Source organism: Mobula birostris, chromosome 30 (genome assembly GCF_030028105.1).
Source record: "Mobula birostris isolate sMobBir1 chromosome 30, sMobBir1.hap1, whole genome shotgun sequence".
NCBI classification, from domain to species: Eukaryota; Metazoa; Chordata; class Chondrichthyes; order Myliobatiformes; family Myliobatidae; genus Mobula; species Mobula birostris.
In genome coordinates this window covers 4,419,625-4,491,713 of record NC_092399.1, presented here as the reverse complement: position 1 = coordinate 4,491,713, position 72,089 = coordinate 4,419,625, and the positions used below count along the sequence as shown (strand labels likewise).

General features: G+C 41.2%; 1 protein-coding gene across 2 annotated transcripts; it reads right to left on the bottom strand.

The window, feature by feature from the left end:
* Positions 1-36,513: 36,513 nt before the first annotated feature.
* ythdf2 (YTH N6-methyladenosine RNA binding protein F2) lies at positions 36,514-70,758 on the bottom strand. 2 transcript variants are annotated; one of them, XM_072247331.1, is made up of 5 exons: positions 70,372-70,758; positions 70,163-70,187; positions 65,755-65,834; positions 59,092-60,672; positions 36,514-37,398 (listed from the first exon to the last, which is right to left on the bottom strand). In XM_072247331.1, the coding sequence occupies exons 1-5, from the start codon at positions 70,396-70,398 to the stop codon at positions 37,375-37,377; spliced, it is 1,737 nt and encodes a 578-aa protein (XP_072103432.1). In that variant the 5' UTR covers positions 70,399-70,758; the 3' UTR covers positions 36,514-37,374. The 2 variants fall into 2 exon arrangements, with proteins under 2 accessions (XP_072103432.1, XP_072103433.1); XM_072247332.1 differs by having other exon boundaries at positions 70,556-70,702.
* Positions 70,759-72,089: the final 1,331 nt, after the last annotated feature.

Here is a 72,089-nt window from a genome sequence, read left to right as displayed (position 1 = left end):
CTGTAAATGAACAAAATCAGTGCAGACACATAGTGCAGAAAATGGTCTGTCTTTATATAATGCTGTCGATGATTTCATCCTCCAAATCTTCATTTTCATTGTACTATTCAAGATTATTGTTGATACCTTCAAATTCTTCATAGTTTCTAACTTGTTGAAGTAGTGAAATCATTTCATTTTCACTCCCAACTGTTTCTGTCATCCCCAAGCCTGAATGCTTGAAACTGCATTGAGAAAAAACAGTTCCAAATTGTCTTACTGCTTATTTTTCGCCAACAATCAGATACAAAGATCGTCGCTTTTGACGCCCCGATTAATCAAGAACCTATCAACCTCTGTTTTAAATATACCTCATAACTTGGCCTCCACAACTGTCTGTGGTAAAGAATTCCACAGATTCATTGTGGACGCATTCCAGCACAATCTCCATAAAACAATTATGTTTATGTAATATGTTATATAACATTCAACATAACATAAACATAATTAGAGAAGTGGAGAAAGTATAACATATAACATAAAATAAGCATAATTTCTTTACTTCCCTACCCTTGCAATAAGTGGAAATATTTTATTAGCTTTCCCACTTACCTGCGGTCTAGCACTTTGTGAATTATGTACCAAGGTACATTGATCCCTTGGTATCTCAGAGCTCCACAATCTCTTACCATGTAATTTTTTTCCTGCTAAAATGAGAAATTTTACATTTTCACACATTTATCCAATTTGCAAGATCTATATCACAGGACTTATTTATCCCCCTCTGTGGAGTCCCCTTATATATTTTTTATAAGTAAATTTCTTCCCTATCTTTGGGTTGCATCCTGATACAGCTGAGGAATCACCAAATCAATTCAACCCAAACATCACTGATACACTCAAGGGGCTCCTGTGAATGTTGATGCACCTCTGAGGAACACTTGAAAATAATGGCACACTCCAGGGAAACCTTTATCGTTGGAGGCCCCCTCAGTCTGCCCTTTGCCCTCATGACTTCCTACTGGATTCTGTGAGTCCATTCCCTGCCCATGCACCCATACTTCCATGAACTGCTCCACATAGAAATGTCTTGCTGGCACATTGCTCACTTAATTGTTCTGTGTGGCAGTGGTTCCTCTGGGTGCTCCTGTTTCCACCCACAGTCCAAAAACACACAGGTTGGTAGGTTAATTGGACTTTGTAAATTGTCCCATTATTAGACTAGGATTAAATCAGGAGATTACTGAGTGGAGCAGCTCGAGGACCCAGAAGGGCCTATTCTGTGCTAGATCTCAATTACTAAATTAATTAAATAAATAAACCTCTGTTAACATGATCAGGATGAGACCAGGGAAATGGTCACACTCTGCCCAATAAGGGAAAAAGATACACAATCCTCCTTGTCCTTGGTTAGAATTTTCTGCTATGTCCCATCAGAATGGCAGCACTATCAACATTTCAATGGACTTCAATACTGCAGGCTGGTACCTTCATTTAGCCAAGATCTCCCTTCTTAATTGCATTTTTAGTTTCACAAACAAAGGCAAGATGATGCCTGCAGGAGACTATTTTCAAACCTTCAATTTTGAGCTTAATTGCTACTCGCAAATGATTTTGTAAGCTGCAGAAGCTGGATATCTGAGGCAAAAACTGGAAAAATGCAGCAGGTCAGTCAGCATCTGCAGAAAGAGAAACTGAGTTATAACTTCAGATCCAGATTCCCTCACTTGTTTCTCTTACTACGGATGCTACCCAACTTGCTGCATTTTAGCAGCATTTTCTGTTTTTTTTTCTGACTTCCTCACCCACCGTCTGTAAGAGTGAATACGTATTTGCCTCTGGAGTAGGTATAAGGATCAGTTCAAAGTTTAAACTTCAAGTTCAAAATAAATTGATTATCAAAGTGCATGTCCATCACCATATACAACACTGAGATTCATTTTCTTGTGGGTATTAACAGTAAATACAAGATACACAATAAAATCAATGAAAGACTGCACCCAACAAGACAGACAAACAACCAGTTTGCAAAATAGAACAAACTAGAATAGGATAGAAATTTTCTTTTGTGCAAGTACAAAAAGAAATAATAAATAGATAGATAAGCAATGAATATCGAGAACATGAATGAAGAGTCCTTGAAAGTGAGTCCATTGGTTGTGGGAACAGTTCACTGATGGAGCAGGTGAAGTTGAGTGGTTACCTTCTTCTCTGGTTCAAGAGCCTGATGGTTGGTGAGTAATAATTGTTCCTGAACTTGCTGGTGTTGCTCCTGATGGCGGCAATGAGAAGAGATGGCCATGCGGAAAAGATCAGGTTCAAGAACAGCGACTTCCCTTCATCCATCCTGCACAATCCTAACCTCTACGTCAGAAGAGCAGCACAATGACCACCTTGCATTAAAATAGACTGTGGGTTTTAGTTCTAATCGTGTTCTTCCTTGTTCATTTTTGTATAATTTATGATCAATTCATGTGTTTCCTTGTAGATGTGAAGTCGCTAATACAACGTGCCTGTGTGCTGCCGCAAGTAATATTAATGTTGCACTTGTGCCTACATATGCATTTGACAATGAACTCCACTTCACTATAGTTAATGCCCCATCCCATATCCCAGACGAGTCAGTGGAAAAGGGTTAGAATTTCAAAAACTGCAACAGTACCATAGTTATGTTTTTCACCTCCCTTTAAGACACCCACTCCTCGAATTATTGCCTGAGAATCAGGGAAGGTTATAAACAGAGCGCCAGTTTTAACCACACATATTGAGAACGCTCTGTGAGGAGCGGAAAGGGTTAATGATAAATGGCTAGCTCCCGTCCGTGCGGAGAAAGCAGAAAAGGAATGCTGAGTTTGTGGCGCAGGGCTAGCCCATTTCATCATCTCCCCTCCCTGAGCTCCCTCACCTCCAACCAGCCCACCTTCAACACCATTCTGCCCTTGCCCCGCCTTTGATATGCGCAGAGTCGCTTCCCCTCCGCGCTCCCAGGTTCCAAAATAATGTGAAAGCTTTTACAATGCAGAGAAATTTTGTCAAAGCAGTTTAGTTTCCGTGGATTGTACCTCTTTACTCATTAAAATAACAGTTTAAAAATCACTGCAAAAGCTGCCTTGTATTCTGAGAGAACGAGGCATGGTTTGCTTCAGAAACCGGCTGTAAGTAGCATTAAATGTAGAAACCTCAACTCTGGGTTCTAGAACGAATGGATGAAGGTTTCCTCTCTGCCGATTGTCTTCATTTCGAGTTTGCATTCAAACGTCAAACGGTAGGATTTGTGCTAATCTAATCGGCTCATCCCACCTCTCTGCCTCGTCAGAAAATTACAAATTGTCAAAAACAACAGCATTTCTCTTGAAGATCTAATCAGCTGGATCGAAAATTTTATTTTACAATTAGATTTTGGCTGCACAACAATTGGAAATCTGGTCTCAGAATTGATCTTTTTTGGTTTGCCTAAACGATGCATTATTTTAAAGGCGAGAAACCACTGGGATTAAAACATGAGGGTGAATATACAGGATCCGTACACCTTCTGTCGCAGTGGGGACATTGACCATTCCAAACAGATCGATGTGTCTTTTGACAGCCCGCAGTTGCTCATTTATTGTTCGCTATATTTAGGCAACAAATTTTGAAACAAAAAGGGGGAAAAACGCATTTAAAGGATATTTACTGAGAAGGAGACAGTCAATATCTTTTTTTTCCCATTTTCCTCATCCGTGCGACCAAAAAAAAAATCAAATAAATCTGAATGTTGCCCGAAATGATGTTACCAGCCCGCAACTGAACACAGTCGGAGCGCACTCTTTGTCAGATAGACGTTCAATAGTTTTGTTTAAATCCAGCAATTTCCTGCATAAAGAAGGCTAGGGTGTATAAGGGGAAAGTATTAGACTTTATTTTACACATTCTGCTTTTGGGGCTAGACCTTGCCATTTTCATTATGTTGTCCAATGTAAGAAATCCAGTAAAAAAAATTAACATTTAAAAAATCCAAACGTTTAAAAGTTTTCATCAGAATTTGGACAGCCAGTTAAGTATCTGTCGGATAAGTTAACCGCGATCTTTAAATTTGTTTATGAAGTATCCCCCTATTGTAATTGAATCGCGTTGTTTAGAAAAAAAAACTTCGTCTTTATAACTCTATCAATATTCTCCTAAATGGACTTTCTTTTGATTCACATAGAATTTGCGTTCGAATGGAAATCTCGCTTCAAAACAATGGTCTTGACGACTTCTGATATAAATGATCGAAATAAAGCCAAATTGGTTTTGCTTGCGTTGAACAAATTAACATTTTATTTGTCGTGTTATATAGAACGAATTAAAATATATCACAATCTCTGTACTTTGGTAGTTCGTGTTTAGTTTTATTTTGTCCTTGCATTCAGATTTTCCCCTTCCACTCGAATGTATCAAAAATAGAGTAATATAGACGCGGATGACAGTTAATTGTTTGAAGCCTTCTCCTCCAGTGAAGTGAGTTCGATTCGAGAAGCATTGGAACGGATATTCTGCGCGGAAGTTGAGGGTCGAGCAGAGATCTGCAGAAGCAATGCACTCTGCAATAGCCAAACAACCCTTGTCCTGCTTGGCAAACGCGCCGGTCTGTGCCATCTCTACTCCAGCCTCACAAAGAGCATTGGAAACATTTTGGGAGGTATGGATGAGGGAGACCGGTTTGGAGATGGGGTGGGGGGAGGGGAGGTATCTAGAACTCCGAAGTTGGGCCATCTGGTGTCCCGGTGTCAGATTTGTAGAGGGCACGCGTCAGACAGCTGACTGCAATTATTAGTCTTGTTTGAGCAACTCCCCTCCCCTCCCAGATTTCAAAGGACCCCTCAGCCACCCAACCATTAACAGCCCCCTCCTCTCCACACACACACACACACACATACACACACACGCCAGACTTCTGACCCGAGCTCAACGCATCAATGTATGCAGATAGTAAGTGCAGGAGATAGAATAAAAAATAGGAACAAAGGCGCAGTGGGGAGGTGGAAAGAGGAATAACTCAAAGAGGCTGCCCCACTGCCAAGATCTACAGCAGATCGGCCTGTAATCTCTGTGCTACCTCATCTGGCCCGGGATTAGTGAGCTGTAGAGGAGAGGTGACGCGTGTGCGTGCGTGTGTGTGTGTGTGTGTGTGTGTGTGTGTGTGTGTGTGTGTGTGTGTGTCTGTGTCTGTGTTCGGAGGTGGGGGTGAAATGGTAATATAATATTTGAATTTGGTGCTCTGACTGAATGTCATCGTGCACTGCATTCTCGGGGGCAAGAGAAAAGTAAGAGGTCAGGTCTTCAATGTTTGAACTGTTCGACTTCTAAATTGGAAAATGTTCCGTGTTTCTCGTTGTAATTGTGCGCGGCAGCTCTCGGTTATGTGTACAGCCCTCTTTATTGCTGATCAACTCGGATTTAAAAGGCTGCAGCGATGTGTTAGCAAATGGACTTTCTATTGAGCTCCTGCAAGTTGGAAAGACCGCTTTATTGCATTACTGTGATGCGAGGTCAGTCAATAGTTGCTCAATATCTTCATCAGATGACAAGGAATCTCTAACAGGGCCTCGACTAGAGCTATTTTAATTATTTCATTCTTAGAACATAGTGGGAAGCAGAAATAGTTATTTCGGGGGATTATAAAGGGCGCACAATTTTATCATATTTTGTATATATAGTAATGTACTTGTTCAGAAATAATCTTGGTATTTCGCTATATGTTCCTTTTAGATTAGTTTCGTGTATTTAAATCATGTATTTAAAATTTGTTAAGTATCAATTCAATGTGGTAAATTGTTATTCATTCTTTGGAAGTGGGTAATATCGGCATCGTTGGTAATTACTGCCTATCCACGACGTCCTTGAGAAGGTGATAGTATCAGTGCTGTGCTTTTCTGTTTTCAAATGGTCCCGTTAATGAACCTGGTGAATAAGCCCACAGTCAAGGGAGTTTATTCCCCTAACCACCCCCACTCCCCCTCCCCCACACACACACATCGTTTGGGGCATCTCAGCACCACGGACAGCGCACCTCATAAATGGTACCTGTTTCAATCATACCTACAGGTCTCGGGCAATGATCCTGCGCCGGCTTATACAATCAGCATAAAAGGGGAAAATGATATATTTGATAATCACGTCGAAGAGATGGATGTCTTTCTTCAGCAGGAGAATGGAGTTAAAGAAATTAATTGTATATATCGATCCTGGCTTCATCTGCCTTTTTGAACTCTCCGAGGGCCGCGGGATAGATAGTTAATTTATAAAATTAATTGACGTCAGGTCCATTCTGATCCCAATCAGTCAAGATCCTGACACATCGGTTATATCTATATATCCGATAATGCAAGCACACAAATACACGAGCGAGTGATCAAAGGGACATGCGCATTCTGCAGTGCTCGAACTTGGGCCTTCTCAGATGCTACAGCGGAAGATCCGTGTTTAAAGGATTGGCTAAAAATTTCTTGTCAAACTTTGGTTACAAATTGTGAAAGAAAATATTATCCAGCTGAAGTTTAGCAGAATAGGTCGGTTAATCTCAATTTGGGTGTGTGTCGAACCCTCGCCACATAAATCAGTCGAACAGATAAACTACACAAATCGAGTAGCAAAGGATCTTAGGGCGTGCTAGTAAATATTTTAAAAGTAGTTTCGCTTTTCCCTTTCGATCTCAGATTTAAAAATCAGCAAACTTCTGTCCATTTCAATTACAAACATTCCTTCTGCAGTGTCTGGAGAAAACAAATGGTGTGTTTTTGACACGGTGGCCCTTTATGGGATAGGGAGCTGTTCTGAGATTCAAAGTCATAATTCATTTGGTTATTGCTGATCAGATGGAAGCTAGTTGTGACGGCAGATTTCAATTAAAATAAAATATTTTTGCGTCAATGCGGTTGCTAACATTGCTTCTGTACTCGCCGCAGTCCCGAGATAAAGAAGCAGTTTCTGTTGGCTCTGCCAAAGGCAGCACTGGTGCTGACGTCATGAACGTGGGTAGAGTCTGATCCCACCAGCTGTGGTCCTGAGGCAAGGCTCAGGCTGCAATGCATGCATAATCCGTGCCAGAGTGAGTGGTGTGACTGGCTGTGAGCGCATCCCTTCTCCAGTCGAAAGGGAGGGAACACAGCGGATGCTGAAGTCACAGGTTGCACCCCCTCTGGTTAAAAACGAACCCCTCCAAAATAAAACACTCCCCTTCAGATGCACATTTCCCAGCAACATATATGGAATGATGTCTCTTCGCCTGCTGCCAACCTCCCATCCCCCCGTCGCATTGGTTCGCTATCGATTTGGGTGGGAAAAGCGCATTTTCGGAGGTTTGCAGCCTGGAAATGGTGCATTTCTCAGCTTAACTTTTGGAGCGTGGCTGAGAGACACAAGGTTCGTGGGGCTGGCTCCTTGGATGCACTAATCGGTAACCGGCGGAGTCATTGGTAGTCACTGTCCCGTGTCTGTGTGTGTGTGTGTGTGTGTGTGTGTTTGTGCCTGTGTGTTCGTGTGCGTGTTTGTGTATGTGTGTGTGCCTGTGTGTTCGTGCGCGTGTGTTTTTGTGTGTGTGTTGTGTGCATGTTGTGTGCGTTTGTGTGTGTGTGTGTGTGTGCGCGCGCGCGCGCGCGCGCGCGCGGTTCTCTCTCTCCAGGATTTTGCAGATCCTAAAAGACCAGATGGACCCAGGAGCCACATGGGACACTGTCCTACTTTGAACGCCCTCCCTTTAATAAGAGAGAGGCACGGAGGACAAGGACCAGCAACGTAGTGCTCCTCTCGCCCGAGCAGAAAAGCGGTTCATCCGGAAAAAAAAAGGCACCGAAACCTTAGCACATGATTGTAGCAAAACAACTCAAGGCGGGAGAGACATTTACAACGAGAACGCCGAGAAGGAGGAGTCCGGCCGCACAGGTAACAAGCGCGCAGATAAAACGGAGCAAGATGCTCTCAATGTTTACCACGCCGGCGGAGACCGGCATAGGGGAAGGGCAAACGGTCTCACTCTCCGTGTTCACGGCGGACCTTGATTTAATATCATACAATTAAGGCACGCGGTGAATGCCAAGGGAGAAATCGGAAAGGCGACCTTAATAGACTATTCCTGAAAAAAAATTGTCGTCTGGCAGGTAAATTTAATGTAACATATTGCTAGATATTCCAAAAGAAAGAGTGTGATGTACATGAAATGTATTGGTGCATGGAATGTGCGGTGAGAAATAAACTCTAGATCTATGCGTACTGCCCTGGGTGAACTTGTAATCATATTAACTGATCGGAACTGTCTATGTTTTGCAAACCCCGATGCCGGTTAAACCGCAAAGCGCAAATGCACTGTAGTATTTCCGACATCAACACCGCGAAGCTACGGGCTCCTGAGGTTCACCAGCCAGGCTGACTGTGCGTTGGAAAACGCTTGTCTCAGTCGCTGCCGGTCTGTGTTCGCAAGCGGCAGCTTCGCTTGCAACAAATCGGAGCGTAGACCAGAGACTGGAGAACGGAACCTCATCCCAGCCCCAGCCGGAATCTGGGGACCCCAGCGGGAATTTCTGGGGGCTATTTTAAATGGACGTACAGCTGAACGTGATGTCCCTGCCTCAATCACGTTCCTGTCGGGGGAAACTGTATTCATTCAGCTTGTAGGGCCAGCAGGGATTTAAAATTAAAGCTGTTCGGGAAATGGAGCTCGGAGGAATTCTGGAATTCAATCCTTTATTTGAGCGGATTTTATTTTAGGGTGTTACATCACGGGAAGTGGGAATCGGTTTCCGAGTCATTCAAAATTAATTTTATCGGAAAGGTTTGTGTATCCGTTGTAGGAGATTTATCTTCGGCCAGTGACAGACGGGGGCGCGTCAGTGACATGTGCAGACACACGCACATATACAAACATGCACACACACACACACACACACACACACACACACACACAGACTTCAGTGTCAACAGCACTATTTGAATGCATTTAGTGAATGTATTGGCTAAATTCTCAGTCCGAGACGGAAGATCACACATACCTCCACATAAACTTAATCTCAATTTAGTATTGTGGATTAGGCTGGGATTGCGAAATGTATTTCAGATAGCGTATCACTTTAAGGATTTAATAATAAACACTTTTAAAGTACTAGACATTAGTAGCAAAGAAATGACAAAATTCTGACCGCTCGTTGAGTCTTGAAAGCATATCCCTTATTTCTACCACTCTCGCTTGTCATACATATAAACACATACAAATGCAGACAGACACCAGACACACACAGACACACACACACACACACACACACACACACACACACACACACGCACACACACACACACAGACCATGGATATGACCAGATAATTAGAACAGACTATTTGATGCAGGAGTTAGGTGCTACCAGGGCAAGTGCATTTGGTCGTAAACGGCTCCGAATTGCCATCGCTATCTCACAGAAATTACGGAGTTTATTAAGTGTAGGATTTCAGAGAGGCAAAATGGCTCTTTACACAACGGATACAACTCTACCCGTGGTACCGTCCGGTCTTGCACGGTATGGCACAGAATAACGGTTCATAGAGTGCGCCCTGGGACGGAGAAAACATGGGAGAATGGGAGAAGGGAATTCATAGGTTCGTACTATTTAGAATTTCTATATGTTTAGGTTTATTTTTATATATAAACGTACAAACAATCGATGCGCCACGGATGTATGTGTGCGTGTACATATACCTCGGCGTTCTGGGCCGATTGGGTCGGGAATAACCACATTATGGGAGCAATTCAATATAAAATGAGATGTCACAAGATTTGCTACTTCTGTGAGTTAACTTAAACACAAGGAAGAAAGTAATAATAAATACCAATTTTAAAATGGATAAATCTAATTAAGTATCGGAGACTGAGCAAACAGCAAGTATTTGTAAATTAATATTTGGTTCTGTTTTGCGAAAGGATGCAGACAGCAAGAGAAGTGGCGGACTCGGGGCGATTTCGCTGGTTTAATGCATCCTACTCAACCGCCTTCCTCAGCATGTGAAAAATCTGGGCTTTAGTGGCTAAATAATTGGACAATGATGCTTTTTTAAAAAAAAATCAGCATGGAACGTAAGTGGACTTTGAACTCAATCGTTCTATTTTGCCCCGTTTAGCACCAATTTATGTTTGTCGCGATAGTGGTGATACAGAGAGGGGCACAGATGCAAAGACAATAGTTGGTGGGATGATGCCGGTTCCGTTCTGGAATTAGTTATTTTGTGGGGTATTATTTATAGAATTTGCTTCAGATTGACCCCCAACCTTAACCCCCAATCACACTGTTGATTTTCAGCAAATGCCAGATCAGCGATTACTGCTAGACGACCCATTTCTTGGTATTACTGTCAGCACTAACCTAGTCTTATTCCATCAACCGGCCCAACCTCGCCGTTATTCCTAGTCCAGTTTTACAAATGATCCCAGCTCAGCCCCTGGCGCTATTCCGAAAGCTGGCCAAAACCACGTAGTGTCAGAATCTATCCAGCAGCAAGTAGTGTTGTAAAAGTGTTTCCAAGTTCTTCCCTACTTTCAAAATATTGCAAAGAACTCAAGGTGCATATCATGCAGTCCACTAAAAGGTCTGTGAGGTCCCCGTTATTTAACTTGCAATGTATTTGTGATTCGCCTTCCTAGATCGAATTGCACATTGTAACTCTAGTTTTATAGGTTATTATTGGATTGATTAATGTTCGTGATATTTATAGCCCCATAGACTACTCATAGTTCTCCCATGCAAATATTCTACATATATCGCTCGTTTTTGTTTTATAGATCCGGAGAATGTTATACATTCCTCATAATCTACTGGCCTTATCTTATGGTAAACAATGGTCCAACTCCCCCACCCCCCAGTGCAGACGTTGGAAACCAGAAATAATAACGAAATAATTGGAGATATTGGACAGGAGTTGCCAGCATCTAGAGAGAGAGCTACAAAACAAAAGTTTCAGGTTCATAACCTTTCATCCCGTCGACTAACCTAATCCACTACGGTGAAACAGCAACAAGGTCAAACATTAATCCTGGTCCTCCATCCACAGATCTTGCTTGAACGGCAGTGCATTTCTTTTCCAGCATTTGTGTTTGTTACAGTAACCAGGTCTTTCTTCAAAAGTATGGAACCGCCGGTCAGATCTGAGACGATTCTGCCCGGTCGGTAGAATCGCAGCAAATGATCACCGATTCCCCGGTACTTTATTGCGGGAGTTTTCCGACTGCTCCTGGGCACGGCCAGTTTGACGCAGTTTTTTCCTTAGCGGAACCTCAGACTATTCCGCACAGCTCTGCGCCTTTGGGCCCCATTCACTTCTCAAACCATAATTATCCCTCATTTCTATCGGTAATCTGGGGCCAGGGCGTTTACCTCTCATCCGTATTCTTCAGTACCGGATTTTCCCCATTTGACGGCAGATCTACTGGGCGATGTCGTTTCTCTGCACCTTATCTTTCAGGTTCCTTCCGCCATTAAACCAAACGATTTCCCCCTGACGGGTCGCGTCTCTTTCTGTTCTACTTGCTCTGCAGATGCGATTTTCTCTCAGATCGAAGTTTCTGGTTCCACTCTGTAACAGAGACAAAAATAGTTATGCAAAGAATTATTTTACTTACACCATATCTAAGATCCTAGTATCATTTCGTCAATTAAATCTCCTCACCATTGCCGACTTCCACTCGAGCGCGTGCACCCGTTCTAATTAGCATCGCTAATAGTAAAATTGGTCTTGAGCCCAATAGGGCAAGACCACTAGTACTGAAATAAATTTATTTTACTTAAATATATCAAGTGATGAGAGCACTAAGCTATTACAATCCTCCGTTTCCCTGAACGGAGAGTGTCAGGGGTCACTTTTATAATATGTTCCATCGGAAGCACACCTCTCAGCGATGGTAAAAAAAAACCATCACCATAAATCAGGATGGGCAGGCTGTTATAATAATCACATTACACGTAGTAAGTTAAACCAAAGTGAGACATACTAAAGGAAACGCGTAATTAATTTACAGTATTTCTGTTCCGAGCGCAAATAAGAGCAAGCTGGGCTAAAGATGAAAGAGGCGGGTTGACGAAGGGGACCGGAGGAAGACTCGGTCTTACACTGATCATAAACAATGGATTCTGCGGGACCTGATAGCCCGTGTTATAGCTACATACATGTAGAAATTGGAGCAATGTAGACTCGTCAAAATTTATTGTATGTAGCATGCACTTACGTAACTAGCAAATTTATTTCCATTTAAATAAATTTTCTTTAACACTTGACCGGATATAACTTATTGATGACATATTGTTGTAATAGATTTATGTACCCATGCATATTCAGTGCACGCTCCCCATTACATGTGGCGATGTACATATTTATGAGGAATGAAGTAACTGAGACGCTCCGATTTGACTCTCCTCACAAGAGGCGATGCAGCGCCACCACAGGCGGGAGGATGAAAGTACAGCGTGACAGTTTTACTCGAGCGATTTTCGTTCAAGTGGCCGAAAGAGAGGAAATGCACGAGTGTATATGAGGACGGATGCTTGACGTGAAAATGGGGATTGTTCGACCGTTTCCGTCCTCCAACTCAGTTTTACTTAAAGTATCAGTAACATACAAAAAACACTCCGCCACGAACAGGCCCGAGGAGGGGGTTTGAGCATGAGGCTAGCAACCCCACCTCGGGGAAAAAAAAACAGCGCTACAGAAACACCAACAGACGTTCCAAAGACCCCATCTCAGGGAGAGGAAGGATAAGAATACGGTCTTCACCTGGGAAATGGCCCGGGACAGAGAACTCCTGCGAGCTGCTGACAGCAGCCTATGCCCCAGTAGGGGCGATGGGCTTAAAAAGAACATACAAAAGAACACAATGAGTTTAAATAATCTATGTAAAAGAAAACTCTGCCTCATCTTCCAGGATTTTTGTACATTGATAGCTACCCCCGAGTGGGAGGTAAATTATTCTGGGGCCGGATAATCAGAATGAAGGTGAAATTTTCAATTTCCAAACAATTGCCGAGGCCAAAAGAAAACTCAAATTGTATAATGTTGTCATGTCTGTGTGTGTTCTATCTGTTTTCCTTCATATTTTCGATAGCTATTTCCATTAGGAATTAAATAAATGTCTGCGACTCTTGATGGAACGAGCTCCCGGGGGGGTTCGAGCCAGTCAAAGTCAGTTTACAAACGCAGGATATGTGACTCGCTTATTTCTAATATTTGCATATTCATCAGTCAAGGGGGAGGGGAACGCTATATTTCTCCCTCATTTTTTCCCTCTAGATCAGAGATTTATTCCACAACCTTCAAGTCCAGAGGGATGGTAGTATTTTTAAACACACAGAAACAGGTGCAGACAACAAACACAAGGCGTTGCCGCGATTTCCTTTCAAAGCCTATTCTCCGCGGCGGGGTTATCCATATTTATAACGGCGGATGTGTCCTGGGGTTTGATAGAGCGTATCTCTGCTCGCTCTCCTGGGGCAACGCCTGTCCCGTGGGCTCAGTTGGAGCTTTGAACCCTGAGTCGCATTAAAAAAAACAGCTGCGTTTGGGCCGTAGTTAATTAAAATATATAATGCGGTACTGAAAGCATACCATCACCAACAATCCCCATTTCAAATTTAACTGTTTTGCAGGAATAAAGATTTTAAGCGCTTGCCGAACCTCTTGGTGGTGAGTGAATTTGATTCCCTGATCGTGGTGTTAATCCAGTAATACATAAACTACACTAGTGATACAATTTTGCAATCACGGAATTATAACGATCAGAAAGGGGCCATTCGGCAGATCAGGTCCGTGCTATAAACAGAGAAAACCTACAGCACAATACAGGCACTTCGGCCCACAATGCTGTGTCGAACATGTACTTACTTTAGAAAATAACTAGGGTTACCCATAGCCCTCTACTTTTCTAAGCTCCATGTACCTATCTAGGAGTCTCTTAAAAGACCCTAATGTATCCGCCTCCACCACCGGCGCCGGCAGCCCATTCCACGCCCTCACCACCCTCTGCGTAAAAAAACTTGCCCCTGACATCTCCCCTGTACCTACTTCCAAGCACCTTAAAAATGTGCCCCCTCGCCTTAGCCATTTCAGCCCTGGGGAAAGCCTCTGACTTCCCACACGATCGATGCCTCCATCTCCTCCACCATCTCCAGCGCCAAGCAAATAGCTACGCCTTCGAATTCATAAACTTCCCCTGAATTCCCCCTTTCGTTCACCCCTTCGGGCATTGCATTCAACATCAGAATTCTCTGAAAATAAATAGCTTCTTTCATCGCCAACCCGCCCCGATCCATACCTAGGCATGGCACGGTAGCATAGTGGTCACCACAACGCTTTACAGTACCAGTGACCTGGGTTCATTTCTGCCGCTGCCTTTGAGGAGTTTGTACGTTCTCCCCGTGACCGCGACGGTCTCCCGCGGGTGCGCCGGTTTCTTCCCACAATGCAAAGACGAACTGGTTGCTAGGTTAATTGGTCATTGTAAATTGTCCCGTGATTTATGCTAGGTCAAATCACGGGTTGCCGGGTAGCGCGGCTTAAACCGCCGCTAGGGCCAATTCCACGCTGATGTCAATAAAGTATGTATAAAAAATAACCCCGCACACGCAAACTTCTTTATTTTGCCATCATTGTGTATTTGTTTGGATTTTGAATCCATTAATTGCGTTTACTCTATCTAAACTATATAATTTTAAATATTGATGAATTTCTGCTTTAACTTGCCTACACCTTCTCCGCTCCAGATAACTGAATGGGGGGGGGGGGGGGGAAGGGTTACTGGGATTATTGCCGTTATAGGGCAGCAGTAGGATATTTACACTCTAATGCTTGTCCTGCTATTTACTAATGCGGCTGACATTCCCATCAATCGTGGCTCTATCTCCATACACGTCCAGTGACAGTGTCGTTATAGCCAACTACAAAGGCAGCAGGGGAAACAAGGAATAGTATTGTATTTGGAAACTGATATACTTGACTTCGGACCAACACACACAAAATGCTGGTAGAACTCGGCACGTCAGGCGATATCGATGAAAATGAATAAACAGCCCGACGTTTCGAGCCAACTCAATGTGATTAAAGTGATGAGGCAAAATGAACAGCCCTACCCAAAAACTGTTATCAATTATAATCAGGAGAAAGCCTGCAGATGCTGAAAACCAGAGCAACACTCTCTAAGTTCTGGAGGAACTCAGCAGGTCAGGCAGCATCTATAGAAATGAATGAACAGGCGACGTTTCGGGCCGAGACGAGTCTCGGTACAAAACATCAGCTCTTTACTCAGTTCCATAGATGTTGCCTGACCTGCTGAGTTACCCCAACATTTTGTGTGTGTTGTAAGTGGTACCATTTGTCACGTAATATCTGGGAATCAAAGATTAATTTTCTAGGTAATCCGTCAAGCAGCAGCTAAACTCTTTTTTTTCTTCTACCCTTTCTACTTCAGCCGGATTTGGTAAAAGAAACACACAGGCCCACAAAATTCACGGGATGCAGCACAATCCTACAGCATTAAAATCATGCAATGAGTGGTGGTGGTGGGGGGGGGGGGGAGTTTGTTCTGGAATACGAGTTCTGTCGGTATTTCAGCAGCCAACGTTGATTGATTGACATGTCATGTGATCAACAGCGGACTCTTTGTTGGGCTTTCGGAAGAGCGAGCGGACACTGAAACCAACAGAAATGTTCTCCATCTATATTACCAGCTATTTTATAATGTTTCTGCAAGCATCATTCTCGAATCTTAAAACTTGATTACAAATGCAAAGAAAAATTGTTGAAAAGGAAAACTCAGTTAATGTGGAGAATAACATTAACCATCATTTTCAACTCTACAGTGAAACTCCAGATGACTTTACCCCGAGTTTATTGAATAACAATTAGTGTTTGTTATCTTTACAGGGTCAAAAGTAGCTGCTGTTAACTAAGCTGCAATTTGCATGCAGTTTGCAATTAGTCTGTCCCACTGAAAAGCTAGCTTGTTATTTTGGAAGATACCATATAGAATAGCAAGAGGATAGGAAGAAGCCAAGTATATTTTTACACTGCTAATGAAGGGCCTCAGGCAAATTTTACCTTTCCCTTGACTTGCTCACTTGATCTACTGTTCATTTCCAGAAACAACTTTATTTTTACCTTGGCTAATAGTAGAATCTAATATACAATTTTATCACCAAGAGCTTTCCCCATAATTCTTTATATCCCCACTGTAGGAGTTCATTAAGTCCTCCTATGTGGCTCTTTAGGTATACAGACTCTTGGACCCCACCTAATGGGACCACTGTCTGAGATTTGGCAATGAGTGTTGATCTTGAGATGGGAAACTCTGATGTTCTTCACACCCATCTCAAGTACTGATGTTATTGCAGAACTTGCATTCTCGCGTTTCCATGGTTGCAGTGCTTCCAAAAGCCATTGAGAAGCAGACTCAATGAGTCGAATAGCTGATTCGTATTAGTTAAAGTCAAAGTCAAGTTTATTATCAAAGTACTTATATGTCACCGTAAACTAACTTGAGATTCATTTTCTTGCAGACATTTACAGGAAAATAAATAAATACCATAGAACTTATGAAAAAAGCTATATATAAACAAAGACTGACCAACAACCAACATGCAAAAGGAGACAACTTGGGCAAATAAAAAATAAATAACTTATACTGGGAACCTGAGAGTTTCCTGTAGTGAGGGGAGTCTAGAACCAGTCAGTACAGTTCCCGAATAGGACATCCCTTTAGAAAAGAGATGGGGAGGAACTTCTTTAGCCAGAGGGTGGGGAATCTGTGGAATTCATTGCCACAGAAGTTGGTGGAGATCAAATCATTTGGTATATTTAAAGCAAAAGTTGATAGGTTCTTAATTGGTAAGGTTGTTAAAGGTTATGGGGAGAAGGTTGGAGAATAGGATTGAGAGGGATAATAAATCAGCTGTGATAGAATGGTGTAGCAGACTCGATGGGCTGAATGGCCCAATTCTGCTCCTTTTTATGGCATTATGAATTGCAGAGTCCTTGATAGTGAGTCTGAATTTCATTTATGAAATTCTGTTCAGAGTTGAGGTGAGTGAAGTTATACATGCTGGTTTAGCAGCCAATGGTTAAAGGGTAATAACTGTTCATGAACCTGGTGGTGTGGGATCTAAGGCTCCTGTACCTAATGGTGGTAGTGAGAAGAGAGCGTGGTCTAGATGGTAAGGGTCCCTAATTATGGATGTTGCTTTCCTGTGGCACCACTTCTTGGAAAAGAATCTGGTGAGAACTTTGCCTGTGCTGAACCAGGCTATATCCACTGCTTTCCATACACTTTTCCATTCCTGGGCAATGGAGTCTCCATACCAGGCCATGATATAACCAGTTAACTGTTGCTGCTGTCCCCTACTGACTGAATATCATCATTAACTGTGAATAAAAGACCATCATATTCACCAGAGAAATGGAAACATCCCGATTATCGTCTGACCCTATAGCCTTCAATTGAGTGGCAGGGTGGAGATGCATCTCTGGGGTGGAAGGCTCTCATTCTCTCCACACTAGCCTACAGGCCACCCTTGGGCAAGGTGTAGCACCTGCTTAGCCCCCGATCGGGGTCATGTAAAGCCATGGGAGCAGGTGGTGGATGGTCGTATGAGCAGCTGGTGCAGATCACAAGTCCCGGTTATGCAACCACTGACACCAGGCAGAGAATCTCTGAAGAGGTTGATACTGGCTGGGGTCACCCGTCTTGTGAAGACACTGCCCAGAAGAAGAACTTGGCAAACCACTTCTGTAGAAAAACTCGCCAGGAACAATCATGGTCAAAGACCATAATCGCCCACGTTATAAGACACAGCACATAATGATGATAATGATGAGCTTTCAGTGTCCTACAGACAGGTAATATCCCCTCGGCAGTGGTGCCCTTCACCTGAAACAGCATGTATCCTGACCAGTGAAACCATCTTAAATCTTTTAAGTGATACATTCTACACAACATTCAGGTCTGGACTCGCTCCATGCACTGTGTTGAACTAGCTGAACACTGGTCTGACCTAATTCCACCACAAAGGGATTTAACATTGATAGAGAGGAGTAAATCATATAGGATTTCTGCTGTTGATCCAGAAATATTCCCCCTAATCCTATTTCATCCCTTCCTCTCCATCCACAGTGGCAGCATATGCTTGTTCAGAATAGGTCTGGGTCTGACTGTAGTTCATCACACAATGGCAGGAGTAATGAGGTGTAGTACTGTTTAAAATATACAAGAGACTTCCATTAGTTACAGTATACTGAGGCACACACTTGCTGTTTCAACTGTTCCAGCAAGGGGAATGGAACATAAATGTCCATGAATGGGAAATCCTGCAAAATGTCATGGATATGGCCCGGTCCATCACAGGCAGAGCTCTCCCCATCACAAGCAGCATCAGCGACAGAAAGCAGCATCCATTATCATGGATCCTCACCATCTGGGACAGACTCAGGGGAGGAGGAGAAAGAAAGATGAAGGAACTGAAATGGGGGATGAGGAGAGAGAATGAGAAAGGAAAAAGAAGAGGTTTTGATAGGGAGTGAGAGATTAAACAAGAAATTAAATGTACTTAGGTGAAAGATAGGGCAGAGAGGATGGAAAGAGTGTTAAGGAGATTAGAGAGATGTACTGTGGGAGGGGAAATGCATGAAGGTCCAAGCTCCCCTATACCCCAGCTCCTATCTACTCCCAATCACTGTCTACTCCTCCCCATGTTCTGACCTTTACTCCCTCCTCCTCACCACGTCTCATTCTCTTCCTGACATAGACAAAGCATTTTCGATTTGTACTCTTCAAAAATATTGGTATTATATTTTTCTCTTTTACAATTCAATTAAAACCACAATTTACTTGTCACTTTTTAATAAATTCACATTTAATTTTTAATCATTCAGCAGTCTTAATTATATTATTATTGTATTAAAGATGATGATAATGATGTTCCATTATGTTATATTGTAATGTTAATCAGGAACACAGCAAATGATAAAATCTTATTTTATTGCTGCTTCCAGTGGTAAACTGGTCAATGTTCTGTGTTTTACCTTTATATTTTATACCATAATGTTGCACCACTGTTATATTTTTTAAATTACTTTTTTCAGCAACAGCCAAATTTCTTAAGGCTTTCAATGATCTTGAATTTCAAATGAATTCAATGAAGGATTCATAGGATGTCCTTATCTATCAATATGGCCATGCTCGCTTCTCACTGCTGCCATCAGGAAGAAGATACAGGAGCCTCAGGACTCACACCACCAGGATCAGGAACAGTTATGACCCCTCAACCATCAGTCTCCTGAACCAAAGGGGAAAACTTCATGCAACTTCACTCACCCCATCACTGAACTGTTCCCACAACCTATGGACTCACTTTCAAGGACTCTTCATCTCATGTCCTCAATATTTATTGCATATTTATTTACTATTATTTTTATTATTTTGCTATTTAAATTCTTTTTGGATTTGCACAGTTTGTTGGCTTTTGCACACTGATTGCTTGTCTGTCCTGTTGGGTGTGGTTTTTCATTGACTCTATTTAATGTTTCTTGTACTCACTGTGAATTCCCACAAGAAAATGAATCTCAAGGTTGTATATGGTGACATACACATATGTACTTCGATAATAAATTTACTTTGACCTTTGAAAAGAGATAGTGGTGCAGAAGATTCAACAGTACTGCTTAGATAGGGCGTTCCTGTACTTAGCCTCAGAGAAATCTATTGATAGTGTACAACGCGTAGACACTACCAATCACCTCCTGCCCTCATCCTCCTATCTAATGGAATCTGCGACTTTTGGAAATGTTGCTGAAGGAGCCTTGGTGACTTGGTGCAGAGCTTTTCTTCTGAACTTTCAATCATCTGCTGTCTTAAAATAGTCAATTTCTTTTTTGAGACTATCCCTTTTATTTATTTAGAGATACAGCATGGAGTAAGTCCTCCCAGCTCTTCGAACCACGCTGCTAGCAGCCCCCTGGTTTAACCACAGCTTAACCTATTCAAAGACAAGTTACAATGACAACCTGGTATGTCTTGGACTGTGGGAGGAAAGCGGGACATATGGAGAAAATCTATGCTTTGCACAGGGAGGACATACAAAGTCCTTACAGAGGACGTGGGGATTGAACTCCAAACTCTGCCGCCCCGAGCTATAAAACATCACACTAACTGCTACACTAGTGTGGTGCCCAATTTATACATTTGTGTGTAAAGGAATTTCTGACAAGTGAGAGGCTTTCAAAGGTGAAATGGGAAGAGCTCAGGGCTAGCATGATCCTGTTAAGTGTAAAGGGAAAAGGCCAGTGGGGTTAGGGAACCTTAGTTGATGAAGGATATTAAAAGGTTCAAAAGTTCAGTTTATTGTCAGAGTATGCATGTACAACACAACTCTGATCTTCATTTTCTCCAGATAGCCATGAAATACAGAAAACTATGGGAGTTGTTGAAACGAAAAACCATCAATCCCCACTCCGACATGAAAAAGAACAATAAACAAAACTCACAAACCCCAAAACCCCCCACCCCCTCCCTCACACAACAGTGACGATAACATCAAATTCTCAGTCGTCTCTCTCCCCCAACCACCCTCCTCGCAGAAAAGAACAGCGACAATAACATCAAAACTCCCAACCCCTCTCTCTCACACAAAAAAACTAACAATTAGCCCAGACAGAAAAACACCAAAATCAGAGCCCAAATTCCCAACTCTTCCTTCACATAAAAAGTAAGATATCACCCACCTGCCAATTGGCAACAAAAAAAAACACCATAATCTGAAGTGGACCAATAGAAATACAGTCTAATAATCACATAAATCTCAGAACATTGAAAGCATCCTTAAAGATCTCTTCTGGAAAAAGAGAAAATACAAGGGATGTAGGATCAAGTGTAAGAAAAGAAATTAAGCAGACCAAAAGGGCCAGGAGATATCCCTGGCAGACAAGATCGAGAACTCTGAAAGATTCTAGTTCAAAGTTCAATGCTAATTAATTATCAATGTACGTATATGACACCATATACTACTCCGAGGTTCATTTTCTTGTAGGCATTCACAGTAAAACAAATAAATACAATTGATACAATGAAAAACTACACACAAAGACTCATAACCAAACAATATGCAAAAGACAAACTGTGCATGTACAAAAACCATAATAATTATTATTAATGAATACATTAAAATAAGTAAATATTAAACACAGAAACATAGAAACATTGAAAACCTATAGCAAAGTACAGGCCATTCGGCCCACAATGCTGTGCCGAACCATGTACTCACTTTTAAAATTACCTCGGATTACCCATAGCCCTCTATTTTTCTAAGCTCCAAGTACCTATCCAGGAGACCCTATCATATCCACCTCCACCACCGTCGCTGGCAGCCCATTCCACGCACTGATTGATCTCTGCGTAAAAAACTTACCCTGACATCTCTTCCAAATCTACTTCCAAGCACCTTAAAACTGTGCCCTCTCGTGTTAGCTATTTTACTGAGAACATGAGTTGTAGAGTCCTTGAAACTTAACCCACAGGTTGTGTTCACTGATTTATTCAGTGTTAAGTTGAACGAAGTTATCCACACTGGTTCAGGAACCTGATGGTTGTTGGGTAATAACTGTTCCTGAACCTGGTGTGTGTGGGATCCAAGGCTTCAACACCTCTTGCCTGATGGCAGTAGTGAGAAGGGAACATGGCCTGGATAACAGTGGTGGTGGCGGTGGGGAGGAGTCCTTGATGATAAAGGCTGATTTCTGGTGACAGCACTCCTTGTTGATGTGCTCTATGTGTACATTAAGACCAAAAGTTTAGGTAGGAGACATAGGTCCACATTAGGATCAGTGTGGTGATCGATGTGTGGGACCAGAGGTCTTAAAGAAATACTTTTTCTTTATGTTTACCACTAAGAATGACATGGAACTGAGGGAGTTCAGGTGAGAACATCTGATAGCCTGGAAAACATGAACATTACAAGGTAAATGTTGGAAGCCTTAAAAAACATAGAGAAATCTCCAGTGCTTCATCAGGTGCATCATAGGATATAATAGGAAGCAAGACAAGAGAATGATGAGGCAGAAATATTTCTATCTTTATTAGCTGCAGCTGAGGCAGTGGAAGACTGCAGAATAGCAAATGTTGTGCTTTATTTTTCAAAGGGCAACAGGAATAATCCAGGGAACTAAGGTCACTGAGTTCAAGTTTATGGTCATCTAACTGTATGTACAGCACTGGGTAAAAGTCTTAGACACATATATATAGCTGGATACTGTACCTAAGACTTTTGCACAGTACTGTATTTGTCAGCATGGAGCAGAGAGTGAGTTCGTAAACCTGGCGGGAGCAAAGGACGTTGGGAATGGTGAGGGTGGAGCGCCCGAGGAGGGGTGTGGGACAGGTGCCAGTGACGAGGGTTGGGGAGTGGTGGGGGTTGCAGACACACCCATCCCTCAGACACCAAGCAAGGACATTTGATCCCAAACAATTGGTTTATTGATCATTACAGAATGTCTCTTTCTGGTGACTTCCACTCCCTCCCCTCTCCCTTCCTCTTTTCCTAACCATGATCCCCCCTCTCCCACTCTCAGTCCACAACAGAGACCCATATCAGAATCAGGCTTATCATCACTCACGTGTCCTAAATTTTTCCTTTGCAGCAGCAGCAGCAGCAGTTCAGTGCAATACATAAAATTACTACAGATCTGCACCGAAGTCTTAGGCACCCTAGCTATATCGCCTAAGACTTTTGCACAGTACAGTATACCCAACAAAATATAACAATGCACGCAAGTGGGTTTGGTATAGATAAGCACAATGGTCAGCATTGTTGCAATAGGCTGATGGGCCTGTTTCTATACCGAACAAATTTATGAGTCTATCACGTCTTAGGGTGAAGCCCCACAGCAATGGAACCAGTTCCCAGGCATTTGTTATCCATCTCCTGGCAATCAGCACCATTCTACTAAACTCAGGGAAGGCCTGTTCTATCTCCCCACAACAACCCCCCCCCCTCCCCCATTGAAGGATACAATTGACTTCAGGGAAGGGTGTTGAATTTCTCACAATCACCCAGCTATCATAGGCAGCCAGGAATCCACTCCAGCATCAGGGCCATCACAGGTCAGTCCAATGTTCACCATATGCTTCTCCAGCAGGACTGAGGACTACAATCCCAGGATGATTCTTAGAGCTCCATTCACTAACCAGGGTTCTGATCAATGGTGGAATCCATACAACCGACAAGGCCTGGATTAACTGCCTTCCTTTCCACATAGATGCTGTTTGAAGGGCTGAGTGTTTCAGGGACAGCTGAGGCCCTGGGAGGGCACAGGCAACAGAAACTCAAGTTCAAGTTGAAGTTTATTCTCATTCAACCTACACCCGTATACAGTCAAAGGAGACGATGTTCTCCCGGACTACAGCACCTATAACAATATTACCACAGATACATTAACAAATACACGCAGATGCTGGAATTCAAGAGTAATACGCACAATGTGCTGGAGGAGTTCAGCAGCTCCGGCAACATCGATGGATGGCAATTAACAGTCAACTTTTCAGGCCGAGACCCTTGACCGGGATTTCTTATTAACAAATAATACGGCGCATATACGATGCAGGATGAAACTGAACAGTATAACGCTACCGACGCTTTACACATGATGAGACCCGGCAGCCGGCAGGGAGTTCAGTGGCCGGGGGAAGACGCTGTTTCCCACCCTGACAGTTCTTGTGCTAATACCTGCTACCTGGTGGTGGGGGTGGGGAGGGAGGGGGAGTCAGGCAGTTTAACTCCAGCAGAGCGCGGACCGGACGGAGAACTCTTGCGTTAGACCCCTGCCTCCTGGGGGCACACTCCCACTCCTTGATTATTTTCATCCGTTCCAATTAAAGCCTAAAGTTCATCAAATGAATTCCCACACTATGTGTGTGTGTGTGTGTGTGTGTGTGTGTGAGAGAGAGAGAGAAAGAGAGAGAGAGAGAGAGAGAGAGATTGAGATTCAGTGCCAAGTCAGTAGGGGGAACGCACTTAGAAAACTACCTTCTGAAGTTCAGCGCGGTTATTGAGGGAGGGAGCGATGGAACCGGTGGATTAGCGGATTGTGAGGAGGGAAGGAACACTCAGTAACCGCCAGCAAGCAGTCTGGGCCACGGGAAGATGAATTAGAGCCGTTTCGGAACTTACATCAATACAGTACAATCAGGCCTTTCGGTCCACGATGTTGTACCGACCCTTTAACTCACTGCAAAATCAACCCTTCCCTCACATATAGCCCTCCATTTTTCTTTTGTCCCCATTTCGCTGCAGATCTCTCGCCCTTACCTTTGAGGGCTTCCAGTTGAGTTAGTTTCGGCGACGTTGATTGTTCTATTTCTCTCTCCTCTGCCCACCGACCAACCCTCCTTTCACCCAGGGGGGAGGGTGTGTTACGCAGAGAGTTCGGTTCATTCCCTCGATGGCCAGATAACATGCAATTTCGGACCGAGAGCAAAATAATTCTCATGAACGATGTGTAGCAAACGGCTAAGTTTAGCCGCAAACTTCGCTCGCCTCCTTCGCTCCCGGGGAGTGAATGGAGCGCTTCGCTGCCTTCGTCAGGACAACGGCTGATCCACTCGGCACTGCCAGTCTGGCTCCGAAAAGAGGAAATGTTGTCTGTCTGCATGTTTAAAAGAAAACCAACATCAACAGCGTGTTTTCTCATCCCTCCTGGTTTAGGGGCCCTGTTTTTGGCTCCTTCCCAGAATCCAGAGGTTCCTAGTCACCTGTGGCACCTGGAGCAGGAAAGCAAACTCCAGCACAATTTTGCAATCAGTTCCATCTTTGTCGGAATGTCCCCAAGCTCGGGATAACTTTAAAAACGATTCGAGAGAGTGTGTGCGATAACTCAAAACCGCGTCAAAACAAAAAAAGAGCAATGTACAATTCCCCTCCCCCACCGCATTCCCCACCTCGCCCCGTTCTTTCCAAACTCTTTTTCCCAGGGTAGTCACCCCACGCTTCCCAAGCGCCGAGGGTCGAGGTATATACGCTCTGACGAGGAGATACATATTCCCGTATTTACAGTCTTGCCGATTTAATAGTCAGAGCCCGACGGAACACCGGGTTCCATCTAGTGTTCTTCATTCCCGGTCACGGCATCTAAACCCTGGGACTGCCCAGCGGTCGCGTCGACGTATTTTCACCAGAAGAACTGCAGCACTTTAATCAGAACCAGGTTTAATATCACTGGCAACTGTTGTGAAATTTGTTGTTTTGCGGCAGCAGTACATTGCAAACATAATAATAAAAATTACGAATTACAATAGTACGTATATAATAAAAAATAAATGGGTGCAAAAAAGGAGAAAAATACTGAGGTAGTGTTCACGGGTTCATTGTCCGTTCAGAAATCTGATGGCAGAGGGGAAGAAGCTGTTCCTGAATCATTGAGTGTGTGTCTTCGAGCTCCTGTACCTCCTCCCTGATGGTAGCAATGGGACGAGGGCATGTCCTGGGCCATGGGGTCCTTAATGATGGATGCCACCTTGCTGAGGGATCGTCTTTTGAAGATGTCCTCGATCCTGTCTCGCCACTATTTTCGGATGGACAGTTGGGGGGAGGAAGGCCCAGAAACGTGGCTGTGCCAACGACGCCAGACCACAGAAAAATAAAGGAGACATTGCAAAAGATATCAGTTGTCTCATGCCCACCGCCCTCAGTGCAGTGTGCTGGCTCTTGTTGAGGCAGCGCTCACTGATGAACACCTAATCCGAACGATGTCACTTTTATCAAAAGCAGCCACTTCGAATAGCGTCAAACCAGATTTTTTTTTACTAGTCACTTTCTGATTCTCTGCCAGAGGCCTATCCTATGAGGCTAACAATTTAAGAAATCAGTGTTGCAAATTGATGAACCTAAGAAAAAGGGGGGGGGGGGGAGCTCGTTGCTTTTGCCAGAGGCAACGGAACACTTTGAAATGAAGTGAGCCGCGATAGAAACATAGAAACATAGAAAATAGGTGCAGGAGTAGGCCATTCGGCCCTTCGAGCCTGCACCGCCATTCAGTACGATCATGGCTGATCATCCAACTCAGAGCCCTGTACCTGCCTATTCTCCATACCCCCTGATCCCTTTAGCCACAAGGGCCATATCTAACTCCCTCTTAAATATAGCCAATGAACTGGCCTCAACTGTTTCCTGTGGCAGAGAATTCCACAGATTCACCGCTCTCTGTGTGAAGAAGTTTTTCCTCATCTCGGTCCTAAAAGGCTTTCCCTTTATCCTCAAACTGTGGCCCCTCGTTCTGGACTTCCCCAACATCGGAAATAATCTTCCTGCATCTAGCCTGTCCAATCCCTTTAGAATTTTATACGTTTCAATAAGATCCCCCCTCAATCTTTTAAATTCATGATGAAGGGTCTCGGCCTGAGACATCCACTGTTTAGTCATTTCCGTAGATGCTGCCTGAGCTGCAGAGTTCCTCCAGCGTTTTGTTTGTGTTGCTTTGGATATCCAGCATCTGCAGAAGCTCTTGTGTTTTTGAAACAAGGTGGTTTGTTGAGTGGGCACTGAGGGGAAGTAGAGAGGATGCGGTCCCCTGTCAATTGTGCACAACAATCTCTGACGTCACGTTGATTGTACAGCTGGTCCTATTACGTCACTCATTTATTGTATTACAAGATCAATTACTTCCCAAACACATCATGTTATTTAATCGGCATAAGTTTGATGAATGAGAAGAAATTAAGGAGACTGGGGCTATACTCTCACGAGCACTGAAGAATGACTCAAACTTACAGTATTCTTAAGAGTGTTGTTAGAAAGTCGAAAATCGATCCGATTGTCCTGAATAAATTTAGGTTCAGTAGCGTCCGTGGTTGCTGGAGCAGAGAATCCCAAATCTACATAGAGGAAATTTCATTTCAACTTTATAAACTATATAAAATTACTGTTTATGACATATATTTAAATGTCAGTGCGAAACCCGAATGAAGGGAGTAAGTAATGCGATAAATACTCACCTTTCAAAATTAACGAGAACTAGGCTCAACAATATGACGAAGCATTTAATTTATTAAATGTTGGTATGTGGCGGAGCGAGGGTCCCTTAATGACTGTAATTTTTGTGTGCATGTATAGTTGCATTGTTACTGCTTCAGCAGTATTTCTTTGCGTCATTCTTCTCCCATAAAAGTACTGACGGATTCTGCTCAATGCTGTTAAAAGGCATGCAGTCACAAATCGGAAAGTTAGGGTGCAGCTCCCTCTGGCGACCGAAATGAAGTACACCAAGCTTCGCCACGTGCTCTTTTCTAATCAGTACTTTCCGATATTTAGTCCTTAATTTGATCAGAAGTAAGTTCTTTTTTAAGTCCACAATGCCTTAACAGATCTATTCAAGGAGTACCACTTGTCTCATTTCTTTACCGCAGCACTGCATTCTTTTTTCCTTTTCAAAAATGTATTTGATTCCGGTCCCCGTAAGCAGCTTACGTCTGTACACGTTCCCGTTAAATATAATTTCCCTGAGGCAGTACAATATGTGGGACTGGAGGAACTCAGGTAGTACCTGTGAAGGGAAATGGATAGTCGACCCTCCATCTGGACTACAGTAAGTGAGATTTTTGGATCAAATGGGGACGTGGACTGTGCACGGCAGTACATTGCAGAATGCTCCGGGAGTTTTTATTCAGATAAGTGTGAGGCGTTTGGAAAGACAAATCAGTGTAGGACTTTCACTGTAAACAGCAGGGCTCCAGGGTATGCTGTAGACCAGAGAAACCCATGTACACTGGGTGGTTTGCAGAAAGTAGCATCGCAGGTAGGCAGGTGGTAAAGGCGGCTTTTGGCACGTGGTAAGTGGAATAATTCTATATTCCCCCTCGTAGACGCAAGATATTCTGCACATACTGGAAATCTAAAGCAACACACGCAAAATGCTGGAGGAACTCATCAGGTCAGGCAGGCAGCATCAATGGAGAGGAATAAACAGTCGGCTGAATTTCTCCAGGATTTTCTGTGCGTATCTCCTCGTGGGATTTGGTTTGGCAACATTTCCGAAGGACCTCAATATGTTAAAGGCGCCATCAAGGTTACTGATGAACCACAGTGGCCTCAAGGACCATCATATCAAATCATCTTTCTAATAAGTTCCAGTCACCCAAAATTGGATGTCCCATGGGTGACAGAGAAGAGTATTATTCACCCACAAATATAACGGGTAAAACTTTGAGTGTTCCATGGGTGGCAGAACGGAGGTCATTCACCCAATATAATGGATGTCTCATTGTTGGACACGTGGCCAAGTGGTTAAGGTGTTCGTCTAGTTACCTCAAGGTTGCTAGTTCAAGCCTCAGCTGTGGCAGCGTGTTTGTGTCCTTGAGCAAGGCACTTAATCACACATCGCTCTAGTGTCTGTGTGAGGAGTGACACCCCACACAGACTTCCAATCTGCGCCTTGTAAGGCCGGACACAGGCCTCTCATGGTCTGATTCGACATTCGCCCCCCCCCCCACATGGGTGACAGGACAGAGGCCATTCACCCAATAGAGCCACTGAGTGTGCCAGAGCAATTTTTGGGTTTAGGACATATACATTTAGCAACTGACTTTGTTTACCAGTCTTCACATTTAAAAATATGGATTGTGGATTTAATTTGGAGTGCAGCTCCAAACAATGGGTTCATAAAATCCATGACCCCAGACAATACCGATTAAGATGCATTTGAATGGCTGTGGCTTGGGTGTGAATCGGGAGATGTGAACGTTGTATGTAGTTTCAAAGAAAACATTGTCCATACATTGTAACACATGCAAATATGCTGGAGGAACTCAGCAAGCCAGGCAGCATCTATGGAAAAACGTACAGTCAACGTTTCAGGCTGATGCCTTTTGACAGGACTGGAGAAAAAAAGATGAGTAGATTTAAAAGGTGAGGGAAGGGAGAGAGAAACACAAGGTCACTCCTCCGCCACATATTAAATTTACTGATTTTTTTTCTCCAGTCTTCCTGCCCTTCTGAGTTCCTCCAGCATATTTTGTGTGCGTTGCTTCCATTTCTAGCATCTGCAGATTTTCTCCTGTCCATACATTGTAAATGTGGCATCATTTCGTGCTTGGCACATAAAATATCGAGCCCCACGTTGGGCCAGCAGACCTTTCGACCTATAGTGTCTCCATACGATGCCTACTGTACCTTGTCTTGTCAAATAAAGAAGCTGTTTTGTATTTACCAGTACGTTTCTCCAGTGTCTTCACTCACGCAACAAGGATCTCATGGGTGACAGAGCAGAGTACTATCTATTCACCCAGTATAGTGGGTGCCTCATGGGTGACAGGACAGAGTACAAAATTCTCCAGCTGCACATTTGATGATTATCGACGAGACTATGCGTTTCCTCATCCCAATGTTTGCTGGTCAACAGAAAATTAAGAGGTAGGTTTAGCACCTGCTCAAAAACAGTGTCAAACACTGATTAATGAGTGCTGATCTCGGAATGCCATGGTTCAGATTACATTTGACATCTTGGCTATATAATCTAAACATACACTCCAGTGCTGCCCTTCTCTCAAATCATGAAAATAAAACCCACCTGTCATTGCGGGTGGGATAAAATGATCCAATGAGATTATTTCAATGATATGAAGAGGAATATTCATCAACTCCCAGCCAATAATTATTCATCAGTCAACATCATGAAAATATATCTGATTGGCATACTGGCGGTTTGTGTATGTGGGAGCATGCTGTGATCGATCTGGGTGCAGTGTGTACTGTATTGCCAGTTATTATTAAAGTACTTCAATGGTCAGTGAATATCCCAAGGTAGTAAAACAGGTTTCCTTTTACTTCAAGAGTCAAGACTGTTTAGTGCCATTTCCTGTACACAAGTGCAAATGAGAATGAAATAATTGTTACTCCAGATCCAATGCAGCACAAAAAAAAACGCTATAAGATTTTTTAAAAATAACACACAATAATACTAATAAAAAACACAACATATGAATGCATCCGATAGCTTGCATACATCGTCTGATTGCAGGCTTTTTCCACAGAGGATGGGTGAGACTAGAACTAGGTCATAAGGTTAAAGGTGAAAGGTAAACTATTTAAGGGGAACATCTTCATTCAGAGTGTGGAACGAGCTGCCAGCACAAGTGGTGCATGCAGTGGCAATTTGAACAGTTAAGAGAAATGTGGATAGGCACGTGGATGGGAGAGCTATGGTCCAGGTGTAGATCGACAGGATTAGGCAGATTAATGGTTTGGCATGGACTAGATGGGCTAAAGGATCTGTTTCTGTGCTGTAGTGTTCTATAACTCTATGACTATGTTCATAAAGCGATGCTAGGCACAGGTACATAAAGTGACTGGCGGGAACTAATAAAGTAGTGGTAGTTCGTGGAGAGACGGCGTTGATCAGCCCTACTGACAGGGGCAGGTAACTGTGTTTGAGTCAGATCTTCCTGGTGTGAATGCTATGTAACCTCCTCCCTGGTGGGAGTGGGACAAACTTAGTGGATAAATGGAATGCCATATATATTCTACCACTGCAGTATTCTTGTTAACATATCAGCATTATTTCCAATTAGGTTATGAAGGTTGTCAGTGGCCCTGGAGAGAGCAGGAAACGCAGGTATTCTTGGGGGAATAAAACAAAACAAATAAAATCAGCCCGGCCTTGCTTATTATCCATTAACTCTTCCAGGCTACTGTCAAATCTGTGAACATTTAACAAATGTTGCATCATTCTCCAGCAGAGATCCACTCAGGATTACCTATTTATTGAGATCGAGCGGGGAATGGGACCTTCCGGTCGTTCAGGCTGCACCACCCAGCAACCCCCAATTTAATCCCAGCCTAATCACGGGACAATTTACAATGACAATTAACCTGCTAACCAGTACGTCTTTGGACTGGCGGAGGAAACAACAACAGCCGGAGAAAATCCACGCATTCCACGGGGAGGACGTCCAGGGACTCCTTACGGATAACATCAGAATTGAACCCCGACACCCCGAGCTGCAAAAGCATCACAGTAACCGCTATGCTACCGTGGCGCCCCATTCGCCGAGATGGAAATATAGCGCCTGTTCACCTCAACAGCAAAAACTTCACCTGTGTATGATAATTTCATCTTTAAGGTAGCCCTGCAATTGCCCAAAACCTTCAGCACATTTAATGTTGCTGTCACTCGCTATTTAGCTTCAGAAACTGACTAATCAGGTTTTTCATGAATCTCTGTATAATCAGGTCTATTATCCATAATAAATTTATCATTGCTCAGTAAGTTACACCCCAAATGCAACTGAATTTTATCTGTACATATATTGGTACAAGGTCTAACACAAACATGAGGAAGCGTGCCTCATCTTCCGTCTGAACACAATGAACCCTTCTGCACCTAATACTGAATTCTACAACTTCAAGTAAATTAATTTCAGTCAGTATCAGTTATCCATTTGTGAGGCTGGCTCAGCTTGTTTATATACCCTGTTCCCCCAACCCCTGTGAGAGCAGAGGACATTCTTAATCAGACCTGCCAGGATGGCTTCTTGTTGATTTTACACCGCTCACATTCTTGTCAAATCTCACTCTCCCAATGTCCCCATTCACTCACTGTCCAGGTAACTTTGTTTACAGCTTACCTTCAGTCATCCTGATACATCGCACCCCTTCTTTGCTGCAACTCTCCTTCTCAACACCAACAAAGGGTCTCCAAACTTTAATTCAAAAGCTAACCCTGTTTCTTTGCCCACAAGATGCAGCCCAACCTCCTGAGTATTCGTTCCATGTTGTTTATATTGCAGTTCATGGACAATTGCAGAACTGAGAGGTTATAACCATGACCAAATGCTCAACCAGCATTTTCCTTCAGAAAAGCGGCAAAGAGCTAACTCGATAGAAGCATTTCAAATTATGCGCATGGAGTATTTACGATATAGAAACAAGTTGTTTCATCGAATGCGATAGGATTAAATGTAGAGAAAATGTTCTCTCTTTTGGAGGCGAAACAAGATGGCAAGAGTAACATCTTGATTAACTAAAGGTTATACTTCCCCAAGAATTAAGGTTTTAAGAGAAATTTCATAAATGGAGAAGGCTGGGCTAGAGACAATGGATCGTTCGACACAGTGTATTTCCATGTACTGGGAGTGGAGGCTCTTTATTATAGCAAAAATAAATTTATACCTCAAAAAGTGCATGCTCTTAGATGTAACGGGGTTATAGGAAAAGATCCAAAATTGAGGAACATCCGTAATAAGAAAAAACAGTAAGAAATTCAGGAGAACCGCATGTAGAAGTGCGAGGGCTCATCTCCACAGGCAGCATTTCAATCCACGTAACTGTTTGTACAGAACACATCAACTGGCCTCAATGAGATAAAGGATGAGGTCCGAGGAATCAGGTGAAGAGTATTAACTGCTGATAAGCCGAAACCTGTTTCTGAAGGGGAGAATTCTGGATAATCCTAACTAGACACAAGGTGGGTGGTTTATTCAGAAGGCCAAGGTAACAGACGCTGTAAGTATACTGCACTCCCAACTTGCATCAGGTTACGTTTAAAAAAACATAACCACTGTCACAACTGCAGCATGTGCGCTGTTGCGGCAGTATATATTTTTGCAATGTGATCAGCTGTTGTAGACAAGCCAGCAAATGAGCAATTACATAAAAAAAAACCCAAAGCTTTGTGATGGTAACACATAGAGGGGATACATGCAGCACCATCAGCTATCACACAGCACCAGAGACGTGCAGCAGTTTTAAGGAATCAGTTTGTAGGCCATTTAAGCTACACTAAGTAGTCCATCTCCCATGACATTCCACTCAGGGACTTGAACCAAATGTAGGCTTCACGTGAATTGGAGTTAGAGGGCAGGAGTTAATTAGAGCAGTGCAGAGAAAATTCAGTCTGCTTTTTCAACTGATACACTTCTACTTTCCTCTTTAAAAATCTTGCAACCATTTATAGACATAAAAGATTCTGCAGATGCTGGAAATGCAAAACAACACACAAAACGCTGGAGGAACTCAGCAGGTCAGGCAGCATCTATGGAACGAATGAATGGGGCCAAGATCCTTCATCAGGTTTAGAAAGGAAGGGGAAAGATGTCAGAATAAAAAGATGAGGGGAGGGAAAGGAGGACAAACAAGCAGACATGGGCGAGTACATGTGAAGAGTCGGACAGCAGAGATCAGAGGGGGACCATTTATAGAAGAAAGTGAAACTGCCTGAAGATCTGCACTTTACAGGGTGTCACAAAACTGAGAATGGGTAGGATTAAATAATTACAATACAGGAAAACGCCCAGTTTTAATGCTTAGTATGCAGTGGGAGTTACCCAACTAAATTATTGACTGCAGCAACACAAGTCAGTTGATTGATCAATACAAAATACAGACTCCATCAGGCTTTATTCCCAGTTTGATTAAAGACACCATGTAAGTTTCGGGTTCAAAAGTTCATTAAGTTCCTTTCCGGATATTTATTACTATTTATGGGAGGAGTAAGATCCGCTCGCTCAGCTTAGTGACCCAATCTATTAATCCTCGGTTTCAATTCTCGATTCTCTGCTGAAGTCACAGGGAAAGACAGACAAAACGCCAGTAACTCTCACTGGATCAATTTCTGAACATCGCCCTGTTACAAAGCACCAGTCGGAAATAACGTGCTCAGCAAGAGTTCCCTATTTACTCTCAAAAAAGGTGTAAGCACTCCTTCTCTCCGTCTGCAGGTAACCCTTGGGCAAGGTGTAGCACCTGCTTAGCCGCTCCTCCTCCCTCCCCTCCCCCCCCCCCCCCCCCACATCCAAGCAAGGTCACTTGAAGCCATGTGAGCAGCGGTGGATGGTCCTATGAGCAGTTGATGCCAGACAATCTCTGAGGAGTATTGATAATGGCTGGGGTCACCTGGCTTGTAAAGACACTGCCCAGAAGGCAGCAACAGCAAACCACAAGTGGAAAAAATTACCAAGAACGGTGATGGTCATGGTAAGATCATGATTGCCCATGTCATGGCACGACACATAGGGAATGAACTCTCATAAAGTGTAGTAGAAATACTTGGTCAACATATCTTATCCCTTAAAATTATAACCAGTCTTCTGTATTAGCATCTCGGCGATTATCTAAATCACTGAATTTAAATGGTTTTAGTTTGTGAAAATAGTAAAAAAAAAACTTCAGAACCCTTCCAAATTAAGCCAGTCTGGTGCAAGCCAGCCAACCCAGTCCCAGATGAGAGATTAGACCAACTACCAAAATGAAGCTGATAGCATCACATGTAAAGGCTGACCAGTACGTTTCCAAACCAAGGCAACCCATTAACTCAAAGGGAGCAGGAACAGCATGGAAGAAAAAGTAAATGATGTTGCAACACAGCCTCGGGACAGGAAGAATTAAAGCTCTGCAAGCCTTCCCCTCCCACCATCGCTGATGTATCAAGTGTAGAGTTGGTGATTGGCTCCCACCTTAACTTTGCGCTGCAGCTCATTCCACCAGATGGCAGCACACACGTTCCTTACCTTCTGAGGGCTGAGTTGTGTTCTCTGCTTGATGGCGAGTCAGAACTGTTATCAAAGCTGACAGCCAGGAGGAACCCTGTCAGTGTGCATTGAAACAAGGATTTCATTCTACTCCCAAGTGTATTCTGTCAATATCAGGGCCGTTTCCTCCCCTCCAGCTGTAGATTCCCTTCTGTTACTTTTTTTTTAATGTGAATTAGAGATACTGCATGGATTAGGCCCTTTTGGCCCTTTGAGACACGTCAGGCGGCCACCTCCAACTTAACCCTCACCTAATCATAGGACATTTTTATAATGACCAATTAGCACACTAACCAATAGGTCTTTGGACTGTGGGAGGAAACTGGAGCACCCAGAGCCACACATTGCACAGGAAGGACGTACAAACTCCTTACAGAAGATGATGTCAGAATTGTTCTGTTCACCCACCTTGTCACACTGAAACACACTGTTGCCCTACACATCCCATCCAATCAACCCTGCAGTCATACTAATCCTTAGGTCTCCGTCATGGGGGGGGGGGGGGGGGGGGAGAGAACAACCGTGAATAAGACTGCCAGGATTCACAGCTTCAATCCATTCCACTCAATAATTCCGATTGTCTTTGACAGTTCATCCTACTGAGAGTCTGTATCGCTATTTGCAAAAGATAATAAAAAGCATTTTAAAACAGTTGATATTGATTTATAATTTTAAAGGATATATTAAGTATAACAAATTTGTTGGAAATACTCTACTGTCAATTTATTAAATATACATTGTATACACAATTAGGAGGGATATAAATAGGGCAAATCCCATTGAGTTTGCGTGAGACAAAAACTAGAGGTCATGAGTTAAGGGTGAAAGATGAAATGTTTATGGGGAACTTCTTCACTCAGATGGTGGTGAAAATGTGGTACAAGCTGCCAAAAGAAGTGGTGGATGAGGGTTCGATTTCAACATTTAAGAAATGTTTGGATAAGTAGGGTTATGGAGGGTTGTTTTGAGTCAATGGGACTGGGCAGAATAATAGTTCCCCATGGACTGGATCAGCCAAAGAGCCTACTTCTGTGTTGTAATTCTCGGCAGCCATGAAATGGTTAAAACTCTCACCCTTTATTCCACAACCATTCCCAGCCCCCCCCCCCCCCCCAAGATTGCACTCCTCACCCACACACCCACACTCTAGGGGCAATTTAAGTGGACAGTGACCAACCCATGACTTTGGAGCAGCTGGGTGAAACCAATGTGGTTACAAGGAGTACATGCAAACTCCACACAGATAGTTGCTGGAGCTGTGACATGCCACAACACAGCACTACATGATTCTGCCACCAATTTCACAGAAACTGCTCCAGTGAAAGGAGCACATGAATAACCCCATCATACTACTATAGTAGCTGACATCCAGCCAAGGGAACTAGAATCTGCGGATGCTGACGGAACCCGCTGGCGAGCGCTGTGCTATGAAGCCTGCACCAGGTCTGAGGACAGGCACTGCCAAAAACTGATGGAAAACCGTGAGCAGCGTCACAGAACAGCAGCCACAATCACTACAACAATGGATTTGCAGTGCCCCCATTGTGCTGGACTCTGCGCTTCCAGACTGGGAGTGCAGAGCCACCTCCGTGTTCACAGATGAACTGCACAACAGTGTCTTCTTCGAATCCGAAGGGCTACCACTATACTACTACCGATAGTGCCTCCGGTTTTTGTTTAAAAAATCAATTCAGAGAACATTTACTTAACATCTGAGCTGAATGATGCCACATTCAACAATGCGACACTCTCAATAAAGTACCGTATTATTTTGACTAATCTGTTCCAGTAGCTGGAAATTTCACCATTCCCCTAACCTTTTGTATTCAAAGTGCAAAATCTTCAGATGGCAGAATTTAAATTTAACTGGATGGACACAGACTACGTCAGATATGTATATAACATTCTCATTAACCTCCACAATAGTCACGCAGCAAGTAACGTCAAAGCACCAGGAAGAATGAAACACCAAACAAAAATGCATTCAACGCATCCATTCTGCTGAACAGGATATCACATTTATTACTGAGAAGTGATTAATAATGAAGAAAGGGTAAGTTCCCAGTTTTTCCACTGTTGACGAGGATTGAAAAAAGATTCTAAGCAGTTTTTGTTTCTCAAAGTTCACTGTTTGAAAAATTCCTTACAGTATTTCTTTAGTCCAGTCTTTTTTTTAAGGTTTTAGACTTAACTGGTGGCAATTTTTATTTTAAATTTGCTCACAATAACTTTTGTCAAGAGTAACTTGCTTTTAATATTTTGAACGAAAGGCGGGACAAACACAAAAGTAACTGCTCTTCCCAGGAGCCTTTTTTTTTTAAAACAAAACAAGCAGCATTTTCAGTAAAATGGAGGGTGAGGTGGGGTGGGCAGTCCTCAAAAGCCTGAATGAAACAATTTAGGCTCCATAAATTAAACCGAGTTGGAGAAGGAATCTGTTCACACGTTGACCCAGCTGGGTAATAATGTTGCGAAGCAACTGGTCTCTTCTCCATGGAACTGCATTTAAATGCAGCCCATGGACCATAAAAATCAAGAAATGATTCATTGTTTTAATATTTTTTTTAAACAAGGAAAACAAATGTACCACTTTATAAAGTCACAACTGATAATTGAGAAAGGATCCTTAAAACGTTTTGTTTCCCCACCTAGTTCTTGCTATTATTACCATAGTGCTACAGAAGAGGATTAAGTTTGACAACTACATGGCTGAAAGTCGTAGAATTCACTGAAAATGAAAGAGGGTGGGTGGGTGGGAAGGGAGGGGTGGAGAAGGGAATCTTCATTATCACTCAATTTCTTGACGAAAATTCAGGATATGACATTTAGGTCGACGTCACATTTCCAGACTGCAGTATTATTTGACACGACCTTGGCGTTCCTGTAAAAACAAGGAAAAGGTTCAATGTACAATTCTTTTGTTTCAGTGACAACAAATTAAACCAAGACTTCAGTAAAGTCAGCCCTTTGAATTAGGGGCTCTGGGAAATTAGAATGTGGAATCCTCTCTTATAATTATCTGTTACTTGTGGAGCTTATAAAATGGGGAAACACGGTAGTGTAGTGCTATTACAGTGCCAGCAACTCAGCTTCAATTCCCACCACTGCCTGTAAGGAGTTTGTACCCACGACCATGTAGGTTTCCTCTGGGTGCTTCATTTCCTCCCACATTCCAGGTATACAGGTTGGTAAGTTAATTAGTCACAGTGGTATAACTGAGCAGCACGGGTTCGTTGGACTGGAAGGGCCTGAATCTCTAAACATACAAAATAAATAAATAAAGAGAAGCAAGCTCCAAAAGCAACTCTATGATATTATTAGTTTGCATTTGCCATCAATGCACAGATGAAAGAATTGGCTTCTGTTGAGTGTGAACAGACAGCAATGAATTTCATTGCTCTTCAAGAGAATCAACACTAAGACTGTATCTGTGTTGGAAGAACCTTTGGTTCTTATCGATGGTCAATAAAAACCTAATAAAGCTGAAACCTGTTCTTCACCGTGGCAAACAATTAAAATCTGCTAACTTCCTACTTGATAAAAGCAGTGTAAAATTGAGATTTTCCATATCTGAAGTAACCCAGAATCACTGTGCAGCATGTATTATATTATATGGGGAGTTACTAGGAAATAAAGAACACAAGTGGAACATGGACACTGGTCCACAATCTTAGAAGCCTAAAGCACTTCCCACCCAAGCGAATTACATCCAAAGCACTACCATGTAGAAAATAAAAACGACTAAATGCATACTTCAACAATCAAACACCAGCACCCAATTTATCTATTTTTTTGATGGTATTAAATAAGGGAAGAAATTTTGGCCAGGATAAGGATACAATAATTGCTCCTAATATCCAGGACAACTTGTGTGGGGCAGGCTACATGGTGAATAAGGTCATGAGGGTGACAGAAGGCTTGAGAAAAATTAACTAGGGCTTAAAATCCTCATTGCTATCAATGGCCCATGGTGGAAGTGGGTTGCATCAGGTTTGATGCAATTTGGGTCTTATTCACCACTTTAAGTTTGGTACTTTTGAGTTATCTGCAAGGTATACAAAAGCTAAAATATTAGCGGTCGAGAGTAATGAAATATCAGTGCCCATGCATACTGAACCTGTGAAAACAGATTATCAGCTCACAATGAACAACACTTCATTCAATTTTTTAAAATTAAAGTTGGATTTATTTCTACTGTTTTGGACTTTTATGGACTCTGGTACTATTTCAAAGGTTCACAACACTCAAAATGAAGAAATTTCTTCACATCTCTATCCTGAATGACCAAAACTGGTTTTAGACACCTCATCGAAGGGAAATGTTAACTGTGCGTCTCACATATACAAAACACCTCCCTTACAAGAATCTACGTGTTCTACTTGTTCAATCTGCCAAACAATTTTCATACTTGTGCAAATTAGACATGACAATATGCCAGTTATGATTTCACCAGGGCTCTATGTAATTGAGGATGTTTCTACCTTTGTGCTCAAGTTCTTTGGCAATAAAAGGCCAAAACAGGAGTTGCATTCCTCATCACTAGCTCTATTTGCATGTTTACTGCTGGTGATTCATGAATAAGGATATTCAAGTTCCTATTGATAGTAAAACCCTGCAAGGTCATCATTTTAAAAAAGAAATACACCTTCCTCCCACAAATCTGTCCAACTTATTTTCCATCTGCACATCCTTGACCAACGTCCATCCCAAACCCGGATGCAAAAGGAGGGCTAGCACCCCATCCCGTAAAAACACAGTGTTACTGAAATACCAACAGAAGCTCCAAAGACCTCATTCCTGGGAGAGGAAGGACATTGGCAAACTTCTGTCTGCCCCATTAGGGATGATGGGCTTAAGACGACAATGACAGCTTTGCCCATTCTTAATTTTGCACTTGATCCTCTGATCCAAATTACTGAAATTTAAACAGCTGGGTTCCCAGTACCAATCCCTACAGCACGCCCTTAGTGCCAGCTTCCCAACCTGAAAATTACACTGTTATTCCTGCTTTGCTCTCTTTACTAACCTTATTTTGCCCTTAACAAGCACATGTGGAACCTTAACAAAAATCCAAAGACATGTCAACTATTTTGTTCTTATCCATTCGAATAACAATCTCCAAACAACTCAAATTCTCCAAACACTGTTCATCTCATAAATCCACCTTCACACTGCCCAGTCCTATTGCTTTTATAAGTATGCCGTAACAACATTTAGAAAAGGCATTTGGACAGGTACGTGGATAGGAAAGGTTTAGAGCAGGGGTTCCCCAACCCTTTACCTAATGGTATTGGTCCATGGCATAAAAAAGGTTGGGAGCTCCTGGACAAGAAGCATGTAAATAGGACTAGCTCAGATAGAGAACTTGATTTCCATGGACAAGTTGTACTAATGGGCCCATTCCCATGCTGCATAACTTAATGAGAAAATGAGAGAACAGGCTAAATTTACAGATTAAAACACAGCACGAGATCTCCACAAAATGATTCTGAAAGCAAAAAACAAACTAATAATTGGAAATCCTAAGATATTTCCACTCTACAAATCTTGCCTACTCAAAGTTGGCGGCACTATGCAATTTTTATTTTTGTTTTTAAAGTGTTTAACAGTCCTAGATGAATTAATAGTTCCAATTTACAATAACTAGAATTTTTTTAAAAACAAAAGTATTCTTATACACAAAGGATGTGTGTAACAGATCGTACCTGTACTGTGCACTACATAATGCAAACTATGTTAAATTCAAACATTTACGTTTCTTGAACCCTGGATATAAAATCATGCATCAAATTACAAAAGCAATCCAAATAAATCTCAAAACTGCCAAAACTTTCCAAGATACCCGAAGTTTTTTGCTTATTTTCCCTCACTTATAGAAGCTTAGGAGGAAACCTGTACTCTTTCATGCTGAAGTACCAACATTCACTCAAATTTCTCCCCATAAAAACTATTCCTCTCACTTCAAAGGTGAAATCCTTAGATAACAGCAGTTTGGGCAAAATGCTTAATATAACAGATTGATTTTGGGGAAGGGAAATAGATGCTTGATTTCTAGGTTACATAATCCTTAAAATTTTGTAAGAATGCGCCATAGATGACTGTGGTTATTTATTCGTGCAACAGCATTTACAGCTCAAACTCTAAAGATAAAAACAGAAAACATTTTCTTCAGTTGTTAAGCTTCACATTCATTTTTGTACCCATATTCTTTTTGCATGCAGCAGAGAATATATTTGCAGCAGAAAATGCAGAGAGAATAAATGATAGTGCAAAAAAAATCACATTTCTGGATTTGATCCACTTTTTCCATTCCATTTTCCCTCTACCACCACTCTATACTTATCGCTTTTGCTATACATGCTGCTTGGAGTCAAATTATCTATCTAGACCAGTATTTGCAATTCGGGCTTTCATATTGGTCAAATGCTAACTTTCTTACACACACACACACACACACACACACACACACACACACACACACACATCAGAAACGCAAGCCTAGCTCATACAAACTTAACACGAGATCCTTTCAACTACCCCGAAAGAGGAAGGATAAGAAAGTCCACAATACAAGTTCTTCATTTGCAGTGTTCATCTACGAAGATAACATGACCAACATGAAAAATGAAGAACTGGCATTTACAAAAAACACAATAGGTCAATGGTAGTGTAGCAGTTAGAGCGACACTATTACAGCTTGGGGTGGACTTCAGAGCCCAATTCCGATGTCATCTGCAAGGAGTTTGTACATCCTCCCCATGGAATGTGTGGGTTTTCGCCGGGTGCTCCAGTTTCCTCCCACAATCCAAAGATGTACCCATTGGTAGGTTAAATTAGGGGATGCTGGCCAGCATGGCTCAAAGGCCTGGAAGAGCCAGTTCCACGCTTGTCTCAATAAATAACAATCTTAAGATGTTCAGCTGGAAAAGGAATTAAGAAAATAAAGTAGAAAATATTTTAAAACACCTTAGCATATTTCTATCAACATTAGCATTTGTTGAATCTACACGATGATCTAATGAGGCACTCCTTTGGGATCATGAATGACTTGTTTCCATTGAAGTTGTTTATGCTCTGAGAAGCCTGATGAAGCAACATGGGACCTGGAGCTTCTGCTACAGGTACAGTACTATGCAAAAGTCCTAAGCACATATATACAGCTAGGGTGCCTAAGACTTTTGTACAGTACTATATTTGTCAATGTGGAGCAGAGAGCAATGTTGGGAATGGCGACAGTGGAACGTTGTGAGGGGGATGTGGGCTAGGTGGCAGAAGAATGCCAGAGGCAGGGAGTGGCACAGCTGCAGACATGCCCAGTCCAGAGAAACCACTAGGCAAGGTCATTTGATTCCAAACAATAGGTTTATTGATTACAGAATGCCTCTCTGGTGCTTCCCACTCTGTCCCCTCGGCCTTCCCCCTTTCCCAGCCATGATTCCCCTGTCCCTGCACCCTTCCCACTCTCAGTCCACAATAGAGACCCACATCAGAATCACGTGTATCATCCATCACATGTAATGAAATTCTTTTTTTTTTCCGCAGTAGCAGTACAGTGCAATATATAAAATTACCACAGTACTGTGCAAAAATCTTAAGCACCCTATCTATAAATATGTGTCTAAGATCTTTGCACAGTACTACACATGACAGGCCTAGCAAGTGGTAATTTGGGAGGCAATGACCTCATTCATTTATACCGAACTTTTGTGTGCTCCAGAAAAATGAACAGGGATCAATGTCACCCAAATGACTCCCCTCCATTTTAAGCAGTCATGGGCCATTTGAATGATTGTGGATATTACACGTTTTTCAATTTTTTTGCCATTTGAGCTCTATAGCTTGAAGAAAGCAAAAGTTTTGGCAATATGGTGTTTGGCATATAAATAATAATAGTTTAACTATTTGAGTAATTTCAGTTAATTAAGACATTAGTACTGAAGTACTCCAATGACAGCTTTGTCACTGATGTGCACAGTTTACAGACAATATTAAAACACTGCTTTGTGGTGCCTATTCTAGTACCCTGTACCTCAGCATTCAGAAGCTCTGATTCCTGCCTTTTAGTGCAGGGTTTGAGAATTGGATCTTGAAGCGCACCTTTCTACTGATCCTCTGATAGTGGTTCATTAAGGCTTGCTTCCTTTGAGAAGTGTGTGGAGAACCTAAATGTCTATTTCCACTTCACTGATCCATATTGTACAGTGTGGGAAGGTTACTAACAATCAGTCTTATGAAAGTGAATGAGTTAACATGACTTTGAACTCAGCCTCAGGTTTAATATCACTGGTATATAAATATTAAGGTAGTGTTCACTGTCCATTCAGAAGTCTGACGACGAAGGCTAGAATGGACGCATATGCAAATATTTGTTCCAGCTGAGGTGGCCTTTGTTTGTATAAAGATAATAAAGACTAAGCACCTTCCTGTTTGTCCTATAAATTTAGAAAAAGATTTTTTTTGGAAGTGCAGTTACGTGGCCAGAAATATTGAAAGGATAGAGGTAACAACATTGCACTTCTCAAGCTCAGTTTACATAGATTCCATTTTTATAATCATGGCCTGCATACCATTATGAAACAAATATACAAGATGGAATGAATCTCAGTAACCAGGTACAAGATGCTTCCACATATCCTCTAAATTAGAGAAAGCTTCTGAGGTCAAAAAAGGTCATAGTTACCCACACTTCTTGGGAGTTAATGCAATGACTTTCATCTATTAAGCTGTACATGGATGGAATTCCCAATGCAATTCAGGAAGCAACTCTAACCATGAAGAGTTTAGTAGATGCTGGCAATGACATGGCCAGTGACAGACATCACACATCTCAGCAGTTCACTGATACATTCCCCAGCTGTGGGAGCTGAGATGTGTATCTAAAGTTTCTCTCTGACAAATTTTAGAACGTCAAAAAAAACTGATGATGAGAAGCATTGCCCATCTGTGCAATGAAGGTTAAAATAGCAGCCAGTGGTTCAACTGCAAAGGCAGCTTGAGCCAGTAGTTTATTCTTTCATGCCAGGGCTGTTCAACCTTCACTTCCACTCCATAGAATGGTGATCAAGCCCTGGCAACAACACAGTCAAATCCCCATAATTCTATACCTGTATTTCCTATTCTCGGTTTAAAATTGTTTGATTATTGTGGGCTTGAAAATTTGGAAAGCATTGCCACCATCCCAGCCGAAAGAAGTTTAGGTTGGAAGGTTAAATTGTATGTAGGTACATTGGAACATCTGTGGAAACTGGTGAAAATAAAGTATTAATGCAGGATTGTTGTAAGTGGATGGTTGATGGCCAGCACAGGTTTGGTGTGCTGAAAAGCCAGATTCAGTGCAGTATCTCTATCTTAAGAGTGTAGAATCAAAGTAATCCAGTAACTGAGAGGCCCACAGAACTCAAGGATACTACTAAATTAATCAACCTAGCTCACCACTTAACAGTACTTCAACTGGCCAGAATTATACCACTTTGGTTAATAAACTGGAACTGGTTGATTAAGTAGATAATTGCTCTGTGGAGTTGCAACAATCAATTCCAGCAGTCCTACCATAGAACAGAACTGAAATTCTATTGGTAATTATACCAATCACATCCAAGCTCAGATCCAAAGAATTGGGCATGCCTTCTTGGGTGATAACAACAAATATTCTAACCAGCAAGGCAGTTTCATAGAGGATAGGCTTCAGATGTATGATAAAGTAACTGGGCAGGATTTACAACTGACTGCCCGAGAAGGTTCTGAAAACAGAAATGAAGGCAGAAAACGCTGGAAATACTCATCAGCAGGTTAGGCAGCATTTATGGAACAAATACCAGAGCTAATACTTCAAAGATCCGTTGTCAGAAATTAATTACTTTCTCAGCTGGTGGAAACAGATTGATTAAATTGAGAAATAAACTTTTATTTGAAAAGACAAGTACACTCATGACAAACTTACATTAACCCCATATTAGAGAGCACAACATTAAATCTGAACATTCAACAGTTTCCTGATTCAGTTGCATGGCATTCTGACATACGGATGTGAAACGTGGACACTTACCAAGACTATGCGAAAGTCTCTAGATGGTTGCTATACACAAATGCTCCGGATGGCTCTTGACGTGTGTTGGCAACAGCACCTGATGAACATCTAGCTCTGTAACAACCTACCAATGCTCACCACTAAAATCAAGGCCAGAAGACTGCAACTAGCAGGGCACTGTCTACGCCACCCCGAGCTACCTGCCAGCCTAGCCATCATATGGGAGCCCAAGCATGGGAGGATGAACCCTGGGGGCCCTCCAAGACTATGGTCAACACGCTCCAACATGCTCTTAGAAGACAGCGGCTAATGTAGGTGAACTGAACACACTGATGAGGGAGAGGGAGAAGTGGAGAGTCCGTCATTGTGCCTGACGCCGGCCCCTTAGGCCTGCGTCAACGTAGTAGTAGTGCATGGCATGGAGGATATTGCAAGGCTCACCAACCTGATCTTAGATCTTTTGTTTATTTCCAGCAAAAAATTATACTCGTTATGAACCTGATTTGTGTTGGTATGCAAATAAAATGAGCTAGGGATATACTAAAGATGCACACAAAACTACAGGATAGAAAAATAGGTGAAAGGAGGAAATAGAGTACACCAGAATAAAAGGTATTATAACAATATACAACACAACTAATACAATGTACAGCAAACATTATTTGCAAAGGAGTTGAATTTTATTACTTGCTGCAGTGTAGTTCCTTCTTTACACCTTAACTGCATTACTCAATTTACAACCAACTTTCCAGTTCCTGTCTTCCAGGTGTAGTTTCCATTAACAAAATCAACCCTAACTAAAAATCTATTGTACCTCACTCAGCATTCCATATCCATCCATAGGCAAGCAGGCATTTTTCTGGATCCGCAACTGACTTTGAGCTTGATTTTTGGCTCTTTGGGCCAAGGAACACCAGATCAAATGAAGGGGAGCAATACAGATGAAAAAGCAAGGAGAATTCCAGATTTGATTGTCAAGCCAAAGTGTGGGCTTAGATTATTTATTCAAGCATAAACTATCAAGAAAGTTCTGAAGGATGTGCAATGAGTTTGTTTTAAAAATAAAACTTGCCCAGATGCTGCCCGGGAATCTTGAAATCTAACCAATGTGTATAAATGTTTTCAGACTGATTACTGAGGATCAATGCCTCCAGACTTCTAGAAACATTCATGGCTGTCCTTAATAATTCATTGTAAATGTTTTTACAATATTAATTACACCTTTATAACTGAACTATTTAAGAAATGCTGAAAACTGTTTAACGTCCTTAGAAATAAATGTTGACTCAACTGTGGGAGAATTATTTGATTACAAACACAAGGCATTCTGCAGATGCTGAAAAACTAGAGTAATATACAAAATACGGGAGGAGCTCAGCACATCAGGCAGTATCTATGGAGGGGAATAAACAGTTGATGTTTCAGGACAAGACCCTTCATCAGGACTGGAAAGGGGGCAGAAGCCAGATTAAGGTGGGGGAAGGGAAGGAGTGCAAGTTGGCGAGAGATTGGTGAGACCAGGTAGACCATAGGGGAACGGGAAGGAGGGGGAGAGGGGGAGAACCAGAGGCAGTTGAAGAAGAGACTGTGAGAGAGTAACCAGAATGTGGAATGGGAGAAAGAGGGAAAAAAGGTGGGTGGGGGGTGGGGGAAGAGTAGTAATACTGGAAGTTAGAGAAATTAACGTTGATGCCATCAGGTTGGAGGCTACTCAGACAATGAGGTATTCCTCCCTTATCCTGAGCTCGGCCTTGTCACGGCAGTAGAGAAACTTACGGACAAATGTCAAAATTGGAACGGAAATTTGTATTGAAAAGGATAACCACCGGGAGATCCTGACTTTAGTGGCAGACAGAGCAGGTGCACAACACTATTCCACAACCTTAACGAACTCTGAACAAGTCTGCGCCAAACTCTGAATGGATTTCTTATTCATTACTCTACATTCACAACTCCTAGTATTTGTTTATCAGACAAGCATATGTAGAAGTGATTTTAAAGTTGTTCTGGGTCTCAAAACAGTAACAGCAACATGTATGCAATGTTTACTCTTAAGAAAGCTTAACCTGCGTGCTGTCTACTCTTGTGGGTGGATAATCCCACAGCACTATGAAAAGCAGGTGACTTCTCCCCACTGTCATGCTCAAAGCTCATATTTTACCGGCATCAAAACTGATTAGTCATGGGAACTCATGCACAATTTGGTAGATTCTTGCCTAAGGAATATTAATTGGCTACAGGAAGGGTGAGAAAATGGAAGTTGCCATTAAGCGCAAGCCTCTCATTTTAAGCCTTTTCCCAAACAACTAAATTGTAGACTATATTTGTGCAGACAGCGACAATCTAGATACACAAAGTATTCAGGGAATTAATGGGATTAGTGCTTTATTGAGTATATAAGTCTATTACATCCACTTGGTCAGTGCTGATGTTTTACATAGCATACAATCTAATTCCCAAAAATTTTGCCTAATCCTTTCGCCTGATCCTTCAAATGTTTCCTCCCGTGCTGCTCACCTCCAGCTAGGCAACATGGAAATAATTTTCACATTCTTACCAACTGCAAACTAAGAAAGGCCATTCGGCCCATCAAGACTGGTCAGCCACTTAATCACCGCTGAAGTTTTAGAACTTTCTCAACCCCATTCTCCCTCCACCTTTGACCTTACTCTACCTTACGAGAATAAACCTGGGAATGAAACGGTTAGCATATAAGCAGCGTTTTGATGGCTGTGAACCTATGTTGAATGGAATTTAGAAGAGCAAGGGATGGACCTCATTGAACTCAAAACCACCAAATACTGGAAGGTATAGACAAAGTGGAGGGGACCCAGCCAAATACGACTCAAATTCCCAATGGATTTATTATTCATTATTCTGCATTGACAACTCCTGGTTTTGACCATGACCACAAATGGACACTTTCACCTTTCCCATCCTATTATAGTTGCACTTAGCTGCTTCCCACCAAAACAGACCTCTAAAAGTCTCAAAGATAATTAGAAAGGAGGCAAGCAAGATGTTTGTGACTGACACACATTCCAAACACACAGATGCACCTCAATGGGCAGATTATGGCAGCAGATGATTTTAACTTGACTAGGGTGAATAAATAATGAAGAGGATGAACTGAACAAAACTGCATTCAAGGTTCAAGGATGGGGTACTTTGTAAAGATGAAATAATAAAGAAACTTCAGCAGATCCTCCTTAAGCAAGAGGTTCCACCAAAGAATTCAACCAAAAGAGAAAGTTGGAACTCTCAGCATCTAAAACAATGTCTTAAGTGGGGGCAACGAAGAGTGGTTAGCATGAATGACTATATTGGAGCTTGAATTTTTTCTTGGCAGTAGTTTAATCAAAAGTTATAGAACCAAATCAGATATATTTATTATGAACCTAACAGATAGCTTAAAATTAAGCTTAATTAACTTCTTTTCCTAAGATGTTAGCCATAGACTCTGCAATAACTGTATATACATTTCTGTGGGAAGGAAGACAAAAGCGGATTCAAAAAGCAGTCCTGAATGTAGTGTTAATACCTCAAAAAGGTGGTATGAATCATTAAAGACCCTCACCACTCAAAATATGCCCTCTTCTCATTACTACCACAGGGAGGTGGTACTAGGCTAAAGACTCACACTCAATGTTTTTGGAACACCTTCTTCCCCTCTGCCATTAGATTTATGAAAGATCCATAAACCATGAACACTACCTCACCAACCCTTTTTCGTACTATTTTTAATGTAACATAGTAATCTTTTTAAATGTCTTCCACCACAAGCCAACAAATGTCAAGACATATAATAATAATAATAATAAGAAGAAGAAGAATGATTCTGATTGAAGCACACCGCCTGAAACAATCAGGAAGAAATCCACAACAAAAGTCGTCTTAGGTTGGTAAGGTTCTTCCACATGATACAATTGGACAGTCTTATTTTGCTGAATATATAGTTTAGTAAATTATTTATTACCTCTCCCATCCCCCACCCTTATCCTACAGGTTTGCTCTCCCATTTCCCCCCCGCAGGTCTACAATAACCACCGGTTTTGCTCCTTATAATAGAAAACAGATGCTTTGGTGAGTAAAGTGAAGCCTGCAAGGATTGTTCCCAATTATTTCAAGTCATATTCTTGAATAACAATGCAACATTGGAGTTTAGCTTTATTTGTCAAATGAACTGCAATGCTTGCATCAAATTAATCAGTCAGGATTCTACTGGGCAGCCTGCAAGTGTCACTATGCTTCTGGCACCAACTTGGCTTGCCAACAACTCACTAACCCTGTATGTTCGTCTTTGGAATGTGGGAGGAAACCAGAGCACCCAGAGGAAACCCACAGGGTCATGGGGATGAATGTACAAACTCTTTACAGGCAGTGGCAAGAATTGAATCGTGAACAGTAATCGCTAGCACTGTAATAACGTTATACTAACCACTAGGCTACCATGCCTTCCTTCTTTACAGTGCCAGATATGCACACACAATTGTCAATGCAGAGTCTAAATAGAGCTGGCTATTTAGGCCACGATGCTTTAACCTACACAACAAATCTATCTGGCCAGTTCCTTTTTTTGATGGATTTAATCTCCAGTTTTAACATTCCTGTTAAGCACTGCCCACCATCAGATTTCTAATAAGGGGTCTATGCTGGAGCCCTTAGCTATTTTGTAAATCAGAGACTTGCCATTTCTTTTTCAGCATTTGCTAAATTAGATTCTCAAAGAATTAATGTCTGTCAAGAAATTAAACAAAATCGCTTTATATTTAGGGCTTGATTAGTATCTACATGATAAACATAGCTTTTGCTATTACTTACAGCATGAATACCATCCACGTACAATCACTCTGGAGATCTAGTATGCTTTCCTATGACAAATTGTTTATAGGCCAATACCATTTATATTCTCGGAAGTGGTTGGCCCATTCCATAGTAAAGTAAAGCTGACTTTGGGTAAGTTGTTCAATTATGAGCAACTTCACTCCAACTCTGACAATGACATTTACTGGGTTAGTCTTTTCCTCGTGACAATGAAATTTACTAGGTCAATTTTTGCACAGAAATATGGAATCATGTCTAATCTAGCTCAGCCTTGCACATTACCCCGGATGTTAACTGCTCAAAAATCCAATCGATATTTTTCTATGATTACTAATAAATTATTAGAGTACCCAACTTCATCTGAACCACTGAGAACACGAATCAAAAATACAGTAATAAGCTCTTCCTAATTCTACATAATTACTTATCAACTTTTTGCCTTAAACTGTCATCCAACCCAACCCTCTGTTTTCCTGGATCACATTTGTTTCCTCCAAATGTCATGCTGCATCTGCAGAACCTCCATGCACATTGATACACTAGTTACACTTGTGGAAAAGCCAAACTGCCTTGCAAGTTTCTGTACCACCCAAGGACATAAAAATCCAACATTTGTCCGATACTACAAGAATTCACTTGAAGCACAGAAAGTATTCAGTATTTGTACCACCTTGCTTCAGTGACAAAGATTCTGAGTAGTGCTGGATTCATTAACTGATTTTTTAAAAAAATAAGCACACTATTTCTCAGCTGTGGCAAAAATGGTCACTCTATAGTAGTTAACTGTCCTTGCATATCATACTAATGTTACCTGCTGCACGCAGTCTTCACACCCTTCGGCACGCCTAATATATTCAGCATTAGATTTTACTTCATATACAAATTAATGTCTGCACTTCATTTCACAAATATCTGAAATGCTTTTGGGATTTAACATCTGAGTTATATTTAGAAACAGCAATTAAAAAGAACTCCACAAGAAATGCTGATATAGCATAACCTCCAAGTGATTGACCAAATCAACAAGGGAGTCATTTTGGGTCCTGGAGAAATGCATTGTTTTCCTAAATCAAGTTTGCATATCATTGAGTCAAATGCATCCAGCCCCAAATTATGGAATGGACCCAAAGGTTTGTGGTCAAAATCAGTTATTAAAATAAACGGCTGGCAGCGGATGCCAGCCTTCAGAATCTGAATACTCCACATAACTTTTTTTTAATACAAAAAGGCTGCATCATCACTGATGAAACATGATGATAACTGAAGATTTCACTAAAGTATAATTTTCAGTCAGTGTTCTATATGAACCGAGTATTTTCTGACCCATTTCATAGAGCTCACACCAGTTACAAAACTTGAAGATAATTACCAAAAGACAGGCAAATAAATTAAACACTGGTAAGAATTAGCTTAACTGCTGTGAATCAACACAATGGGTGGGAGTGGGGGAGCTCAAAATGCCAAATTGTAACTGAATCTCAATATATATATAAATTACATTATTGATAATATTAAACCAAGTTTTGATCAATTAAGAACAACTCATTCTTTTAGATGAGGTGAATGGTGCAACTTGGGCCAGAAGTGGTTTCACTGCATGTTGCCTAATTTTGGAACATTTCAATTAGGAAGAGAATGGATAGACCAAGTTTGTTTCATTGGAAAGGCTGGTGGGGGTGGGGGGGGGGGGGGACCTGATAAACAATTCAAAATTATGAGGCAGAGACAAGCATTCAATTTTTCCCCCCATAAACCTCTGCCTTCGAAGTTAAGGCAAGGAGTAAAAGGATTAATGAGGATGAGAGGAAGGATTTGTTCACCCAAAGGGTAACTGTCATCTTGAAAGCATCAACTGAGAAGGTGCAAGCAGATACTAACAGAACCTAGATGAACATAGGAGTCTACAGACCAAGTGCAGGTAAACCAGACTGATATAGACGGGTGCTGGATGATTGGTGTGGACGTGTGCTAAAAAGCTACTTCTGTATGGCTGTAGGACTCTTGTCCACAGGTCAAGCAGGCACAACATAATGCAATTTTAGTTGCCCATCCACAAAGATTCTCAAACACAAGACAAGACACTAGTGCTTCCCTCCACAATTACACTGTGTTCACTAGGGATTGAATATACAAGGCATGATAAATTTGCAGATGATATGAAGTTGATGCTGTCGATAGCAAAGGAGGCTGTTTAAGCAAGCATGTCACTGATCAGCTGGGAAAAATTTAGAAAAGCAATAGCAAATAGCTTTTAATCATGGCGAGGATTTTCCTTATGATGGGGGAGTCCAAGACCAAAGGACACAGTCGCAGAATAGAGGGGCGTCCATTTAGAATGGAGATGAAGAAGAATTTCTTTAGTCAGAGTGGTGAATCTGTACAATTTGTTGCCAATGCTGGCTGTGGAGGCCAAGTCATTGGGTATATTTAAGGAAGAGGTTGATAGATTCTTGATTGGTCAGGACAAGAAGGGATACCAGGAGAAAGCAGAGAAATGGGGCTGAGGGGGAAAAATACATCAGGCATGATGAAATGGCAGAGCAGACTGGAGGGCCAAATGGCCTAATTCTGCTCCTGTATCTTACGGTCTAACTATAAAATAATGTTTCTAGCAAAGCAAGTGAATGTAGGATTACAAAGCAAATTCTAGGTCCTAAGATTTGGTTGATGAATAGAGCTGGGATTTCCTGTTACGCTTCTATAAAAGATTGGTCTGGCACACAGAGTTCCATTGGTCACACTATATGAAGGATGTGATTGTGTCAGAGGGTGTGCAGGGAGAGTTATTAGTCGATGCCTTGATTGAATTATTAAGTTTAAGGCTATATTTGCTTTCACTAGAGTAGGAAAGCCTGAGAAGTACCTGATAAAGAAGTAAACAAAGTTACCAGACAGCAGACATCATTTTCTTTATTAGGTAGGGTGAGAAGTGCTGGTTGGAGAAGAGTGTCTAAGAGGAAACAGTGTGGAAGGTAGGTGGTTTAGTGGGTGATCCAAGAGCTATAATTTGCACCTCCGCACCCCTATATAGAGGGTGAAGTCTGCAATATACTGCCTTAACTGGCAGAGGTAGGTACTCTCACAACATTCAAGAAGCATTAGGACAACTCTGAATTAATAAAGTATAGAAGACTACTGGCATAATGTTGGTAAGTGGAATTAGTGAAAATGGGTACAACTGGGAGCCAAAAAGCATGTTTCTTGCCTTATGATTATGACTCTCCGAGTGCTGTAAGGAGGATTGTGCATTTGCAATCAATTGCATTTTCAATCTCTTACCCCACTGTCCACCCTTTCTGTATTTCCAACATTCTTGAAATTGATGCCTATTTTACTGCACATTGCTTAATAAAACCGGTAACTGCAAAAACAAAACTTCTAGTACTTCATGCAACTGTTAACAAGCTACAACTTTACAATAATTTCTACTACCAATTGTTATTTTTATCCCAATAGGTCAACATATGTTGCATTAATTATAGCAACTAAAAGTGAAACATTTCTAACTGCTTATCAGAGGAAAAAAGGCCAGCCTCAAGCAATAGAACAGTTACAGAGAACTGAAAACATCACAGAGATTACAAAAGAAGTTCAAAAGGCACAAACATTTGAGAACATAGTCAATATCTTTTTATGGAGCCATTTTTTGTAAATTAGTGCTTTGGAATCTGTTATACCTTCCCAAAAGCAATGTGGTATTCCCTTAGTATCTCAGTTGGGTAAGACAGGCAGTCCCCAGGTTATGCAAGAGCTCTGCATTCCAGTGTCATCTATTAGCCAATTTTTTCACAAGTCAGAAGCATCCATTTTCTATAGAATTGTATTTCTCTATATTTGTTATAATTCTTTCATTTCATTGAATAGTCACGTAATCATTACCCATAATTAAGACAATGGAATATTTTCTAAACCCAGTCATTAATAGTGTCAAACATTACATTGGTTTTCAAAATGTTTTAAAAGTTTATGAAGGAATTTGCGTAAAGTCAGATTCCCACAAGTCAGGTCATTCATAACCTGGGAAATCCCTATACAGTATATGCAAAGGCAACAAAGCATATAATGGTCAACAAACAGTTCATTTGAAGTTGACCAGAAAAAACAAGGATATGTCTCAAAATCTAAACACGCCAATCATAAATACAGATCAGACTTCCAGGTTAGTTATCAAAAAATAAAATTTAAACCTAATCCTTCCAAATTGTAAACATATTAGAGCTTAACATATTTAAAACTTTAAACAATGTTAAAAATTGTGCATTTATCCCATCTCAAAATTGTGCCAGAATGAGCAGATTCAAACCAGAATCAGATATTCCCCTTCAAAGGTAAAAGACTCCAAAGTCACCAGCTGGATTTCAATGCACTCACCTAGAATACAAGCACAGTCTGGTCTATTCAGCTAACCAGTGAACTGTGCCCAGCCAAGTTGCAAAATCATACTGGAGTAAGTACAAAAATGTTTATCTTTGCGCTTAAATCTAACTCATATGGTAAAGACAACCCAAAGGTGACATTTATGCACAATTAATTTCAAAAACCATCCACATTTAAAGTATAATACTACATTCAAATTTAGATGGGCTGCATGGAAAATGAAATAGTCGGACCATATATAGTATTGTGCAAAAGTCTTAGGCACCCTATATTTATGTATTTCCAAACATTCATTTTCCAAATGATTTTTTTGTACTTTGTTAAAAGTAGCATATTAAGTATTAGACCACATTTCAAATAAAAACTTGATTACTTTGTAGGTGTATAGCCCAGCGCACGATTAACAAAGATAACAAATAGGTGCTAATGGTCAATAACATAAGCTGAATGAACTAAACTTATTAACTGAAACAGAAACGACTGCAGTAGAAATCAAACTGAGTGAAGGATAATGAAAATAAAAGATGAGGGTGTGACAGGTTAACCTTCAAATCAATTCTTGCACCATGGCAAGTGTGAGCATAGCAACAAGACAGGGTGGTCATCCAGCATCAGCAGGTCTTTTGCAAGCAGAAATTTCATGGCAGACAGGAGTTTCGAGATGTGCTGTCCAAGCTCTTCTGAAAGAGCACAAAGAAACTGGCAAGGTTGTGGACCCGAAACAGAGGTTGGCCACAGAAGCTGAGTGCAGCTGACGAGAGATACATTAAACTGACATCCATTCTAAACTGGAATTAGTCCAGCACTGCTATTAGCTTTGAACTTGCAGAAACCACTAGAACACAAGTATACCCCCCTACTGTCTGGATAAGTCTTGTCAGAAGTGGTCTTCATGAAAGATTACCACCAAAAAGCTATTCTTCTGAAGCCAGGACTCACCTACACACAAAAACACAAGGACTACGGTGCTGAACAACGGCAGCAAGTGCTTTGAACTGATGAGTTAAAATTTGAAACGTTTAGCTCAAACAGGAGGCAGTTTGTAGAAGAGCTGGACAGCTCTACACGGACAAGTATCTGCAGCCAAAGGTGAAGAACGGCAGAGGTTCCCTGCAGAGTTGGGGCTGCGCTTCTGCAAATGGAGTTGGTGATCTGGTCAGAATTAATGGAATCTTCAGTGCTGAGAAGTACAAGCAGATTCTCATCCCTCCCACAATATCATCAGAGAGGTGCCTGATTGGTCCCAACTTCATCCTGCAGCAGCACCAGTATCTCAAACACACGGCCAAGGACAAAGAACTATCTTCACTGAAAAGAACAAGGAGTTCTGCAACAGATGGCATGTCCTCCACAAAGCCCTGATCTCAACATCATCGAGACTGTCTGTAATTACCTGGAGATAGAAGCAAGCGAGACAGCCAAAGTCTGCAGAAGAACTGTGGGAAGTTCTCCAGGATGCTTGGAACCACCTACCAGCCAATTTTCTTATAAAACTGCACACCAGTGTAGCTAAGAGAATTGATGTAGTTATAAAGGAAAGGGTTATCACACCAAATATTGAATTGATTTATATTTTTACTATTTACTGCTCTTTATAGTAAATTATTTGATATGTTAAAACTTTCCATTTCACTAATTTTGAAAGCATCTTCATTGTATAGAATTATTTTCTTTAATGTGTGCCTACGACTTGCACAGTACTGTAGAAAAACAGCAGTCACTTTTGTGGACAGAAACACAGAAACTTTAGACTGCAGCTAAATGCCAACACAGGCAGTACCAGTTTCAGATGACAGCTAATTTGCATTTTTCTCCATTTGCATGTAGAGGAAAGCATTCTATTCTTAAACAGCTCCTTCAATGACAGTTTTATTAAATATTTGCATTGTAAATTTTCACTGCATAACCAAATTGATAAATTCATTAATTAGATTCAATAATGTGTTCATAAAATTGGAAGTGAAACAGCGGCAAAAAAAAATTTAGGAAATGCCACCCATCCTCAATATAGCATTAAACTCTGCATTGAAAAGTACGCATCAATACTTTATAAAAAAAATACAAAAATTAAACTAGTTTTTAATCAGCCACTTATGCTAAAGTTTGGTGATTCAGACTTTAAACTGTTAATCTACAGATCAGTGTGGCACACCAGACACTGAACAAGTTGTTAATTCTAAGATACAGAATTTATTATAGACACTGATCTGTCAGTTGCCATATGCATAGTATCCCATCCCTCTAACCACTACGTATTCTTCCGTCACCATATCCAGCTACCCATTATCCCCATATTCAATCTGTAGTATTTCACCTATAGTCAGAATCACAGCACATAAACTGCCCCAAGACACAGTAAGTTCAATTGGGTACCCATCTACACTAAATCCTCATCAACATCAACTACCCTCCCATCCCCACAGGTTTTCCTAGCTACATTGACAATTAAGCTTTCCAACATACTTTTTGTAATGTGGAAGAAAATCAGAGCACCAGAAGAAACTCATGTGGTCACGGGGGGAATGTACAAACTCTACAGAAGTACTGGAAGTTGAGATGTAACCCAGGTACCTGGAATTGAGATAGCAGCTGTTAATTACGTCACTGTGCTGCCTATTCTTGGTGCTGCATTTGGGGCAGTAGTCTTGGTCTCTACCAGCAATATCTAGCACAGCTAAAGACCACTCATCTGGCTATTGGCATTGTGGCTAAGAAAAAAAAAATCCTGGCCAACAAGTACCTCAATTTGTATAGTGTCTTATAGCTTTTATATGAAATTCAATTCAGGAAGAGTACAGAACAGATTCACTAGGATGTTCTCTGAAATGGAGGACAGCATTTATAGGGAGTTCGGACAGGTTGGATTTATTTGCCCTAGAATACAGGAGGCTGATGGGAGACTTGTGTAGAGGTTTACAAAAGGATGAAGTTCTTGAATAGTTTCCCCAGGTTTGGGGAATCCAGAACCAAAGAGCACAGATTTAAGGTAGGAGGGAGAAATTTAAAAAGGAAATCTAAGGGGCAAGTATGAATTACAATAATAGCACTGGAAACTCATTTGGACAGGTATTCCCAAAGGAAAGGCACAGAGGAAGTTGTCCTAATGGGATTAGCGCATATAGTCAGCATTATGAGAAAGACCAAAATTGCCCAACTTTTCCACTGTACGAAAGAATGAATATTGGTTAATACATAATCTAGCTTTTACTATGAGCAAATACAAATTTCCTACAAGTGGGACACTGATCCTCCAAGCTAATCACAAAACACTGAGTCTCAAAGTACAACTTCTCACCCCAAACAACTGCATCTTTAGTAATGCAACCTCTTATTCACAATACTGAAGCGTCAAACAAGTCTATATATGTTCAAATCTTGGCCTAACCACAGAACCCACCCACCTTACCCCTAACTTTGGAAGGGCAGCATGGAATACATTCAAATTTGACAAATCCTTTACCAACAAAATCTGCAGTTTTCAATTTGTTCTTAAACTGCAGAGATGTATATGATTTTTGATTTAAAACTGCCAACTTAATCATCTTTTACAACAAATTTCTCAGCCACAGAACAAGTGATTCCATGGCAGGAATGACTACCAGTTCAATTGGTGAAGGATAAATGTGCTACTCAGGTTAAAAGACCGTTTTATCAGATAACATGGAAGAAATAAATGTTTAACTTGGATCTATTCAGACTACCAGGATTAAATAATTATCCAAAATAATTTCCCTTTTGTGGTTATTTACTTTAAATTCAAAACACAATAATTAAATATTTTGATTCAAAATCTTGTGCCTTCCAGCAGTATAAAAGTGCAAGTTTAAATGGAAACTAGTGGTAACCATCCTGAATCCTCAACTACCAAATGATCGTGCTTACAAGACGAATCCTGTTGAAGGCGAGTTTGCTAGGTCCCCATTTGCAAGGGCAATCCTAGCTGCTATTTAGAACTTGGTGGTGTTACAACTTTAATAATGGAAGTATTCGCTAACCAGGTTCAACAGTTATGACTAGCAATAATGAAGGTATTCATGCCCAAAGCAGATGGTGAGATAGCGACGTTACCCACGATCTTCTAAAATGATGTGATTTCAAGGTTGAGAGGCATCAGTCTGCAATTTTCAGATGGTTTTTACTGCATCACTGTACCTGAACAATGGAGAGTCAACAAAATCCAACAAGCAGGTGCCTCGCAAGATACATCACTTGGTATTTTTATACAATTGAATACAATATCTGACTTGAACAACAGAAAATAGAACTATAACAGCTTCAGACATCGGTTTATCTTTAGTGCTTATTATCCAGACTATTAATGTGAGGAATTTAACACTAATTTCATTCACTAACATTACCAAACCTCACAGCTAAAATAGACATCTCTTGTTTGGATTTACAGAACTTAAAATAATCTACTGTTTAAGCAAACTCTCCTCCAAAAGAAAATCATGGTTTACTGTAGCAGCCATTGTGACCTTTCTGTAGATTGCCACCACCACAATATCAAAGTAAGCGGAACCGCACATCATTGCATTAAAATCCAACTGAAACAGAGATATTCCCAAATTTCTTTCAAACATTAAAAACATTTCATTTGTCAGCTGGAACTGGTCTAAAATGCAAACCACAGTGACTTAAATCTAGAGATGAATCCTTTACACTAATTCATTGACCAGAATTCAGAGTCAGTGAAGGAAGTAAATCTTTCTACAGTGATACAGAGCAAAATGAAAATGTATTTTTTTAAAAAACAAATAGTAGGTCATCATCACTATTCTGTTCAGTAGCTGTACCCTAATCCTTTAATTAATTTACCCACATAATTCCTTTAACTATACAAGGAGCTAGATTCAAATCTTATATTAACATGGCCAGTGTCGTCATCACCAGTTTTGTTTTTCAAACTACAAGTGGAAAAAAAAATCACATTTATGCCAATACACTTTTATTATGATATACTTGTGTGACACCTTAAATTTTTCTCAATGCTTCATCCTGTTGTAATACAAATCAAGAGTATTTCCCAGATTCTATCCAAGTTTGGAAGGACAAAACTTAAAGCGTTAATAATTGCAGTGAGGGATCACAGTGCAAGAGTACACTGAACATTTTCACATCCCTACTTTTTGTTTTTTGAGATCCCAGTAACATTCATAAATCATCAAATTCAGACAAAATTAAGATTACCAGGGTTGAAGTAAACAGATTGTTGTGTGTGTGTGTGTGTGTATATATATATATATTAAAAGAAACTTAATACTCAAAAGTTTCAATTGACTTTCAAAAGTTGACAATTTTCACCATTTTACAGCTTTCCAACTAACATTTTTTAGTATGACCAACCTTTTTAACACACTCCTCCTCCTCTTGACGTTTTTCGTAATGAGAAAAGTCATCAAAGATGGAGGTCGTATGCTTGTAACTGGCAATAATTTTCAGAACCTGCTTGGCTTTTTCCAAGGGCACCTCCTGAGTGTCTCGGGAGTTGGTGACAGGTTTATTCTCATTGTTTTCCAGGCGAATGTGCCGCAGCTGACTATTGGGCACGTCCTTCACAAATATCCACCTGACGTCAAACCGTCCCTTCCACTTGTCCTGAGACCATACCCCAGCACAAGTGTTGTAGTCTACAGTCGACTTCATCTCGGCAACACCACAGAAGTGACCACTCCCATTGACACTAAACAAGAGGTAAACAGGACCCTTGCCGTTCATGGTACGGTAGGCTGCATCCAGTCTCTTGTTGCCATGCTCAGTACTACACCAAATGGAATATTTAATGGAGCGATGGATGTCATCCTCAGAGTAGCTCTTTATGATGAAAACTCGTCCATGTTTGGGGTTCCAGTCAAAATCCTTGGGGTTATAGTTGTTGACAGAACGCAATTTCTCCAAAACAGGATGCGCTTCCACTGAGGCAGAATTTGAATTCCCATGCACCAGCCCAATACCACCAGCATCCACTCCATTTTGGCCAAAGCCAGCTGCACGGTTACGTGGTGCAACCCAGCGATTTGGTTGTGGCTGCTGCTGCTGTTGTTGTTGCACCGGCTGTGGGGTCACCTGCTGCTGCGGCTGGCCTGAGGACACTTGCTGAGGCTGCATATTGACCACCTGCTGGTTCACCGGCAGTGGAGGCGGCTGGCCTTGTTGCTGGCCACTGACTTGAGTTGATGGCTGAGGAGCAGCTTTGGCCACTGTCCCTTTGTTATCCCAGGTACCAATATCCATATTATGTTTAATTGGAGGTGGTGGTAGAGATGGCCCACTGGACCCACCTTTTGCTTTCTTGGGTTGGGGTTTTGCAGGCTTGCTTGCAATGTCCGCCCATGAAGCTGGCTTGGGAGGAGCAATTGTAGTCGGTGGCATGGTATTTGAAGGTATCGCATTATTTGAAATAGTCGATATGGGATTGCTCCCAACAGCTGAACCTACCATTTTAGATACGTTACTAGCCACCTCGCCACCACTTATTTTCAGTCCTGCCATTCCTTGGTCAATGCTATTCATACCTGGTGCTTTATTCAGTGTGTCGTTGGCAAAAGTTGACTGTCCATCCATCATAGCTCCACCCAGAGAGCTAGGAGGATAGGCATAGCTGCTGGGGCTATAGCCTGAGCTCTGAGTGGACTGTCCCTGAGAACTGCTGGTCCCCCAAGCCGAGAAGTCCACACCACTAGGAAAGAAGTTAAACCCATGCTGGCTCAAGAAAGGAGTATTACCCAAAGTCCCTGGCTGTCCAAACATGGCATCAGGTAGAAAATGATGCTCTCCATTACTTAGCTGTCCGTACGATGTCAGATAGGGCATAGGTGGATCCCCTCCTGTAGACCAAGCAGCCTCACTCAATGAATACTGGAACCCTATAGATGGACTATAGTAACTTGGTAGGTAGGAGTCAGACATGGCAGTATAGGTATTGTTCTGCAAAACAAAAATGAATATATTCAGTAATGAAAGACATCATATGGAATGAGTATCTTTTAAGAATTTAAATAGCATTTAAAGTTTCAGCTTAACTGCCATAAAAAAGTGGAAATATTTCACGCCATTGCTACGATTAACGTTTTTCACACATCACTACAACTAGAAATAGAAAGAAAAATTCAACAAGAGTTTCAAGTTGATACAGTTTATTTCCATGATTATAAAACTGCTGCAGTTATGATTGGGAATTTCTTGGTACAAGGCCTTTTGGCTAATACTAAAGTATAGAACTTAAAAGCCATGTGAAAAATATGTGAACTATACTAAACATCATGAAATTAAGATTCCCAGGTTTATATTTCCTCAGAATTTGCTTGCGTTTTAAATTTTTTTTTTATTTCACACAGGGGGTCTTTCAAACCCAAGATATTTTGATAACAGATTGCATATACAATTGCATTATTGGGAAATGTGGGAAATTCCAACATGAAATCTGGTCAAAGGGCAGAATGCGTTGAACTCAGCACAAATTGAAGGTATGAAGATTATTTTGGTAGCATTCCATCTTTAGTGAAAATACTGTGAATTGCATATCTAAATCTAGCACAAAATCACCCCTAAATGAACAGAATATAGATATTAGCCTATCAAAAGATTAGATGATACTTCAGAAAGTAGCAAGCACCAACACATGACTTGATGCTGAAGGTGAAGTACATGGCTATTTACAACTTCCCTTTGCATTAATATTGCTCACAATGTCAAGTACGTTTTTAAAAAAAATCAGGGTAATGCAAACAATGAATGGATAAATCTTTGTCAAGCTAGACCAATTACTATTTTTTTTTGTATTACATTATTTTAAAATAATTTGCTCGATCAAATATAGACCAGGTTTGGCAAAGGAATTTGGCTACAAGCATCTCCAAGGAAGTACATAAATGCAATCTTTTTTATGATTGCTGAAACCCAAATTATGCACAATTATACTATATTATAATTGCCAGAGCATAACGGAGAAATAATTCAATTCTGCTGTAACAACTCCCAAGAAACATCCTTTGGAAAGGCACACACACAAAAAAAGGAAGCATTACATCATTCTCTAGCAGGATTGAATTAATACCTTATTTGGAGGGGCTTTCCAGCATGAACTGATTGCATAGTCAACTACCCAACAAATTATGCCATTAGATATTGAGGGGAGAGGAAAGAATTCCCACTGTTCTTATATTTAGATACCTAATCAGGAAGAGGCAAAAGTGACTTCGCCCATTTCTTCTCAAAGGTGTAACAAAGATAGACAAGAACTCAATCAACGACGTATATTTATGAAGCTACTTTAACTTAAGGTATCCCTGGAACTCAATATAACAAACTGAATATGCACCAACTCAGAAGGAAAAGTTGCAACTGCCTGCATTTATAAATCATATGGAAGTTGCTACCTATGATCAACAGTCAATATCGCACCTCAGATACTCTGAGAAGTCATTTCTTAGAAAGCAAGGTCTTCCTTTCTGTTAAATTTCACCATAAGTAGGGGGCAAAAACACAAAAAGGAGCAGTTTGGAAACGTATAGATTGTAGGATATCTAAAGCAATATTTCATCAAAAAAAAACAGAAACCAAGACATTTGTCATGGGACAGGAAAAGAGAACAGTTTTCACTTGCTCCTAGCAAAAGCTCAAATTTGAGATAGAAAGTTAGTGAAAAGAAGATTTAGCAGGGACATGGAGGGGCAGGGGAGAATGCAGACCAGAACTTATGACTGGAGGAAGGAGGAAGGAAATGCTTAGCTTGTAACATTGGAGGAACTCGGGGATAAAGATCTTAATGTTCAAAAAAGAAATAATCCACAAATGAGAGGCAGTTGTTCATTATACTGCAAATTAGCTTTGTGACAAATTGCTCTAAAAAGAACAATTCACACCTGATGTTTTGTTTACTGATTTCTGAAGAGACTGGAATTAAGTTAAATCTGGCAATCATAAAGGATCATACTTATGCCACCAGATTGTGTCAACATAATGGCCTGCAACACAAAGGAGTGAACAGATCCCACAATAGCAAATAAACCTATTAATACAAAAAGGTATCAATGGCTAATCTGAAATGATGAATTGATTGGAAGATTGAAAATTGAAAAGATGAGAGAAAAGTAAACAAAATATTAAGTATAAAATTAGAAAGAAAAAGCAAAAGTGGTCAAAAGCCTTCCCGTCCATGTACAAAAAGCCAGAGCTTGAAGTACAGCTAAAACATGGATAGTTAATGTGCGGACAGAAAATGTTAAAGCCAAAAGGAAATTGGGACCTTGACACAGGTCAAAAATAACAGTCCTTTAAATGAATAGCCCTACAGACAGGAATCAAATGCAGATTTGAGACAGCAGCTCTATCTCCATCAAAAAAGATCAGCATTTTGGACTACTTGAGAACTATAGTGGGTGGAAGAAAAGGGAGACTTGACTCCAGAAATGACTCAAACATTAGGTTTCTGGTAATAAGAGGGTGTGGTTAAGGACAAGAAATGAAAGTCAATGATTTAGTGACACAAAGGATGTGAGTCTGTGACTGAGGACAACCTTCAGCAGGATACCGAGGCCTGTGTTGTAGAGGGACACAGAGCAGAATTAGTAAGAAGCAAAAAGATCCAAGTCCAGATATTTAATAAATAGCTTGGTCCAACAACAGCAAGTCTGACTGGAAGTTCGGATGTTACTGTACGTATGGAAGTGATATTTACCTTCTAATGATTTAATGAACTCAGTATTATTTTCACTAAACATCTAACAGCTCGCAAGAATAGTCCTTGTGGAAAAGGAATCAATACTTCTTCACATTCTCTCCATCTCAAACGAAAACAGGAAGTATGGGGTATATACATCAAGGCAGCATCAGCAGAAGAGTTAACATTTGAGGCCAATGACCGTTCATTGCTATTATTTCCTGTGTTTTGTTATTATTTCAGATTTCTAGTGTCTACAGTTGCAGTTTTGCTCCCTAGGCCAGAAACAGAACGTTTAAAATTAAAATGCAGATGCTGAAAACCTGAAATAAAAACATGCTGGAAATACTAGCAATGAAAACTCAGTGATATTACCCCCTCCACAGATGAGGTCTGAACTACAATGTATCTGCCAAATTTTTAGTTTTCATTTTAATCCAGTTTTAACCCTTTTTGGTGCCATACTGATTAGAACCAACAAACTCAATGACATTAAATCATGTCGACCAACTATGACGAGACTCCCATGGTGAGAATTTTTAGAAAACATTTCAGAAAGAGTGGACTGCTTTTTTATGTCAGCCATGAAAACACCAAAGCTTCGAAATATTAAATATGCCTGCCAGCATTCTTGTCTTTTATTTTTGCCTTTTAATTCCTCTGTTCCAGACAATCACAACTGCACTAGGTCAACAGACATTTTGGAAAAAAAAGTTTCAAATACTTGGGTGTGTATTCCAATACTCTACTTGAATATACAGATGAAGAACCAAAATTAAGTTTAGTTGCTTAAGGGAGATATTAGAAGTGAAGAATCAAGAAAAACAGGAAATAAAAAACAATAATGAAAGCCAACCTTTCTCATCCTCTGTCTTGTGTTTCATAAGATACCAGTAAGCACAAAATTGCTTTTCTCTTTTTTTGATTAGCTTCTCAATGCACCCATTTTTCAACAAGCTTGACAGTCAGAATTTAATCAGAGGGACAGATAGCTTCTAATTTCCCACACAAAGCTCACACCAAATATACTCTGCAAAAAACATTGCCAAACATATTTCAAAAATTATACAAAGAGCTATTAAACATAATAATACTGTGTTAGCTCTTCTACATATTTTATTTTTGCTTTCTAAAACTGGCCATTAATTCAAAATGAATTGGCGACTCAACATTTACCTCAGAGACAATGAAGTAGACTAAAGGACACAATTACTTACACATTATCAAAAACTCATCAAAAACTTCATGAGACCTCAAAATAGTCTGCCCCCATCATAGCACTTTGTTTATTCAGAAATGTGAGCTGAGAATACACATTCAAGCAGGGGCTCCCAATCTCTTTCATGCCATGGACCAATACCATTAAAGCAAGGGGTCCATGGACCACATGTTGGGAACCCCTGCAAGGATGAAATATAATTTTGAATCATCTTGTTTGTGTCCTAAAGCAAATATTGGAGGTTGCTTTTCAGATTATCTTGAAATCAAAGAACGTGCCTTTCTTCACATCGATTTTAAAAACTATTTGGTGGGAACCAAGAAGCAAAACAGAGGATTTCCTGGAAATTTTGGAAACACCTCCTCAGCCAACAATTTACTGATTTCAGGTACTACTGTTCATTCACATGCACGAGTGTCGTCACAGAAGGCCTGAACAATCAAGTGCCATCAAAATGTTAATGTGCCACATAAAGGTCACTAATACTGAAAAAAGTGGTAAATACACAACTAACTGACAGTGCCTCAGAATAAGGGGACAGTACTTTATGACTGAGTTAGCACAAATTTCTTCACTCACTAGTTTGGTGGTCAATTAAAGAACCCCATGAGGGGCCAACATAATCAGTTGTGATAGTATAGGGTTAGGAAAGACAAAATGTTTTGGGTCAAGGAATCTGATACTTAGGTCCTGCCTGTTTGCCAAAATAGATTTTATGCCCTTTCCTTTATCTGACCTCTTCCTGCTTCATGGAAAGCCACACTACCGATCTCTGCCTCAATTGAGGAAATGGTTCAGTTAAGCTGTGGCTGGAAAGAAAGAAAAGATACAAGAACGGATGAGGAAAGCCTATTTACCATATTCCTATAAAATCCGTGGGCTGCTTGGACACAAGTGTTTCTCATCACAATATTTACATATTGTAACTGCAAAGAGTAACTGAAGAAAGGCTATATATTTAAAATAACACCAGAAAACCGGTCTCTCATTTCACCTTGTCCTAGGGTGATGGCAACATTATTCTGGAAGAACAGATCACAACTTAATTCCACTATACTATAACATCGATTAAAAATAATTTTCTTTCCCAAAAATCATAAATTGTTATTAAAATTCCACACATACTCACCTGCCTAGTCTGAGTGTTCAGATAAGGCTCAAAATCGTCATCATTCAGTGCATCCTTCTGGTGAACCGCTCCATTTTGCACTATAAAAAGAAATAATCAATGGATTATTGAGATGCAGCACTGAAACCGGCCCTTCAGCTGACCACAATCGTCAAACATCAGTCCTACTATAACACAATCTATTCCTCCACACATTCCCACTATCCCATTCCTAAATTCTACTAGTTATCCACACACTAGAGACAATTTAATGAAGCCAATTAACATACCAATCTAACTTTGTGATGAACGACACCACAGCACCTTGGGCAGGGGTTCCCAACCTGGGGTCACAAGCCCCTCTGTTAATGATAAGGCTCCATGGGATAAAAAAGGTTGGTTTCAAAGGTACATTAAATAACAGAGAAATGTATACAATATACATCCCAAAATGCTTTTTCTGCGCAAAACAAGAGGGGTGCCCCAAAGAATGAATGACAGTTAAATGTTAGAACCCCAAAGTACCCCCCAGCTCCCCTCCCTCCTGCACGTAAGCGACAGAAAATAACGACTCCCCCCTCCCCCCCACTGGGAAAAAAAAGCATCCACACCCATCACCGAGCACTCAAGTGTGCAGCAAAAGCAACAGCAAAGACGCAGACTTGCAGTACTCCAAAGGTTACGGGTTCACCCGGTATTCAACATACCACAGGCTCTCTCTCTACCAAATAAGGGAGAAAGCTGTCTCCATTTCACATTAGAGGGAACCCACACAATCACATGAACAAACAAGCTCTGCAGGTCAGGACTGAAACCAGGTTACTGAAGCTGCAAGGCAGAAGCTCTAATGTTTCCAACCTATTTTTATGCCATGGACCCCCTACCATTAACCGAGGGGGCCTGGGGACCCCAGGTTTGGAGCCCGTGCACTACACGGTGATGGGAAAGAAATGGGAGACAGAAATGCAATGAAAACCTAAGATTTTTAGGTCACACGAGCAGAAAACACCCAAGGATCAACTATAGTGCCAAGTAAATAACCAAGATTGATCTGCTTACAAATAAAATTGAGTGATATAAAATCAGGCGAAGAGAAAGCCATCTCTTTTAGCCTCCCATAAAGAACAGCTTTCAGAAAGAAAATTAACAAAACTAATCATATTTGCATCCTTACCAGACACTTACTCTTGCACTTAAGCAAGGGTTTGATTTGCATGACTCACTAACTCGCCATTTACTCAGTAGGCCAGACAAGCACGTGGTGTAACCATTCAAAGATATGGCATTCCTGCCAAGATAAAAATGCTTAATGCCTATGAATAGCAGCTTAGCTTTCCTGTTGCATGCTTTTGTTAATAGGGCATATCACCACTTTTAAAACTCCAGGCAACCAATAATAAGTTCCTTGTCCAACACTTGGAATAAATACAGTAGATTCCGGACAAATTGGGCCATTGGTTAATCAGGGCAGCCACTTATATGGGACAACGCTTAAAGAACAAAAGCAAATCCAGAAAATTACCAGGATTCTCTTCGTTTACTTGTGACACTATGCCACTTAATTAGAGCGAGAGAATGTTGTTGAACAGGTTCCAATTAGCATCAGTCGCATACATTTTTGTCGCTGTTAGACACTACATCATGCTTTGAGTGGACAGGTTTTAAAAATGGTGTCAGTTGCATGTGTTTATGTTCAAAAAGCAGTGATTTTTATCAGAAAATAATGTTGGCCAGAAATAAGCAGTAAGGCAATTCAAAATTGTTTTGCTCACTACGATTTCAACCATTCAGGCTTGGAGATGCCAGAAATGGCCAGCAGCGAAAATGAAATCATTTCACTACTTCAACAAGCTAGGAACTATGAAGAAGTTAAAGGTATGGACAATCACCTTGAATGTTACAATGAAAATCAAGATTTGGAGGATGCAATCATTGAAAACATTGTATGAAGGTAGTCCATTATCTGAAGTAGGTATCTGCGCTGATTTAGTTCATTTACAATCAAAAGAACATGGCAGCATACAGCAGATGAATTCCTCCATCAATAACTATGAGTAACTAATATAGTTTTATAATACCGTATTATCGATTGTGTACAAATTTGTCCTGCATTTCATTTAAATACATCATTTGTTAGTTAGATGGTAATTTGTTTTTTTTAAAGACCTTAACTATTTCCATGAAACTTTGGCTAACTAGGACGGCCACTTAATTGGGCCAAAATGTACTAGCACCGAAGAGTCCCAATTAACCAGAATACACTTCAGAAGCACCAAAAAATAGAGGATACTGGTATATAAATACTTTCATAATAACATGAACTAGAACCCTAGCCCAATAAATAAGTGTAGTCTTGTATGCTATTTAGTCACAAACTGGAAAGTCAGATTTGATTTCTATCCAAAATAATGTGCTAGAACATTCTATAATTTGTCTCAGCAATGCATGTCCAAGAAGGTACACAGATACAATGACCCCCGCAGAAAATGCAAAGCTCCTGACATATACAACAAAATTTAATCCTTCCAATCAAACAGCTCCCCAACAATATTGGAGCTCACATGCAATAAATGGCCAATCTTTATGTAGCAGACTATTTGTGTTACAAGTTGGAAGAAACTTTGGGGATTAACAAGGAAAATCTAGATTGGAAATATCAAGCCAAGTTTCTGGTTTGATACCTCCCAAGACAAATCAGCTACTGTTTGCATCACAACTAAAATCATACTAAAAATAACACTACTTTAAGTGGGAATGCTAAATCTTTGGAAGATTCTAAACTATGCTAATGACTGCAGCAAGTGATAACACAACCTTTATGAACATAGTCACAAATGCTTTCATTTGTGCCGGACTTGTATTTAGAGTTCACACACCAACGCTGGCAGAGAACCCAGATGCATCTTTCCAGAAACATTAATTTGGCAAACACAAGCCCGAAAATGTGAAATGATTATCCTAATCCGTCCTTTTAGTTAAATTATTGGCCAGCCTGAAACCTGCCTAGGGATTAAGTTTACTCCGTTCCCACATATATTTAACCTGTATTTGGGACCTATTACCAGATAACCAGTAAATGTACAAGTAAAAGATTTCAGGACAAACAAAATGTTATAATCTGGAAGGTTAGATTGATCAAGATTTAAATAACCAACTTATTATGGGCAAAGGATATGCACTGTTTGGCAGAGATCAATTACTAATTAAGGCAATAATCAGAATGGGAAAGCATTTAATTTTGATACACCAATGATGTAAAAGTATGGTGTTGTAACTACAAACATATTTATATTTGAAAGAATGTTTACTTTTCCACAAAGGCAGCATTACAGATTACACTCAAACCAACACAAACACATTTCCTATACATAAATAAACCATGGAGAGAAAAAAAACTAGTTCTTGCCTCAAAAAAAAATAACGACAGTGAACAGTGAAAAAGACTTAAGAAAAACGTAAACAAAATGTTGCCTGCTGCAGGAAATGATACAAAGCATAATAATAAATGTATTTAGTTTGCCTAATTGATACCAAATTACATTTATTAAAATAATTAAATGTTTACATTTAAACAGAGGAAATATTAAATTATGGACCCGACATAGCTAAAAGTATAAAATGGGTCCAAGCATCCCCAGCAGGTGAATGTGTTTATAAAGTTGGAGGGAGTCTTTTCAATGGAGAGTTTATTATATAAGATTACTTATTCAATAAAACTTGTGACACCAGAAACCGCAGGTGCAGCGATCTGCAGCAAAGAGCAAACTAGGTAAAGGAACTCAACAGGGTCAATTAGTATCAGAGTCGATGCGATGGTCGATTCCCTGAATCAAAACTCCCCCATTTCCAGAAGTGGAATGAAAAGACTATTTATTTGCATAATTTTAAACCCTCAACTCGTGGAACTGCTCCACAATTGAAATAAAAACCTAAAATCTCGCGAAGAATTGCGATCAATATTTGAGAATCTAAAGTGACGATGGTATTAAAATACATTAGTCATTCTTCCTGTTCATGGGGAAATGTGCGTCTTGTAACAAACTTATTTTAAGACAAACTCCCGTTCTGGATTCACACCTAAACAGGTATGAAGGTTGGGGTGCGTCAGAAGGGAAAGATGATTGGAGCGGGAAGGCAGTTCAACAGATGTATCAGGGGACTGACTGAACTCGAGACCCAGGCTTTCAGGCCTATCTACTGCCCTTTCCCTCTTCCCCTCACCAAGAACACAAGGTTTTCTCCATCTCAGGGGCGAGATTCGAGAAGGCAGGCCCGTTCTTGCGAAAGGAGGAAGAACCAAGCCCCGCTCCCGCCTTTCACACGCGGCTCCAGCCACCATTTTAGAATCAAACCCCCGGACAGGCCGAAACGGCAGGGCCTTCCGCCGCCCTGGCGGCCCCTCAGGCGGGACCAAACCACACTTTCTTACCTTTGTTTCCTTGGCCTTTCGGTCTCTGCGTCAGTAGGTTTCCACCAGGGTGAGCAAATAGGGAGAGAAGAAAAGAGGAAAAATCATTAATGGAGTGCCGAGGCTGCGGCCTAACAGCCACAACCACCACCCTGCCCGCCTTTCTGCCCCGTCTCCCCGTGTAGATATCCGAACGCCGACCCCGGTCGGTAAACACTGATGGTCCATACCTGATCCAGGACGCTGGTGGCCGACATTTCTTCATGAACCGAAACCGGGGGGTGGGGAGGGGGAAGGGGGGAGAGTCGTTACGCGGGTCCCGAGGCTGTGGGTTGGGCTCCAGCGGCCTGTCGGAGGTTGGGGTGCGGGAGGGCGCCGCGCAGAGATCGGGATTTATTTATTTTTTTCCTCCACCTCCCCGACCGATCGATCGATCGGCGCCGCCGGTCTTGTGATCGTGCTCTCTCTCGACGACTCGCCGCTCACTGGTCCTTCCCCGCCAGGGCCGCTGCTCCGCGCACTCGCTCGCTCGCTCCCTCCCTCACACAATGGCAGCGCCACTCACATGGGCCACAGCGGAAACCCAGTTTACAGGAGAACCGCCTGCGCACCGAGCTCGCCCCGCGCACTGCCCCGCCCCCCCCCCCCCAGGCTCACAGCAGCCCGGGCTCACGCCGTCCTCCTGACACAGCGCCACCTGCCGCCGACCTCCGCCCCACGCCATCCCCTTGCCTTCCCGCGGGAGGCCACTCAGCCCATCGGCCATCTACTTGATGCTTGCAAAGAACTAAATCGGGGGGTTCCCAACTTCTTTTAAGCAATGGAACCCCTACCGTTAACCAAGGAGTCCATGGACCCCCCCCCCGAGCTAAATTAAAGCTGATACTGGAAACCCATGATAGAAGGGGAAGAAATCCCGAAATATTCGGCATGTTATTAATCACCTTATGTACAACCTAGCGTCAGTTTACGGACATACAATTAATCTATGTAAATAAGTTACCTATTTATATTTATTGTGTGTCTTTATTATTATTATTATTATTATTATTATTATTTTGTTCTTTACATTTTGTGATTTTTGTGCTGCATCAGATCCGGAGGAACAATTATTTCTTACGTACAGGAAATGACATTAAACAATCTTGAATTCCCGCCGATGTCTGGAAGGAGTCTGTACATTCTCCCTGTGGCTGCTTGGGTTTCTTCCGGGCATTCCAGTTTCCTCCCACAGTCCAAAAATGTACTGTACTGGTTGGTAGGTTAATTGGCTACCGTAAATTGTCTCATGATTAGGCACAATAAGTTTCAAAAGAATTTCAGGGTGTGCATTCTATATATTTCTCTGACATTAAATGTACCTATCGAGCCTATTGATTAAGCTAGGATTAAATCAGGGAATTGCTGGGCAGTGCGGCTCAAAGGGCTGGAAGGGCCCATTTTGCACAGTTTCTCAATAAATAAATAAATAAATTTCAAATGTTAATTTGAATCAGACAAAATGTTTCAGACCAATGATCTTTCATGCTGTTTTTCAGTCTGAAGCTTTAACTCTCCTCCTCTCTCTACAGAAGTGGTGAAGATTTCCAGCATCTGCCACATCTTAATTTTGAAACCACTCAGATCAGTTGGGTTGAACCTTGCACATACTTAGTGCTGGTAGAATAATATAATCCTGATGTTAAAGACCATATAGCTCATTAAATCATGCTTAGCCCCCTCCCTGCAAATTATTTTCACCTCAAGTGTCTATGAAATAACTTTTGGAAACCCTTATTGGATCTGACTCCACCCCGTTTCATATACTATGTTAGAAACCAGCACTACATGAAAAAAATATTTTGTTAAAATCCCCTTTCTCTTTTGCCTTTCATCTTAAATCCATATCTCCTCATCCTTCAATCACTTGGTAATTGAAACAATTTCTATTTCCCCGAACCAAACCAAA

Excerpts from the sequence above, each read along its gene's own strand:
- ythdf2 (XM_072247331.1), bottom strand. The coding sequence starts at position 70,398 with ATGTCGGCCACCAGCGTCCTGGATCAG. Across the intron at positions 70,188-70,371 it reads CCACCAGCGTCCTGGATCAG|AGACCGAAAGGCCAAGGAAA; the intron begins GTATGGACCATC and ends CTACTGACGCAG. Across the intron at positions 65,835-70,162 it reads GAAAGGCCAAGGAAACAAAG|TGCAAAATGGAGCGGTTCAC; the intron begins GTAAGAAAGTGT and ends TTCTTTTTATAG.